At 41.2% G+C, this 72,089-nt stretch overlaps 1 protein-coding gene across 4 annotated transcripts; it reads left to right on the top strand.

The window, feature by feature from the left end:
- Positions 1-20,709: 20,709 nt before the first annotated feature.
- Positions 20,710-64,403, top strand: BACH1 (BTB domain and CNC homolog 1). Of its 4 annotated transcripts, none has more exons than XM_027041748.2 (5): positions 20,710-20,855; positions 44,944-45,237; positions 46,758-48,107; positions 49,773-49,979; positions 60,560-64,403. In XM_027041748.2, the coding sequence occupies exons 2-5, from the start codon at positions 45,004-45,006 to the stop codon at positions 61,019-61,021; spliced, it is 2,253 nt and encodes a 750-aa protein (XP_026897549.1). In that variant the 5' UTR covers positions 20,710-20,855; positions 44,944-45,003; the 3' UTR covers positions 61,022-64,403. The 4 variants fall into 4 exon arrangements, with proteins under 4 accessions (XP_026897549.1, XP_026897552.1, XP_026897551.1 ...); XM_027041751.2 differs by lacking the exon at positions 60,560-64,403 and adding an exon at positions 57,302-57,379; XM_027041750.2 differs by lacking the exon at positions 60,560-64,403 and adding an exon at positions 56,933-57,280.
- Positions 64,404-72,089: the final 7,686 nt, after the last annotated feature.

Genomic DNA, 72,089 nt, shown 5'->3' with positions numbered 1-72,089 from the left:
TTAATTCAATAGCATCAAATGAAAGGAACAGATATTTGGTGAAGAGGAAACTAGAAATTTCTGCATCCTTCTAGCCTTTCTCAGTATCATGAGAGAAGGAAACGAAAAGAAAGCAGAAGAATAAACATAACTTTCATTATTCACTAGACCACTGAGCTCCAAAATAGAGGTAAATTAAGAAGATATTAGAGCCTTTATTTTTATTTAACTTTACTGAAACTGAAAAATATAAACTGAGCTTTACTGATATGAAACACACAGATTAATACTAGTGTCTTCAATGGGTCATTACGTTCGAGAATGTGTGCTCCCTGGAGGGAACAAGGGTCAACAGTGGCTCCTATCACCATTGGTCTAGTTTTGAGAATCTGGGGACATATTATTAGTTACATGCAACAAGAAGTCGTTTTTGTGTTAATTTAGAAAAATAAGACCTTTGAGTGTAGAATGTGTAATACTTTGTATTTGAGGTGGAGTGTATTAATCAGCTTTTGTTGTGTAACAAACCACTTCAAACTTAGTGGTTTAAAACGGCAACCTTTATTCTTTCTCATGATTCTGTGGGTAGGCTGAGTGGTTCTTCTGGTCTGAGCTGACTCATACGGGGTTGGATGGTTTAGGATACCGTGGCTTACAAGCTGGCAGGCTGGGGAGTGGGGAACCTCAGCAGGGATAATCCGTCTCTGCTCCACATGGTCCCGATCCTCTAGCAGATTAGTCTGGGCTTCTACATCTGGTAATTAGTGAAGAGCAAAGAGCAGAAAAGAGAGGGGAAGCCCAATGCACAACACTTTTTAAGTCTTAGCTTGCATCATCTTTCCTAATCTCCCATTGGCCAGAGCAAGTCACATGGCCAAGCCTAGCTTCAAAGGTTAAAAAAAATCCTTTGCCTTTTGATGGGAAATTCTGCAAAATCACACTGCAGGGACAGGCAGAATTTGTCTACTTAGCAAGCAATCACAGGGGTGAAACTATTAAATCATGAAAATATTTTGTAATATAGAGAAATTGCTGGCTTATTTGAACCAACGTAGTTAAAAAATGTATTAAAAGATGGCGTGCATAATACAAACAATACAACTTTGCTCACTTTTCTTGTAAAGATAAATGGCTATTAGAGCCATGCTATGTAGCACATATTTTTGACGAACACACTTAACCTATCCCTTCAAAGTAAATATGACATTTCAACAATAAGAAAGCACCTACTTTTCAAAAGAAACATGCGGTATGCAAGAAGTCTTTTGCAACAGTTGCTTAAAAATACTTCCAATGTGAAATTATTTTGTTTCAAAAATGGACATTGAGACTGTGCAAGAAAATCTGAGATATACCCACCACTTGTACCTGTACCTCTTAAATCGTTCTTCTTAAAATCCACATATTTATGGATACGCTGAGAGGAACAGATTAACACAACATGGATATGTTCTGACCAAACTTTGAGATAATAAGTGCTCATTATTGTTTTGAGCTTCTATAGTTTACAGGAATTTGTTGATTACTGTAGTATGTAGTTGATATGTAATACAAAGTTAATTGTTATTGTTCTTTAAAGTCATGCTTCCAGTGGTTATTTTCTTCATACTAAGCACCTTATTATCCACATGGTAATAATAAATTGTCTCAGAATAACCCTTTGCTTCTGTTATGTTTCACTGTTTGTATGATATAAACATTGTTCAAACATCTCAGTATGACAATGAGGTTTGCAGTTTCAGTATGCCAGATAATGGAAATGAAAGGGTTTAGATTACACATCAAACTATAATTCAAGTAGCTTTTCCTTAGGCATAGTAATACTTTTATTTTAAAACAAAATCACAAAATACTTAGAATGGCTACAAACTGTTGAACTCATATTTTCAGTGAGTACTTCTAAAGGTTTTTGTATTTCTCATTTTTTGAATTAAGTTAAAACCTCTAAATTATTCATGGCTATGCCTTACTGGAAGCCTCAGTTTCAAGTAATTATTTATATAATGAATAATAGCTGTCATTTTTTTTTTTTGAGCATTTACCATGGTAGACATTGTGCCAAGACCTTTCTATTCGTTCCTTCATTTAATTAAAAGAATTAGGATGTGCCTGGGTGGCTCAGTCGTTTAAGTGTTTGACTTCAGTTCAGTTTATGATCTCACAGTTTGTGGGTTCAAGCCCCATGTCAAGCTCTGTGCTGACAGCTAGGAGCCTGGAGCCTGCTTAGGATTCTGTGTCTCCCTCTCTTTCTGCCCCTCCCCCGCTCATGCTCACTCTCTCACTCTCTCTCTTTCTCTCTCTCAGAAATAAATAAACATTAAAAAAAAATAATTTGAAGAGCTAGACCTATAGAAAGGAAGGTACTCACCACCAGTAGGTTTTCTCCAGAAAGCAGGACCAAAAATAAAAAGAATAAGAGAGAAAGAAATATACAATGGCATTATTTAAGTCTTCCTTCTTTTTGGTGGTTCTTTGAAGAACATTCATACTGCTTCATTAAAATATTTCTTTTTATTTCATATTTCATTTTTCTTATTGAAACACTTAAGATATTTTGTCATTTAGCAGCAAGCCCATTAAATTTAAAATATATTTCACCTTAATAAGGAATTTGTAGTTTAAGTTTGAAAAATTATCTGTATAGTGTTAATATTTTCAAATATACAGTGAAGGTTAAGTTTTGTTTTTTTTTTAGCATAGTTTATAATAAAATTGGAGTTTGGTAATTAATGCTGGGCTAATGAGTGAACAACTTTATCATGAAAATAAAAAATCATAAAAGATGAATCTACCTCCTAAAATTTAAAATACCATTTTATCACTCTTAATTATATTTTCTCAATTGAATGATTCTATTTTTTAAAAAGATATGTCTATATTGAATGTTATAATTGGTTTATAGTCATTATATAATTTCTAAAGGTTGAGACTGTCAATGTAACTTTAACAAAATACTCCTAATTTTTTAAAAATTTATTTTTCATGTTGGATATTCTGAGAAGCAGGTAGCACAGAGCCATTCATTTTTTTCTGGGAAGGTTGGGGAAGGTTCCAAACAGAAGACGGTTTTCGAGCTGGGTCTTAAAAGTAAGTAATAAGCAAAGAAGAGGTAAATGGATGGCTTTGGGTGTGATGCTATGGAGGGTGAGATAGTCGTGGGTAGAAAAGCAAAGAGCTGATTTTCTCTGTATTATCAACAGACGACTGGAAAATAAAATTTAAAAACAATACCATTTATAATGGTATCAACTATCATAGCATAGTAAGAATAAATTTAAGAAAATGTGTTCAAGACAGTTGATTTTTGTATATGAATCTTGTATTCTGTGACCTCACTAAATTCATTTACTAATTTTTGTAAGTTAATTTTTTTCTTACAATATTCTACATAAAAATACAATATTACATATTGTAATATTACATAAAATACAATATTACAATATTCTACATAATATAAGGTTTTGGTTCTATCCATTTATCATTACTTTTATTTATGTTTCTTGTCCTATTGAATTGGCTTTTACCTCCAGTAATTAGTTCCCCAAATGATTGTGGAGTACACATGTGTATACATTTTTCATAATTCACAAAATTGTACACTTACAATCTGCAAAGTTAATTGTATATAAATTTTATTACTAGAAAGTTGATTAAACAAAAACGAAGCCAACTGACAGATTCAAAAAGCAAGCCACAGAATGAGAGAAAACTGACAAAGATATGTATCCTGAATATGTATTTGTATCCTGAAATTTGTATATGTATCCTGAATATGTATATGTATCCTGAAAATCTTCCTAGAACTCATTAAGAAAATACAGGCAATCCAACAGAAAGTGGCAAACGACTCCAACGAGACTTCATATGACAGGTGGCTCAGTTGGATGAGCGTCTGACTTCGGCTCAGGTCATGATCTCACAGCTCGTGAATTCGAGCCCCACGTTGGGCTCTGCACTGACAGCTCAGAGCCTGGAGCCTGCTTCACATTCTGTGTCTCCCTCTCTCTCTCTCTGCCTCTCCCCTGCTTGCACTCTGTCTCTCTCTCAAATATAAATAAACGTTAAAAAAATTACAAAAATAAATGGCTGATAAATTTATGAAATGGGGTTTATCGTCATAGGAATGCAAATTAACACCACAAGGAAATATTACACATTACCAGGATGGATAAAACTTTAAAAACCAATGGTGCCAAGTGTTTTGGTAATGAAACAATTGGAAGTCTCATGTACCAATAGCAAGAAGGTAAACTCAATAGCCATTTTGGAAAATTGTTGGGTACTTTCTACTAATGTTGAAGCTCTACACACCCTTTGAGCTAAGAATCCCACTCCAAGTTTTATATCCAATACAAATGTGTGGGTAAGTTCACAAGAAAACATTTACAGGTATGTTCATGGCAACTTTATTCATAGCAGCCCCAAACTGGAAACACATGTCTACCAACAGTAAAATGGATACATACATTGTGGTACATTCTTCATACATAGCAATGCAATGTGCATATGGTTGCCACTCCTAAAAACAGAGATGCATTTTGCAAAAATAACACAGAGCAAAAGAAGCCAGGTACAAGATCATATACTGTATAATTCCACTTACACAGAAGTTCACGAAACAGGCAAAACTAATCTGTTGTGTGAGGTTTTAGAATAGTGGTTATCTTTTGGAGAAACAGGTAATTATTGAGAGATGATAGCAGGGAGCCATCTGGGGAATGGAAACATTCTATACATTGATTTAGATGGTGGTTAAACAGGTGTATTTTTACTTTGTTAAAAATTTTAAGTTGCTTATGATTTGTACATTTTTTTTGTTTGTATGCTTTGCTTCAAAAATTTTTTAATGTTTATTTTTGAGAGAGGTTCCAAACAGAAGAGCCACCCAGGCACCCCTGTATAGTTTGGTTCAATAAAAGGTTTATATTATATTAAAATAAAAGGAATGATGAAGGCCTGAGATGGTGGGAATAGACAGAGGCAGAGAAAGCTACTTGATATTAAGGATATTTCAGAGGTAAAATCCATAGGAGTTGGTGATTGGTTTTGAGGAAGCCAGAGGAAACAGGTGAGAACAAGAACTCTTGGAAGACGGTTGATACCATTAATGGAGATTGCAATATAAACAGTGGAGGAGTTAGAGGTGAGGAGTGAGATGGGGTGATGTGGATAGTATGGTAATAAGACGGAGGTACTGAGTTAAGAAACTTTGAGAACATGAATATACCAGGAGGTCATAGCACAGAACTAAAGCTTAGAAATAGGTCAGGGACAGGGGAACCTCAGTGGCTTGGTTGGTTAAGCGTCTGACTTCGTGATCTCAGGTCGTGATCTCATGGTTCGTGGGGTCGACCCCCGCATCGGGCTCTGTGTTGACAGCTCAGAGCCTGGAGCCTGCTTTGGATTTTGTGTCTCCCTCTCTCTCTGCCCCTCCCCCACTCATACTCTGTCTCTCTCTCTCTCTCTTTCAAGAATAAATAGATACTTTAAAAAAATTTTAAAAAGAAGAAATAGGTTAGGGATAGAGATAGTTTCACCATTATCATATGAGGTATTTAAGCCATCCTTTTTAGTAGATTTCATCTTGACTTCATTCTACACTTTTATATATATAAACTTTATCTGACATTTCTATTTACTCTTTCCTTATATATAACCTCAAATGTTTTTTGATATCAACGTAGATTTTATTTTTAATTAAAAAATTCTTTAACCTCACATGTGTTTGAATTGGTTGGACGGGGGTTTCTTACTTTATCTGACTTGCTGAATAAAAGAACTCCTAGCTGTTTTGAACATGATTTTAGGTATTATCTCCTTATCTTGGCGACATTTATGGTTGTGCAATCAGTCCATTCTAAATTTGTTTGCATTGTACACTTAAAATGCTTTTCTCTGTGCTTGAGATTTTTTGAGTTTCTTGTGTGTGTATGTTTATCATTTTCATCAAATTTGGAAAACTTTCCAGCCATTATATCTTTAAATGTTTTCCTTCCCCTTCCTTTTCTTTGAGATTTCCAATTACATTTCTGTTAGGTTGCTGAGGCTGTCCCACAGTTAACTGGTGCTCTGTTTATTTCTTTTCCCAGTTGTTTATTCCATTTCATCTTGGATAGCTTCTTTTACTGTGTCTTCAAATTAACAACTTGTTTCTTCTATGATACCCAATCTGATGTCAATCCCGTCTAAATGATGGAATTTTCACTTACGGCATCATATTTTTTTCTCTAGAAGCTGGATTGGGGTCTTAAAAACCACATCTCTACTTAAAACGTTTAATTTTTCCTCTATGTATGGAATATAGTTACAATAACAGTTTTAATGTTCTTGTCTACTAATTCTATCATTTGCATACCTAGCTTTTCTGGATATTTTTCTATTGATTGGCTTTTCTTTTCTTCAATTTTTTTTTTAATGTTTATTTTTGAGAGAGAGGGAGAGACAGAGCATGAGCAGGGGAGGGCAGAGAGAGAGGGAGATACACAATTCGAAGCAGGCTCCAGGCTCTGAGCTTTCAGCACAGAGCCTGACCCAGGGCTCGAACTCACAAACCGCGAGATCACTACCTGAGCCGAAGTCAGACACTCAGCCGGCTGAGCCACCCGCGCCCCTGGCTTTTCTCTTCTTTATGGGTTGTCATATTTTCCTGCTTCTTTGTATACCTAGCAATATTTGATTGGATGTCGTTCATTGTGAGTTTTACCTGTTGGCGTGCTGGGTATTTTTTTATTCTCATAAATATTCTTGAGTTTTATTGAGATGCAGCTATGGCAACAGTATGATTGTTTCAAGGCTTGCTTTATGCTTTGTCAAGTGAGACTGGAGCAGCCTTGAGTTTAGGGGAAATTTTGTCTCACTACTGAAGTAATAACCTTCTGACAATTCTACCCAATACCCCATGAATGATGAGATTTTTTCCACTCTGGCTTGTAGAAACCTGAACTATTCCTAGCCTTCAGGAGTTCCAGTATTTGCTCTCTCTGCTCCTTTTGGGTGGTTCTTTCCCCATCTTCCAGCATTTTCCTCACAGACAGACACTGATCATTATTGAACTGAGGATGTAAGGGGGGCCCTCTGCAAGTTGCTGGAGTTTTCTCGTTGTGCAGCTCCCTCTCTTCAGCATTCCGCTCTGTGAATTCCAGCTGCCTTGGTTTCCCTAGGCTAACATCTTCCATTCCTCCTCTGTCTCCTCACCTCAGGCTGATCACCAGCCCCACCTGGGTTCCCTCACTCCAGGCAGTAGTCTGGAGCACTCACAGGACCTATCTTGCGTGTTTCCCCTCTCTCAGGGAGCACTGACCTATGTTGGCACAATCCAATGTCTAAAAACCATTGTTTCCTATCATTTCATGATTTTTTTGGCTGTTTCTGGTGGGAGGGTAAATCTTGTCCCTGTTACCCCATCTTGGTCATATAAGAAGTCCAGATGTCTTTTCTTGGAAATGTTCCTTCCCGCCCTCCCCCCACCCCGCCCTTTCTGCTTTCTTCTAAAAGAATGCAGGGAGTAGCTTGTCTCAACCTTTTCCCATTGGCAGTCTCATAAATCTTACCTATTTTTATTTATGAATAGGCAGTAATAAGGCCACACCTGTGTGACTTTCTTCCCTAGGGAACCAAAGGAAGCATAACTTACATTTCTATTATCTCCTATCATTGAATTCTATCTGTGTGACTGATACTATTTCTTGAAAGAAGATTTAGTTACAGCCCTCCTTTTTCTTTCTTTCTCTCTCTCTTTCTTTCTTTCTTTCTTTCTTTCTTTCTTTCTTTCTTTCTTTCTTTCTTTCTTTCTCTAAATGCCTCTTCAGCTGCTCCTCATGCTATCTGATTGAAATACTGAATTTACACGCATGACTGTTCAGTCCCGGTGGCCAAGAGTACAGACGCGAGCATTGATCAGAGTTGGACGTGAGTCTTGGCTCAACTACCAAACAATAACATTCCTCGGGCTCTTTCCTACCTGGCCAGACACTGTGTTAAGGACCTTTACATGGACTGGCCCACTAAAATCTCATGACAACCTTATCTGATACCGAAGTTGGTACTATTATTATAATTTACAGTATGGTAATCAGCACCGGAAGTCAGAATGCCTGAGTTGAATCTTGGCATTAACCCTTAATAATTTTGTATCCGTGGGGAAGTTCTTTAACTTCTCTAAGACTTGGATTCTTTGTCTGTGAAGGGAAGTGATGGTATTTCCCTCACAGGGCTGCTGTGAGAACTTCAAGAGAAAAAAGATGTGAGCTGTTTAGCACAGTGATGGCTACACATAAGTGCTCAGTGGAAGGTAAGTTGTTGCGTTACTTTCCTGTGAAACACTGAGAATATTTGAGAGTGAGAAACACTGAGAATATTTGAGAATGAGAAAGGATGTTACTTTGTAACACTCAGAGACTTTTGGGAACTTGATAAAGCAGCCATGAGAATGTACTTCCTAGACTTTCTATGACAAGTAGTAATTGTAATTGACTAAAGGTCACAGCTGCTAAACTTTGAAATTCAAAGGTACCTTTGTTCAAGTCTACCCCTCTCATGGGCTGCTCCCTGTCAGTGATGGAGTACAGTGAGGGATACTAAGGAGACCCTCACATGGCCGTGGGACTCATGGGACTCCTACCAGTGCCAATTTAGACTCAAAGACTTCCTGATGCTTCTGCTGACCTTTCATTAGCCTGCACCCCATTTCTTTTTCCTTTTTTAAAGAGATTTTTTTTAATGTTTGTTTAGTTTTGAGAGAGAGACAGAGTGTGAGCTGGGGAGGGGCAGAGGGAGAGAGAGGGAGACACAGACTCTGAGCAGCCTCCAGACTATGAGCTGTCTGCACAGAGCCCGATGTGGGGCTCGAACCCACAAACCACGAGATCATGACCTGAGCTGAAGTCTGATGCTTACTGGACCGAGCCACCCAGGCACCCCAAGCCTGCACTCCATTTCTAGGACATTTCCATGACACCTTCTCTCCTTCTTTCCTTTACTTGAGACTTGAATTGGAGTCTTATGATTCTGCCAGTCTTTTCTGGCTCCCTTCCTACTTCCTTTCCTATAGGTTCTCCTCCTAATCAGATGTTTAATCCTGTCTTGGTGTCTCCTTTTTGGAGGACCTGGTTGAACATGCTTGAGTTCTTGTTTTGTTTACCCTGGTAGTTATGCTAATCACAGCCTGCAGAGGTGCTTCCTGGCCCCACTCTCAGGGAAATGATGATCGCCACTGTTCTCAGAAGTCTGTCTCCATTTCTCCAATGGTTCCTTTTTTTCCTTCACTCAATTTCCCCACCATATTTTAATATGGAAAGCCCCCTGTCCCTTCTCTGATTTCCTTCCTGCCAGTTATATTTAGTAGACTAGTTTTCATCTGCCCCCTTTTCTCTCTCTTCCCTCAACAGTATATTCAGTAGGGTCAACTTCACATATCTTTACATACTCAACTTTCCATTGCAGTCTACGAGAATGTGCATATATATATATATATATGTACATATGTGCATATATATATGTACATATGTGCATATATATATATATATATATATAATTTATTTTTTAAATTAGGCTTCATGCTCAGCTGGGAGCCCGATGCAGGAATTGAACTCATGACCCTGAGATCAAGACCTGAGCTGGGATCAAGAGTCACCCAGGCGTTCCAATGCACTTATCTTGTGTAGAACAGAATGAAGGGCATCTTTATAGAACAAAGGACATTATGCAATTTTAGCTTTTCTGGTGATTCCTTCTTATAATTCTTTTTTTTTAATTTTTTTTAATTTATTTTTGAGACAGAGAGAGACAGAGCATGAGCAGGGGAGGGGCAGAGAGAGAGGGAGACACAGAATCCAAAGCAGACTCCAAGCCCTGAGCTGTCAGCACAGAGCCTGATGCGGGGCTCGATCTCACAGACTGTGATATCATGACCTGAGCTGAAGTCGGATGCTTAACCGACTGACCCACCCAGGTGGTGCCCCCCCCTTTTTTTAAAATGTTTTTATTTATTTTTGCCTTCTTATAATTCTACATTCTGTAACTTCCATGAATTTAAATACTCATTTAGTGTAATGTTGGGCAAATAACTTCTCTGACTCTCAAATTCCTCATTGTGACATAGGGATAGGCCCTACATGCCCCTTTTGTTGTGAAGATTACATGAGATAATAAGAATGATATCAAGCCCTGTGCCCAGCAGTCACTACATATTGGTTTGTTCCTCTACCTAGGCGACTCAAAATCTGAGATAGTTTCTGGTTGTGTTAAGCAGAAGTGAATTAATCACAGATGGGAACGAGGCACATAGAAGTTGGCACAGCTAAGTGGCAAAGAAAGATTTGAACGCACATCTTCTGTCCCCAGAGCCTGCCATAATTACCAGTATTAATTGCAAAGTAAGACAAAAAGTATGTTTACTTCTGTCTTAGATTAGGCTTTACAGAAGTAGACTTTGAGACAAGGATTCATGTGCAAATGATTTACTTATTATTTAAAAAAATGTTTATTTTATTTATTGAGAGAGAGAGCCCCAGCAGGGGAGGGGCAGAGAGAGAGAGGGAGAGAGAGAATCCCAAGCAGGCTTTGTGCTGTCAGTGCAGAGCCCGACATGGGGCTGGAACCCACGAACACAAGATCATGACCTGAGCCGAAATCAAAAGTCAGACACTTAACTGACTGAGCCACCCAGGCACCCTGATTTCCACTATTTCTTCCCAGGAAAAGTCAGGAAGGAAATGGAGGAAGAAGGATAGGGAAGGGGAAGAGCCAAACAAGAACCCGCAGAAGGTAGACTCAGCCTGATTCCCCTGGGGGAGCTTGGAGAATAGCTGAGGCTGGAACTGTACTGACTTGAGGCTAGGGAGTGGCTTTTATACTTCTGTGCCTATCTACTAACCACCACCCAGGGCAGGTAGGTTCACAGGCATTTTGGGATCTGCATGTGTGGTGAAGATGGGAGGATTAGCTTCAGTAGACTGAACAAAGCCCTTCTACAGAAGGGCTGCAGGTGCTGGCCATTGGGAGCAAAAGCACATGAAAGTTAGAGAGGGGCACAAAAATGGTCACAGGGGTCTGAAGGGCCAGAGTGGATCACTGGCATTGTCCACTCTAACCCCAACTTACTCCCCGTCAAGCTGTTCCCATGGTTTTGTCTTCACTTCAGAAGATGCTCATTTCAAAGCACACATATATTCTCTATTCTGCAACCCAGCATCATGCACGTTAATAACTAAGATTTAAATTGAAATTTAAATTAGGGTAAAGAGCTCTTGGGTAGTTTCACATGGATAAACGATTAGTATTCCCATTACATAACTGCAAAACTACAAAATCTGCCATGCTGTTGTCTTCTTAATTCATGCTCTCTATTCCCTTCGCAGAATCAGTAAGTTGGGGCTGGGCAGAACCTGATCACCGCCTTTCCATTGATTAAAAATTTTTTTTTAATATTTATTCATTTTTGAGAGAGAGAGAGAGAGAGAGAGAGAGAGCAGAGAGAGAGGGAGGGAGATACAGAACTCGAAGCAGGCTCCAGGCTCTGAGCTGTCAGCACAGAGTCCGTCACAGGGCTTGAACTCACAAACCGTGAGAGCATGACCTGAGCTGAAGTCAGACGCTTAACCAACTGGGCCACCCAGGCACCCCTCCATTGCCTTTAATTTGGCTACATGTCTAAAATATTCTTGGCTTTCACAATGACAAAGCTAATAGTTATGTAACTTATACGATGTGCCATGCTAAATAACCCTCTGTGTATGAACTCATGTAATATTTACAACTATGCTGGTAATGAATATTAGCATAACCCCCATTTATGGTTGAAGAAACAAGCCAAAATGGTAAAGTAGTAGACCCAGGATTCAAACAGTCTGGCTTTAGGGCCCCTGCTTGTCACCACTGTGCTGAAATGCCTGTCTGAGAGGACAAAGTTCCCTCCCAAAGCAGCCTGTGTTAATTTGTGTTCCTTCCACTTTCTTATCAACGACTCCCTGTCAACTTGAATTGGACTAATAAGTACTCACGACTAATATAAACACTTAGTCCCTGGACTTGGTGATCCAGATAGCAGCTTCTATTCTAGGCCATCCCTGGCATGCTCCGTAGTCCCTCCCAGCAGGGCTCCAGAGAGGACAAGATTTTGCCATGTTTGACAATTATAGGTAAAAGTGATTTTAAAAAAAATCCCCTACAAATTATAGCACAATTAGAGAGTTGACAGACAAATTTTGTAGAAATTTGTGCTTAAGCATCACAAGCATACTTGCTACAAAATAAAGAATATTACTGTACCTTGTATAATAGGAAGCTTTTGACATGCATATAATTCAATATCATAAGACAATATTGAGATCCATGGATTCCAGTTTATTTATCTGTATTTATTTGCAGGATTCACAGGGAAACGGTTTCAGATAGAGGAAAGGGCTTTTGGTCAGCAGTTCAAAGAGTTGTGTGGCAACCTTGGCTAGCTGTTGGCCTGAAAATTCAGCTTCCTCATTTTACTTATTTTCAATTTTTTTATTAAAAATTTTTTTTTGATGTTTATCCATTTTTGAGAGAGAGAGAGAGACAGAGCCCAAGTTGGGGAGGGACAGAGCGAGGAGGAGGGACAGAGAGAGAGGGAGACAGATCTGAAGCAGGCTCCAGGCTCTGAGCTATCAGCACAGAGCCTGATGTGGGGCTCGAACTCATGGACTGTGAGATCATGACCTGAGCTGAAGTTGGATGCTTAACTGAATGAGCCACCCAGGCGTCCCAGCTTCCTCATTTTAAAAATGGGATAATTTGTTTTATTTACCTTACAGCGTAGTGTATCAAATGAAAAAAATCTATGAAAATGGTTTTGTAAATGATCAAATATTCAATACATGCATATGTTTAGCATATTGACTGATAGATAGATGTACCATGAACACGATAGATGTATCTGAATCTTTTTTGCTGCTTGTATTTTGTATTTGTCCCTTATTTTTCTATTAATAGTGATGAACTTATAATTTCTGAGGCTCTTATTTGCAAAATCACGCTTAAAGATGGATTTTCAATAAAAATCTTACTTAATAGATAACACTGTTTCCAAAAGCTGTGTCAGTTCTTGGCAACAATTCTGAATTAGTCTCTATTGGGATCCTACTGTTAGCAGTCACTGCCCTTCTACTGCCCTCCCCAGACCCATCTTAAGACCCTCCAAAGGTCATGGCCCTTGGGAGTAACTTTCTAATCTAGATACTTTCTTCCATGTTCCTATTAAAATGTATTTGAACCCTATTCACCATGAGTATTTTTATCTTTATTTTTTAATTAAAAAAATTTTTTTTAAGTTTATTTGAGAGAGAGAGAGAGAGCATGAGCAGGGAGGGGCGGAGAGAGAAATAACTTTGAAATAACTTTATTTATTAAATAACTTTAATTTTTAACAGAGAACTTGTGAACCTATAAAACTTTCATCCCCCCAAATTAATCTCCAAGGGATTTCAGGCACCAAGTAGAGAAGTAAGAAAGGCAAAGCCTGATTTGTCTGGATCTGATAACAGAGACATGGATTTTTGTCTACTAAATAGACAGACTGATGGAAAAGTCTATGATTGTTTTTGTTCCTGTCTGTGGCTCATCATGTGGTGCTTGCAAATGGCTTTATGCTTGACTTCTCATTGCTGAGGACAAAGAATCGAAATATGTTAGAGCTTGTTTTTGGAAACCCAAGGGGCACATGTAGCTAATTAGAGATATGCCCTCGGTTTCCTTTCCTTGTTTATCCTAAGGGATATAAAAAACATTCCTGATGGTATTTCTTCTGGAAATCTTATTTAGCCAGGAGGCAATTTTCTAGTGTTCTAATCAATTTAAATTGATGTTTTAGAACTCTAAGCTTAATATTAATTCTAAAGCCGACTTCTATTTAGGCAACATTTTTAAATGATTTGTACAGAGAATGTATTTCTTTTTACTGAATGGAATCCAACGTCTCTTCATTCCTAATGCTCCCACTGCATAGATGTGGATTTGACATATATTTCCTTATTTTGGCTGCTTTAAGTGGATCTGCCTCTTTTAATTCCTCTAATCTATTCATCATGATGCAGATTTTTGATTATTCAGTTATAAAATGCATAATAACAGAGGAAGAATTTAAATGATCAGAATGATTCCACGCAATTTCTTCTGCCCTCCGAGTGTTTTTGCACAGCTTAAATCCATGAAATTGTTTTGAAAGATTTTAACTTTCTTTTTTCCCCCCTTTGGCAGCTGGCCCATGTTTCAAAGAGCCATTTCCTGGAATTATATCAGAGTATTATTACTAACGTCTCTGCATCTCTGTTTTCTTATTTGTGAGCTAGTAATATCTAAGGAGATGGCAATCCTGAAGTCAATAATAATATTTTTCATAATTTCATAATAAGATCTGTTTTTTGCCTTTCTACACCCAACACTATTACACTGCTATTCACTGCCATTCATTTGCCAGCTTTCAGGGTCATATGTTTGGGTTGTGTATGCTCATAACAATCCATTTATTCCCACATAACCTAGGATGCAGGCCGGGAGGGTTCTCAGCACATGCGTTTAAACAGAATGATTTGGGGGACCTGCCAAAGCCTTGAGATGAAGAAGGGGTATCAGTTGAGACTGTGTTTGGCTTCATGTACTAGAAACTGAACTCCTGAAGCTTAACTGAATAGGGATTTCTTTCTCTGGCATGATTAGAAAGTGAACCCCACAACTAGGGCTGGTCAGCTGTGCAGGGAAACCATCAAGGACCCGAGCTTCTCTCTAGCTTCCTGTTCTGCTGTCCTTAGCCTGTGGTTTTCATCCTCAAGATTGAAAGAAAAGAGCTCTAGCTCCAGTCTTGGCAGGGAGGGCAGAGGGGATAAGTGCACAGCAGCTGATTTGGTCTTTTGTTATCAGGAAAGTAAGAGCTTTCCTGGAAGTTCCATCGAGTGCATATTTGCTTATATCTGGTTGAACAGGGCTAGGTCACACGGTGAATGGACGCTGGGGAGGTGTTGTTAAGCATTTTTGAGCACAATTAGAATTATGTTAGAAAGGAAGAAGGGGATTAGATATTGGGTAGGAAACTAGCAGCGTCTGCCAAAAGGGGATTTAGGGACAGAAAGTGAGTGGGAATAAAGTGTCCCTGGGTCTGAAGATCAGTCCTGAAGCCACTAATGATGAATACACAGTGTTTCTGTGAAGTAGGTACCAGCTGGATCAAGCCACATTGGGCTTTGCCTTGTCACACTTCCCCCATTCTTCACTTCCAGATGCAAAAACCTGACAGTCGACACATCGGTGTCGATCCGTCTTTCGGATGCACACTCACCCGAAGCTGCAGAGGCAGGAAGAACTGCGAAAATAATTGTTAGTTCACAATGAGAATATTGCCAGCAAGTGTACCAAATATTGACGCTCACTAACCAAACAGTCTCAGGCAAATGTATGTGAAGCCAAATCATTAGAAAGAATTCAAAGAGGCATGTGAGTGGGGTGACCTTGATGGCCAGTCTAATAGAACAAGTCACAGTAGTGTGTAGCTCCTTTCTTCCTCATGAACTCAGGAGTAGAATGGTACTTAGCAAGAAAATCCTTGGCCAATGCATCCTCCCCACCCACCCCCCTCCTGGGGGCAGCAGAAGTGATGCATGCCTGGGTTTACGCCTCTTGTTCTCCCTCTTCTTGGCTTCAGATTTTGAAGAACTCCCCTTTTTGACGGTTACATTCTCTCTTTATATGTGTTAATATATTCATTATGGCTATCCCCCAAGTCTTGGCCTGGTGAATCAGTCAGGGAGCTGGTGAGAAATATATGGGACCACTTACTAGGGTGAGGACAGGTAACTTGCCAAGCAACAGGGGTGTACCCTGGGTCTGACCAAGGTGGGAAGAATGATGTTGCTTTGGCTGTAGCTCTAGGTGAAGGGTGTCTAACAAGAGCTGAGGTCTTTGGTAGAGGAATATTGTTACAGCCAACGTATGGCCCAGCAAGGAAACAGCTGTGTTCCTGCTAATGCCTCCCATTGTCCAAGTACAACCAGAAGTAAGGAAGTGGAGGAACCCATGGATGCTATACTTTCCTCCTGCAGCACAGAGCATGGTGGAGAAGGCTAGGGAGGGAATCTGGAGTGGCCAATAGTGAAAATCCAGCAGCCCCAAGTGACAATTCTCTCTCTTTATGGTGATATGCCTATCTGTCGTCTGATCCAATAGATCTCCTTTTATAGCCTTTATAACTCAGAGGTCGGGGCGCCTGGGTGGCTCTGTTGGTTAAGCGTCTGACTTCAGGTCAGGTCAGGATCTTATGGTTTGTGAGTTCAAGCTGTCAGCACAGAGCCTGTTTCAGATGCTCTGTCCCTCTCTCTCTTGTCCCTGCCCCACTTGCTTGTGTGCTCGCTCTCAAAATAAATAAATAAATATTTAAAAAAAAAATCTCAGAGGTCAGTCATCATTCTACTCCATTTCCAAAGTACTTCCTACATACGGCAGCCCCGTCCTAGGAACAGGTTGCTGTGATGGGCGGTGGTGTGGAGGGGGTCCCCACAGCCTGTGCTCATTTTCTCTTCTCTAGGGTGTCACTACTTCTCTCTCGCACTGTGGGTCACTTCAACCCAACACCTAGTTACCCCTACTGGCCGATCAGATTTCCTTTTTTTACCTGTCTGTTAGGAAGCTACAGAAAATTCGGTAGCGCATCTTTATCAAGGATAAATACACATTTCTCATATTGCAGCATGAGTACATCTAGGTCACGGTTTCTCAGCCTCCTCATTACTGACACTTTGGGCCGGAGAATTCTTTGCTGTGTAGGGGGAATGAAGTGTCCTTATTCATAAAGCTTTTTTTATCCATGGGGGCTGTATTGTGCATTGCAGGATGTTAACAGCATCTCTGGTCCCTACCCACTAGATATCCCTCCCCTCCTTATCAATGTCAATATTTCCTGGGGGGTAAAATTGGCCTCTGTCAAGACCACTGCTCTAGATGAATAAAGTGGTATAGGCCAGAGGTGAGCTAAACTGTGAGTTAAAATATAGCACCTCTACCAATTATGTCACTTTTACTAAATATATATATATTATATAAATAATATAACAAAAATATATAAATTATATATAATAAAATATATAAAATAATATAAACAAATATATAATTTTGAGAACACTTTTATTGAAACAAATATACTATGGAGTAGAATTTACTACTTGCATGAATTTTAAAGATGAAAGATCAACAACTGCAGGCTACACAATCCTTGATGAAAACATCAACGAATACACGCAACAAAGCTATCGGGCTGGATTTTTCTCTGTTCTGTGCAGACATGTGACCTTGGCTGAAGGCTCTGTATGTGCTGTTTCTGACTCAGCACCAAGCACAAACATCACTGCCCCCACAGGAAGGCACTTGCATCAAACATTTAGTAACTTCAGTTATTTATTTATTTAGTTAGCTATTTAGTTAGTTAGCTATTTTAAGTACAATGTCCAGCATTAGCTTCTGGGAGGATAACATTTTCTCGACTTCATTATATGAATATTTGCAAAGGAGTGAGGGGAATTTGGGGCGCCACCAACCTGTAATTGTGGGGAAATTTTAAGTGTCAGGTCAGGGAACTTGACACAGGTTTACAATTAAAGTCTCCTCTATGTATTTTGTTTTATTGATCTGAACTTTCCTCTAAGTCCTGATTGTTGGGGTTGTGATTTTTCTTACAAATGTAAGTACATTTTCAGGCCCTATGTCACCATCAGATATTTTCTTTGCCCACACCACTTGAAAACCGAGCAGCTTAAAACAATACTCATTTTATCATCTTATAGTTCTATGAGTTGACGGGGTTCAGCCTCAAGGTTCTTTTGGTTGGGGTTGCTAGTCGTATAAACTAGACTACACCAGAATGTCACAATGGCTCACTCTCAGGATGCACTAAATGCTGACCACTGGTTGGTTGCCCTGCTGGGGCTATTGACTGGAGAGGTCCATACTGGGCTTTTCACTGCACGGTGCCTCGTTTCTGAGAGGGTGTGTGTCCAGAAAGATCATTTCAAGAAAGAGTAGGTGGAAGATGCCAGGCTTCTTAAAGACTAGATACAGAGCTGGCATAGCACAACTTCTGCAGTGTTCTCTTGGCTATGCAGTCACAGGGCCAGCCCAGATTTAAGGGGATGAAAAAGAAACTCCCCTTCTTGATGAAGAGAGTGACACAAATTTCACAGCTGTCTTTAGTCCACCACAGCCTTCAACTGGTTTTTGGATTCTACGTAGAGCCACTTTGGTTTTCATTAAATCTGGTTTCTGGAAAGCACTGCTTTCACCAATTTGACCCTTGTCCCATTGAGTTCTTCTCCAATACTGTCTTCTTTTTTCTCCTTTTTCTGCCCCCTTTTTTTTTTTTTGGATCTTAGACTTTGTGCACATCTCCAACTGGAGGTTACATTCCCCTCACTTTCCCTTTCGTATCGGATATCCGGTAAACACTAGGGTATGTTCGCCCATGCTGCTCCAGGAGTCCTCATTGTTTTCTAATAAAATATGTTCATTTCCCATGAAAATCATCTAACCATGGGCAGGGGAGGTATGGCTTTCATAACAGTCCCTTTTGATGGAAGAAGTGTCAACTGGTAGTCTTTCAAGTTGGTGAAATTTATGTTTATTTATCTTGGCAGTCACCCACAGTTTAAAGCCTTTTTTTTGACACCCCAAATTTTGTTGACTGGATAGCTCATGAATTTTTAAAGATGCAAAGAGCTAAACCAACAGAAATGGCATGAATGAAGTTCTCTAGAATTAGCTTCTAAAACCAATCACATGACTTAGAGACCTCCATATACTCCTTTCAGCCCATGGAATAAAGGTCAAACTCTAGGCACAGTGTACGAGGCCCATTCTGACTTGGTTTTATTTCATTCTCTAATTTTTACCCTATTCCTACTCTACACCATTAGCTCTTAGTACTTCTCAAGTGTGGTTTCAAGACCCCCTGCATCACTATTAAAAATGCAGACCTTGGAGTACCATTCAGACCTATGAAATCAGAATTTTTGGGGCAGGACCCAGGAATTTGCATTTTAACAAGCACCCCAGAGATTCTTAGAGACACTAAAATTTGAGAGTCATTCCTAGCTGTCTTGGTATTCCCAACACCTGTATAAGACTTCTTAAATAACGAAGCATACCAGAGGTTGTGCTAGAAAATATGACCATTATCTAGAGTAAAGAAGGAAGAGTTCTTCCCAAATGGGAGGATCTGTTCTTCATCTAGAAGAAACTGTACACATGTGAGAGGAAAGAAGCATACTATAATTTCATTGGCTTAGGGTGGAAGGAGAGTGAAGCCTCAAAAACTCTCTCACATGTGGAAGAACCCAAATCCTTTCATGGTCTATGTCCTTTCCTCATTTCTCAGTGAATATTTGTACCCCACATGAACTCTGGCGGTCTGGAATGCCATCTGCCTCTTAACTCTAGACTACTGCATATGCTGCTCCTTCCAGGGACTGCGAGGCCCCATTCTTCCCAGTTAAGACCCAATGCAAATATCACCTCCTGCCCTGTTTGAGGTCACAGTGAATCACGTCACTCCTCGCAGTTAGGTCACTTTCTCATATATCCTGCATGTAACTCAAAAGTCCCTAACCAGTGAGTGCAAATGCAGTCATGTTAGTGATAACACCTGACTTTATTATCTTGGTAACTTTGTTTGCACTGTGAGCTCCAGAGCTGCCTTGCCGTGTTCCAGAATGAGTCCGCACACCCCGATGCTGAGGCTGTTCGGCTACCAGTTTCTCTCCATCTCCTCTTTACTTAAACTCGAAGCCAACAGCAAAATCCCTTTGAACAGATCACCTAACTCCAATCGGTTTGGCTGGCTCAGACCCGGTGTGCTCAGTGTCTCTCTCTCTCTAGATTGGTAAGCTTGGGCTTTGACACGTGGGCATCTTTTCGCAGAGACAGTGCTTTGCACTCCAGAGGTGCTAAATGGCTGGGGAACATAATTTTAAAACTGACAATTGGATAAACACCAGGATAAGCATCAGAGGAGGAAAGCCCGAGCAGGGCTTGAGCTGAGCCGGTCGACACCACTGGGCGCTGAACCTGGCTCCGAGTTTCCTGGCAGCCACAGCCTGAAGGGAACACCTGTTAGCCAGACGCCCGTGTTTTCTTTGTCAGAAGAAGTAGGGCTGCCAGATGCTTTCCACAAAATCCTGGATGCACTCGATACATCCTACCAGCAAGCTCAAATACTACTTTCCGAACCTGGACGCCCAGCCTAAGGCGTCCCTAAGGGATGGCAGAGGAGGGTCTGGGGAGGGACCTCCTGTTGTCCGCGGGACTCCGGGCTCGCGGCAGTTGTGCTCGATCCCGAGCGTCCTGGCAACACTTGGGGCCATGAGGCCGTCAGCCTTTTCCTTTCTGCCCTCACTTGGGAAGGAGGAGGTTGTCCTCGGTGGCTTTTCCGTTCATGCAGCGGGCTGCGCTCGTAAAGGGGCGCAGTGCGCGGACCCCGCGGCCTCTCGCGTGGGCCTCGGGCGGGTGGAGCCACGACAACCGCTGCAGCTGCCCGGAGCCCCGCCGGCCCCAGCGCGCCGGCGGCGTGGCCGGGCCTCGGGTGGGGGCGGGGTCTCCGTAGGGGGCGGAGCTTAGCGCCGCGGGGTGGGCGGGGCGGGGCCTCGCGAGGCGGGGCCTCCGGGGGGCGGGAGGGCTTTAGGCTTTGGGAGGTGGCGGCGGCCGCCGCGGCGGCCGAGGGGAGGGGACAACGGGGAGGGGAAGGGAAGGGAGGGGAAGGCCGCGAAGGGAAGGGGGCGGCCGGCCGCGGGGAGGGAATGAGTCACCTGACCGCTGCCCGCGCCGCCCGCCGGGCTCGCTCGCTGCCGTCAGTCGGGCCGCGCTGCGCCTCGGCTCTGGTGAGTGGCTCGGCGTCCCGCGCGCCCTTCCCGGGAGGGTCCGCGCGGCGGCGCGCGGTCGGGGCCGCCCGCGGGCAGGTCCGGGGAGGCGGGGAGGTGGACCCGGGCGGAGGTCTTCTGGGCGGGGGGCGGCGGCGGCGGCGGCCCCTGTTCCTGGAAGTGGCCTCGTCCGCCGGAAGGGGCGACCTGCCTGCCTGCGCCCCGTGCTCCGAGCGCGCGGCCAGAGCTCTTGTTTACGGGCCCGCGCTGCACTTTACCCCCGGGCGGGCGCGGCGGGGGGGGCGGGGAAGTGGCCTCGGCGGCGGGGTCCCAGGGCTCCCACTCCCCCCCCCCCCCGCCCCCGCGTCTGCGGCGCCCGGGTCCGAGCCCGGCCCTCCTAGCCGCGGCCCGCCCGGGCTGTGACACATCAGCACCGCCCGCGCGGCCGGCCCCGGCTCGGTATTGTCCTCCCGCCCGCTCCCACCGCCCTCCGCACCCGCCGCGTCCCGAGAGCCGCTTGCCTCCGGTCTGCCTGGCCTGGGTGTCTGTCGCGCGTGGAGTCTCGTTTAGAATGGCCGAGGTCGTGGCTGCAGCAAAAATACCCCCTTGCGGGGCTGGGTTTAGCCAAGATCGGCGTGGACGACCGCACATCCCAGAGCTCCCTTTGTTGGAGTTTTGCCCACACGTCGTAATTAAGACTCCCACGGTGCGGTGAGGGTGGGTGCCGCGTATAGAGACACCAGCTTTTTGTGCTGGTTTGATGGAACTCGAGTGCCATTGCTTTCTCATTCTTGCGCGGCGGTTTTATGTCACCGAGCAGCCCTGCGCGGAATGCCTTTGTGCAGTGAGCCTTCTGCGTTAAACTTGTGTTGATGAAGGTATAGTGTAGTAGTAATTGTGAAAGACGTGTGTGGGAAAAACAGGCTACTCTGTGGTGCGTGAAGGAACAAAGGCTTGTTTTGTAGGGATGCTTCTCTATTTGGAGAAACGCATCGGTGTTGGGACTGTTAACCTATGGAGGATGCCACTGCTAGGTCTCTGTTCATCTGCTTTAACACTCCTTATATTTGGACGCTGTGCATTTAAAGCGGTTCAGAAAGATAAGGGGTGGAAACGCCGGACGTGTTGGTGACGGAGCGCTTGAGCGCTTCACATGGTCAAGCCCAGAAATGGGAAGCGGTAAGCTTGCCTCTTCCTGGTGTGGGCTAGTGGTGCAAGGGCTGGGGTGGGTTGGGCTTCAAGGCACTTGGCCACTTCTGCCTTTGGCTCAAGGAGCCTTGGGGGAAAAAGGGACTCTTGGTGAGTCAGCTTGAGTGGGATGGCTTTGGTTTCGTGACTGCATGGCCTCGTGTATATTGTTGAACAGGGCCGTGTCTAGTGGTTTACCGTTGTTCAGAATGTTGGTTGGATAACAAGGTAGGATGACTCCTTAAAAAAGTTGGGTTGCTGAGTCATTCACCCCAGCCTGAGAGGTAATTAAGAACAGCTGGTGCAGATACTCTCATCACATGCCTCCACCATAAAAGGCCAAGGAGCACTCGAGAGGGGTTGCTTCGGAGGGCTGACCTGACCGGGACCCAGCGGGCACCGTCTGTTTTGATACAGGTAATCAGTGGGTCAAGTGCTCCAGCAGCCCGAGGAAGTGGCCAAGTGGTGCTGAGGTTGTGTGTAAACACAGAGCGGCCGGCCTCATGACCTACTGCCTGAGAATAGATTTGCGCTGGAGAGAGCGAACACCGAGGGAGAAATCCGCAGCTAGGAGTAACCTAATGACAAGATTGTAATAAAAATATTGACTACCTTCCCTGCACTTCGTCTTTGGTTCCCCTCTTGTGGTTTTGTTGTTGTATGGTTTCTGCATGTCAAAAGCCAGCTTAATGTGTTCTTCATAAAAACTTTATGAGAGCACAGAAGGAGACTCTCTCTTGGTTTCCATTGGCCCTTGGCTTTGCATGCATATGCTAGTAGTTTCTGTTGGCAGGGGCAAGGGTTAGGTGAATGTGAGTGGAACTGACAGGTCTCCTTGGGTCAAGTCCAGAAAGAGCTGTCTAATGAAGGGCAAACCGTATATATCTGTCTCATTCTCTTAGGTATGGTGATGGAGTGTCTTTACATCTTAGTTCATTACTTCTTGCTTTAAAAATGACCCAAGCTTACCAGCCAGCCCCCATTGTGAACAAACTTTGTGGAGGCCGGGAGGACTGGCCCTTACCTGTGGTCGAAAGAATGACTAATTCTTATTGATGACAATTCACTTCAAACATTTCATACATGGAAAAGTGGTTAATTTTGTTGCTGTAAGTTTGGGACTATAGGAGATTCGAAATCATGACTTTTTTAGGTATTAGGGTCTCTAAGGTGGGGTGCAAGATGATCCATTTGGAAGAAAATATTAAGACTCTGATTTTTAAAATGTTACTTTCATGTAAAATAAGAAAGCTTCAAGATACAGATTAATAGTAGCACATGTGTGTTATATAATGTAGGTGCATATGCTCCTTTTTTTCTGTCGGGGAACAAAGAATTTGTTCACCACTGCCAATAACGTTCCTTCAGCAACTGGAATATTTTTGTTTAAACTTCCGATTTCCTTTTAAGAACTAGCATTTTTTCAAAATGTTCTTAATATTAGTTTAATTTTTATTATATATGTAGTTTTATTTTTATACTGCATGATTATTTTTTAATGTTTATTTTATTTTTGAGAGAGAGCACAAGTGGAGGAGGGGCAGAGAGAGAGGGAAATAGAGAATCCGAAGTGGGTGCGGTGCTAACAGCAGAGAGCCTGATGGGCTCAGACTCGCAGACCTCAAGATCATGACCAGAGCTGAAGTCAGACGCTTAACCAACTGAGCCACCCAGGTGCCCCTATACTGTACTTTAAAATTTAGAAGCATGAGTGTAAATTTCTTATCACAGTTGTTGATATCAGGAATGGAAATATAGAAAATACAGAGTTGCCCATTACATGCGATACCATGCATTTTGAATTTGGAGACCAGCCAAGTGGTTGGTTTGTTTAATGTATACGATCCAATGAAATGTAATAATATGAAAAAGTGTGCAGTGGGAGCCCCTGAAGATAATCCACACATTGGAGTGTAACTTGTATATAACAAAATTTTTTAAAAGTTACCCTTTTCTGTTACTCCTTGAAGTCATTTTTTTAATGTTTCTTTTTGAGAGAGAGAGTGAGTGAGCGAGCGCGCTGGGAAGGAGTAAAGAGAGAGGGAGACACAGAATCCGAAGCAGACTCCAGGCTCCAAGCTGTCAGCACAGAGCCCGACATGGGGCTCAAACTCACAACCGTGAGACTGTGACCTGAGCTGAAGTCAGACGCTTAACTCACTGAGCCAACCAGGTGCTGTCATTTTTTTGAGCCAAGTTTACACGTCCTTTAGTAAGGATTAATAAGACTACATATTTAGCAAATCACTTGGGAAGTGGGATTTCCCCCCTTACCCTTAGGTGAATGTGTATATTCAGAAAATCAACTTCTAGGCATGCTGAGGGATGGTTATTATTTACCATTCAGTTAAATCCCATTGGCCATATGCGTTTTGTACTCCTGTCTTGTGAGAAATGATGTTTAGAATAGTGATGGCAAAGCCCTTCAAAATGACCAGTTGTCATAAATTCTCTTCACAGTGCAAATTTTCTGACTAATGTTCTGTTAATGGGAGCGTTGCTTTAACCCTAAAACTCTCATTTCCTGAGGGTTCTACTACATGGAGTGTGCATTTTCTTGTGGTGGAATAGATAATTTATGAAACTTTTGATTTAAAAAAATTTGCCCAATAGGCTAATAAAGCCCCTGGCAATGGGTAAATTAAGCACTATTTGCCAGAATCCAAGCCCCTTTGGAGAGTAAATATTTCAGGACTGCAGATAAAACATAGACTTACACCACCGTGAAACCTGGACTTCTGGCTTACTCAGTGTATATTTTAACAGGACTGAAGTTGTGGGTTTGGTCAGCGTGCAATTGATAGAGAAGCAGTAAGCAAAGTGGTTCAAAGTGGGAGATCTGGAGCCGGACAGCCGATGATCAAGTTCTAGCTCTATTACCTACCTGCTTTAAACCCTTGGGCATGTTATTTCACCTAGTTGTGCCTCCTTTTCTCATCTGTAAAATGGGGATGATAATGGTAGAACGTATATAATAGAGACTATTTGGAAATTAAAAGCATTAATATACGTTAAACGGTTAGAACAGTATTGGCTCTGTCTTAAACATTACTATACATGTTAGGTATTATTATCTGTTCAGACTCAGGGAAGTGCTCAGTTACACAGCCACGTTTTGTAGCCTCTTTGAACTGAATTGCAGCCACTGATCACAAGAGAGACCAAAGAGATTGTGTGGATATGCATCAGATTGCTGCTAGTAAAAAAAACAGTTCCAGAGAACATTCTGATGGGAAGTCAGTAGCAGCAACTCAAACACCCAACTTCTGAGGGCAAGGAACACAGGATATGGCTTTTTACTTAAAGGATCTAACCATCTCAGCAAATGCCCCAGAGGTGGTCATTACCAGTTAATTGGAATTGGCTTTGGAAGAAAAAAAAAAAACATTTTCTATTCTGCATCTAGTCTATTCTGTATGTGAGAGTTGAGGACATTGTGGTCTGGCAGGTTTAGTAACCTGTCCACTTGCTCCTGGCATATTAACATCAAGACAGACTCATTTCTTAGTTTTCATTCCCAAGCAGTTTGTTGGGAACATTTGGAATGTAAATATACCTGCCAATTACTTCTAAGTATTGCATTTTCTTTAAATGACATGCATACTCCAAGACAGAAAAATTATCCACAATAAACAGTGGATATGTTTGTCATATGGCTTCTTACACCTGTAGGTCATTCCGAAAGGTTGTGTCAAACATTCTGACCATCCTTTGGGCTAGAGTGTGACTTTCTTTTTTTATTTACTTATGTATTTATGTATGTAATCTCTGCACCCAACTGGGGCTCAAACTCACGACCCCAATATTAAGAGTTGCATGCTCTTCTGATTGAGCCAGCCAGGCTCCCCAGAGTGGGAGTTTCTTGATGATGAAGATGCATATCTCCTGTTTTATCTCCCATGGAACATTGAGTGTACCTTGGCTGTGTTTGTCCTGCCAACTTCTGGTTGCTGCACTCGTGGGTATAGTATAGATTCATTTTAGTTCTGTGGTCTTCAAACTTGGGGATTTTTCAAAGAGTGAAGGAGAGAACATTATGGGCTGTACCTCTTAAGTTACGTTAAATGTGTACCAAGTTGAAGCTCTTTTGATCATTTAAAATTCTGCGTTCTGTTTTCATAATTGGTATGAGTATTGAGGAGGCAGTTGGATTTAAGTCATTCTTTTAGTTTATCTCCTGAGATAGAATATTTGTCTTGTGATTTTTTTTTTACCCTTAATTGATTTAGAATTGAACTGTGTAAAAATATAATTTGGATAGTCTAGATGTTAGACTGCTCATATATCTAACACTTTCCTTTAATATCCTAACTCCTCGAGAACAGATCTTTTGTTGTGTTTAGGATAAGGAACAGGTTAGAGAATATTAATAGGATAATAAAAATTGCCCCAAACAAACATAAGGAAGAAATAGTAGTTGCCAGGATCTTGGTTGTTAATGGCTGTTGTAGGAGCACAGTGGGCATGCCGTGAAGTTGGGCAGACGCTGGTTCCTCTCTCAGTGCTGGCACAATTTAGAAAATGTTACCTTGATGCAGTTGAAGCTGTGTGTAAATCATGTTCTTTTAAAAATAAATTGAAATGGTTTTCTTAATGCCTTAGGAAACTCATTCAAAAGAATAATTTTGTAATAAAGGTATTATTCCCAGCTTCTGTCCAATAAAGTCATTTCCACTTTTTTTTTTTTCTTAGATTGACTCAGAGTCATAGCAGACAGATGTATACTCCATTTCTCCATTCCCCATTAAAGTGGAATTACACTAAAAAGTGTTTTTATATATGGAGTCCATTTTCGATTCCTTTGTAGCCTGGAAGTTGACAATATCCTACCTGCATGGTAACGAACAAAATAGTGTGGTGAGGGAACTGTCTTGTTTCTCTCTCCTACCGTTTTTTTCTGTTGATCTTTTTACTGACTTGTTTGCCTCCAGGATTCCAAGGGGAAGTGTTTTTGGCTTAAGGAGGTCAACTCTTAGGGTCCCGCCGAAGAAATGGAGATATGCACCCACTCAGCTTCCTGTTGCTGGTGTCTTCATATTCCTAATGCCTTATTCCTTCCTTAAAGTGCGGAAGTCTGCTAAATCAGTGAAGAAAACTATCCATTAGAGAGTTTGTTGTAAAATATGTCTATAAAAGATTTATTAGTCTTTGAATAAATTTATGAGGTTATAATTATTAGGTTGTCATTTTGGAGTAAGTAAGATCAGTAATTTTAGTAAGATCAGTAATTTCATTAGTGTGTGTTTTGCACTTAAATACAATTTATTAAACATGTAAAGTGGTTATCAAATCTTGACCCAAGACACTTTTTATTTTCAAAGAATGTAACATTTTCTTATTTACTCTGTTTTATTCCCATCGTGGCTCAGAATTGTCCTCTAGATAGGATTTATCACTTAATTAGAAGGAGAGGAAAAAAACCCATTGGCTCTTTTAATCATTTTCCCCACATTAGTAGACTTTTGAAGTAGAAAAGCATTTTGCCCAGCTGAGTAGTGTCACCTGCCTTTATTCCCAGCTGTTATCCAGGGGAATCAAAGGAGATGATAGATAAGGCTGTCTGTAGCTCCTATACCTTGGCCTGCTTCATTGTCTCTTTGTGGTAAAGGAGTGTCGTAAGCACTGTTCAAACTCTGGATATAGTTCTTTGGGGTTTTAAAACCCGTGTTTTGCCTCTCCTGGCCTACCTGTTGTCATCGGCCTGGTTTGTTGTCTGTTTCCCTAGCCCGGGAGGGCCGGAACACCTTTTCCTCTCGGGAATGGGTAGGTAGCAGTGCTCACCCGTGGCAGAGGGACCCTGAGACCAGCTTCCCTGCCCTTGCTTCCCAGACCCTTGCCCTGCCCCTCCGCTGAGTTAACGGTGAACAGCTATCTGGTCTCTGGAGAGTAAAGAATAATTGTGTTTTTGAGTTTCAAGGCGCTCTGGTCTCTTATCTTCTTGTGCCTGCTGCTCCTCTCCCCAAACTTAAACACAAACACATATTCAACTTTTGGTGTGTGTAAATGGTAGGGTTGGTAAATTCATTTAAACGTTTGTGGTGTGCTTTTGTATTAGGTTTTGGGTTTACGTTTGATTTATGAAACAAATATTTATGCCTTTGTATGCCAGGAACTTCTGTAGACATTGGGAGTACAAAACGTTTCAGAAGTTACTGTCTAATAGAGAAACAAGCCATTACTATAGCATGTATTAATTGCTGTAATAGCAACGTGTAAAATGTGCCTTGGAACCATAGAATGTGGGAAACCTAAGTTTTAAGAAATCAGGAAAGTCTTAGGAATGTCATTGATGAATGCATGGTCAAGCAGAGGAAACAGCTTGTTTTGACCTCTCTTTTGAGAAGCTTAGCACTGAAGAAGAGTAGAGAAGAGGGATTTTAGTAGGGGGAAGTTGGATCAGGAAGAGTGTGTGTTTGTGTATGTATGTATTTAAAAATAAGGTCAGTGGGAAAAGGTTGGATCTGTCATTCTTTTGTGCTTAGCTAGTTCCTCTTACTGTTGCAAGATGGCTGCCACAAGTTCACGTGTCATGAGTCAGTGACTAAGTTCCTTGGGAGAGGACTATTTTTTTTTTCCTGGCATGTCTCTTATTAAGTAAAATCTTTCCCCAAAGTTCCGTAATAGATGCTGTCCTGACCCTCTCTTCTCTGTTCATGGGCCAGCATTTTGCTTAAGCCCTTACCTAAATGAGTCAGTGTCAAGGGCAATGAGACCATTGTGATTAGCTTAAATGTATGGTCATTCGTCTTCATTTGGGACTGGGATCCGCTTCCCCAGAAACACAAGACCTCAGGTAGAGAGTAGGTTTGTGAGCACAATCAGAGTTTGGTTAGAAAAGTAGGGGGTGGTCAACAGTGTCATGCCAGCCTGCTACTTACACCACCACTGTATAGAGACCCACCCTTCTGATTAGAAAGTGAAAATATGGGGTTTTTTGGGTTTGGAATTTTAGGTGACTTTTTCCCCCTTTACCTTCTATTTCCTAACATGATCAGGTCTTGCTTTTACAGTCAGGTTATATAAATGTTTTATTTAAAAATATTAAAAAATTGAAAATGCCCATTTTACCGAAAAAATGACCAATGGGAGGACTGTTTCAGTACTCAACGCTTCTAAAGTTCTCTGCCATTTCTTATATTTTGTAGCTTCTGATTGTATCCATACCAGGAGATTCCCTGTCTTAATCTGCAGGGCATACCCACCTGCAATGTCTGTGGCTCTCCCGAGCGGGAAGGCTAGCCTGGCTTGAATAGAATGGCTGATTCACTGACTTGGATGGGCAGGACTGTTGGGAACCCAACCTCTTAAATTACACCTACAGACAGGAGCATCGCATCCTCTCTACACACACCTTCCCCTGCTAGGAGAAAAAGTGGTCTTTTGGACTTGCAGAATAATGCCACTTTAAGTTTATACAGTAAGTGTCTAGCCTCCCAAACTTTGTAGAGCATGTTGATATGTTAAACGATTTTTATTCTTGTCATTCTTGTTGCTTTTTTTCAATCCCAGGTTTTGGTGCTGTGTATGCTATGTGAAAGGCAGACAAATAATATAAACACAAACAGTGTTGTAAATTCACAAAATAGCAGTTAATTGCTAATAATTTTTCCTATTTGATAAGAACTAAGCGGCTGTGATAGATGGTTAGGGTAGGTTTTCAAAATGGTATTACTTTTTTGGATAGAATTTAGAAAGACTAGGGGCACCTGGGTGGCTCAGTTGGTTAAGTGCCTGACTTTGGCTCAGGTCATGATCTCATGCCTCGTGGGTTCGAGCCCCATGTCGGGCTCTGTGCTGACAGCTCAGAGCCTGGAGCCTGCTTTGGTTTCTGTGTCTCCCTCTTTCTCTATCCCTCCCTCGCTTGCACTCTGTCTCTCAAAAATAAACATTAGAAAAAAATTAAAAAAAAAAAAAAGAATTTAGAAAGACTATACTGCCAAAAGAACTTTTGTCTCAGGTAAAAAGCAATAGTATTTATCTACTCCATGTTCCTTAAATAATATTTGCACTAAGAAATGTTTCAACTTTTTTCTTTTTTAACAGACCTCATATTTACTTATTTGACAAAATCTTGTAATAAATATATTTGGGAAAGTAGCTATGTGGGCTTAGGTGGAAAGGCTGTAGCTTGGAAATCCCCATTTAGAGATGGTAATGTTGACTGCCAAGTTAACTTAATAAATAACAAGAAAGGGATTTAAACATTTTAGTTTTAGCTATGTGTATTGAGATGCTGTAGCACTATGGTGGCTATCAGGGATTGGTGGATTAGGTTATTTTTAAATAAAGCATTTCAATTTAATACTTAAAAAAATTTCAGATCTGTGATTAATGCAATATTCTACTTGCTGCTATATAATTGCTTCCTTATTTAAAGGTATTCCTTGAAGTTTTTACTCTTAATTTTTTTTTCTTCTCTTTTGTTTTCTTTCCTTTTTTTTTTTTTTATCAGATTTATTATGAGTTGCAGCAAGATGATGTTTAAGGAAGGGTTGGGAATTTGAAGGCACTTTTTTGGTTGTCTTTTTTTCCTTCCAGTTACTTTGCGTACTATATGTATTAACTCTTAGACCTAGAGTCAATCTGACCTTGATCTAGTTTTAGGACTTTCACTTTCTCTAGGCAGTCAGAAGTAAATAATTTGGATCATGGTTATACTTTTTATAGTCGGAAAACAAAATGACGTATAAAGAATCTATAATACTTCATTTAAATGTAGGACATGGACACTTAATACTTTGTATGGAAAATAACTCTCCAAAGAAGACATCCAGATGGCCAACAGGCACACGAGAAGATGCTCAATGTCACTCCTCATCAGGGAAATACAAATCAAAACCACACTGAGATATCACTTCACGCCAGTCAGAGTGTTTAAAATGAACAAATCTGGAGACTATAGATGCTGGAGAGGATGTGGAGAAACGGGAACCCTCTTGCACTATTGGTGGGAATGCAGACTGGTGCAGCCACTCTGGAAAACTGTGGAGGTTCCTCAAAAAATTAAAAATAGATCTACTCTATGACCCAGCAATAGCACTGCTAGGAATTTACCCAAGGGATACAGGAGTGCTGATGCATAGGGGCACTTGTACCCCCCTGTTTATAGCAGCCCTTTCAACAATAGCCAAATTATGGAAAGAGCCTAAATGTCCATCAGCTGATGAATGGATAAAGAAATTGTGGTTTACATACACAATAGAATACTACTTGGCAATGAAAAATGAAATATGGCTTTTTGTAGCAACGTGGATGGAACTGGAGAGTGTTGTGCTAAGTGAAGTAAGTCATACAGAGAAAGATACCATATTTTCACTCTTATGTGGATCCTGAGAAACTTAATAGAAGACCATGGGGGAGGGGAAGGGAAAAAAAAAAAGAGAGGGAGGGAGCCAAACCATAAGAGACTCTTAAAAACTGAGAATAAACTGGGGGTTGATGGGGGGGTGGGAAGGAGGGGAAAGTGGGTGATGGGCATTGAGGAGGGCACCTGTTGGGATGAGCACTGGGTGTTGTATGGAAACCAATTTGACAATAAATTTCATATTAAAAAAAATAATAAAAAAATAACTTTGAGTGAAATATCTCCTAGCATTCTGTCCTTGAATTGTCCATACATAGTTGAGTATAAGTATAGACTTTGACTTAAGTTCAACATAGTTTAATGTCAGATCCCTTTTAATGACATGAGATTGTTTATGTAATCCAAGAAGTGTTAATCAGATATTAATTAACCAAATTTTGAGTAATAAAGGGAAGTTTGCTCTTCCTTGAATGCCCTTTTACTCTAACATTGTTCTCATCTCACATAGGATACTTGAGGCATTTCTCTCTGTTCCTTATTCTTCCATGCCTTTTCACTTTCACCTGCCCCCCGCCCCCCCTCAAAAAAAAAACCTGTGCACACCTGCCACTTAAGGACATGTATGTGAATTGAAATGTATTATTTGGATCTGGGGGCAGAGGACCCCTCCAACCTTTCAGTTATCCTCGCAGGGTTTTAGTTTCCACATCTGTAACAAGTGGGAAGTGGGTCATACTGGATGGATGTGTTCCTTTAATTAGAAATTCTTTAATTCTGTGAAACCAGCAATTATCTTGGGCGTACTTGTCCAGTTTTAATGTTTTCTCATGCTTAGTTATTTTGAGAGAGAGCAGGAGAGGGGCAGAGAGAGGGAGAGAGAGAATCCCAAGTAGGCTCCACGCTGTCAGCACAGAGCCCGACATGGGGCTCGAACTCATGAACCCTGAGATCGTGACCTGAGCCTAAATCAAGAGTTGGACGATTAACTGACTGAGCCACCCAGTTGTCCCTTAGAGTAAAGTAGCGTTGTTTTTCTCGTGGGAAACCTGAAGCGTGAAGTCCAGTACCTCACAGATCACATACTTCGTAATACTGGCTAAGCTCTAATTGTATCTCAGTGCTTCTGTTCTTTCCAATGTTATCCTGCTGGTAGTTGTTAAAATAACCTAAACTGGATTTTCTCTTGCATTTCATAATTCTGTGTGTTTGTTTCGCTCTTTAACCTTTTTAAAAGCCTTTGCAAGATGAAATAGATCAGGAGCTACCTACTTAAGTCAAATGGATGCACGCTTGCCCTTATTCAGATGGTTAGATCTGACTTGATGGATCCTTCCCCCTTATGTTCCTGTAACAGAGTTCTCTTTTTCCCCATTAAACCATCATTTTTAGAGTCTTATACAGTTTCATTTCTCCTTTCACGATTACTATGAAGATATCTGTGGAGGCTACCGTGTTTGAGAGTTGCCCATAAATTTCACACATAGTGATAAGCCAGTACCACTGATGATATTATAAAGGGGGAAAAGTAATTGACATTCTTAGAAATTGACTCCTTGGGTGCCTTCAAGGCAAGTGCAATAAATGTTAACTGCATTTTTAATGAAAGCACATTGTTTTGTTTATAGTTGTTGTCTGTTTTAACATTTTTCTGATTATAAAATAAAATGTATTTATGGTTCAGAATTTCAATGCAGAAACAAACAACAATTACCTAGATGTAACTGTTGTTAATATTTTGATATATCCTAACTAGAGGTGGGGGAACCAAGGTTTCTTCCGGACATTTAAATGTGAGATGCCTGTTAGACATATAATTAGTAATTTGAGCATATAGTTGAGTACATGAATATGAAGTTCAAGAGAGCTGTCAGAATTAGACCAAATATAATGTTGAGAGTGTACAGTAAGTCCATGAGTGATCCCATCCTTGCCTTGAGTTTGCATGAGTTCACCTAGGGAACATGTGCAAAGAAGAAGAGAGACCCGAGGACGAATTCCTGGACCGTCCAGCATTTAGAGTCTTGGAAGAGAAGGTTGATCCACCAAAGAAAATTGACAAGTGGCCGCCGGTGAGGTGGGAAATCAGGATTGTGGTATCCTGGAAACCAAGTGAAGAAAGGATTTCAGGGAAAGAATGGTCAACCTATTGAATGTTGATGAGAAGCTGTAGAAGGAGACTGAAAATCTGCCATTTAGCAGCATGGAGGTCATTGATCCTCACAAAGTGGTTTCCATGGAGTGGAGGGGGAAAGGCCTGGTTTTAGTGGGCTCAAGTGAATTTGGGAAGAGAAGGGACTGAAGATGGTATGGATATAAATGGCTCTTTTTGGAGTTCTGTTATAAAGGGGAGCAGAGAATTTTATTGTAGATGGAGGGTATGGGGAGAAGAGCCATTACAGTATTGTTTTGTGTGAAAATGGGAATGCTGCGTATTCATGTTTTCTTGGTGAGACTTTGCAGAAGTTTGTCAATTTTACTGGTCTTCTGAAAGCATCACCTCGTGGTTGAATTAATTCTACCAAAAGCAAATGCAAAATTTTATGATGTGAGTGGCTTTCTTGGTTAAATACGATAGATTTCATCAGATTTTGTAAGGCAGAGAACCAATGCCCTAGTGGTTTGGCAGTTCAACAACTTGTTTCTTTAGAAGATACCCTCACTTTTTTTTAAAGAATCTATTTGGAGTAGTATCGCTGTCAATATAAAATATTAAACAGTACGTATAACATTGTTCCAAGTGTTATATTGGGAATAAAGAAATCTTAACTATATTTCTTTACCCTCCCCGTTCCTGGTTTTGTCAAAATAATGTAAGATGTTAAAGGTTGATTTTTCTCTTTATCAAATTTCTTTTCTATTTGGAGAATCTTCAAAATATTTAAGACTCACAAAAGTTATCAACAATTTATACTTAACTAAACTTTAATATTTTTGTTTACTATTTAAATATCTTTTAATTTATGTTTGTTTTTAGTCTAGTACATGTTTTTGCTTTAAAAAATACAGAAAGATATAAAGCAACCCCATCTGTTGTGCATCATCCTACCTCTAATTTTGCTTCATAGATAATATTCATCTTTACTCATTTCTGCAATTTACTTTTTCTGTTGGTTACCTCTATATCTCTTTGATGGTTATACCTGAGTTTATGAACCTAAGACAATATCTGTTGACTTCCTTTTACCATGGACGTTGACCATCATCCCACTTATATTTATAATCTCTTTATTTCTGTTCTTGGTCACCTCTCCAACCCCAAAATTTGTTTTAATTTGGTCTCACTAAGGAACTATTTTTTTTTTTTTAAGTATCTTTTGACTCCACATTATAAATTGCATGGAAATACTAGCTTTCCTTTCAGTTCTGATTCCGTCTCCTAGCAGGTCAATTTTACTTGCATTTTGTCAAGATTGATAATGTCTGCATTCCATTTTATAACTGTAGTTAAGCCTTCTGTTATCTGTCTATTCTGAAAGTTGAAGACCAATGACCAATGTCCATATTATTATGCCCGTGTCAGTGTTGGGCACCTGAAAGCTGAGGAGTGTGCTCTTGTACTTCTTTGACTAGAGTTTCAGTGTGGCCTTGTGCCCCTCAAAAAACACTTCTAGCGTCAAATTCAGATAATGCTGACAATTATTGAGCACTCATTATGTGCCAGGCACTGTCGTGAAAACAGTTTAATATTATTATAATTAGTATAATATTATATTATTGTATACAATTAAAATTATTATTGTATATATACTTTCGTTTGATCCTCTCAACAGAAAGTACTATTCTCGTCCCTACTTTACCCCAAAACAGAGGGCATGTCGGAGGTGTAAAGTACCTTGCTCAGGGGGCCGAGTTGTCGTCATGCTATCAGCTGCTGATCTGTGCTGTCCACCCTGGTGGTCTCTGGAGCAGCTGGGTGCTGTGCTTGTGTGGTTCCGACAGTCTTTCGGTTTGAGGTGTGCTCTCTGATAACTGCCGTCTGCCCCTGATTGGGGGATCTCAGGATGTCCTGGGTGAATACTTCCAAAGTGGTATAGGAGTGAGGGCTTCCCTTGAAGGAGGCTGAGTGAGTTTGGGAATTTCACTCTTTGGGGGAATTTTGGGGTATTTTCACTCTTTGCTTATTTTCCTCTCTGAGTTTCTTGTAGGAGCCCTAAGTTAACTGGGAGGGTAACTTCTGCACCTCCTTTTCTGCCCATCAGTTGCTCATCTTAGAAACCCTACCGTTAAGGGGCACCTGGGTGGCTCAGTCGGTTGAGCGTCCGACTTCGGCTCAGGTCATGATCTCGCCGTCTGTGAGTTCAAGCCCCATGTCGGGCTCTGTGTTGACAGCTTGGAGCCTGGAGCCTGCTTCGGATTCTGTGTCTCCCTTTGTCTCTGTCATTCATCCATTCATTCTCTCTCTCTCTCAAAAATAAAAATTAAAAAACATCAGAACAGTGCTGAAAGAAGACTTAAGTAAATGGGGAGACTTGTCATGTTTGTACATGAGAAAACTCAATTTATATATTGGTTCTCTCCAGATTGGTATATGGATTCACTGCGGTCCTAATCAAAATTCTGCTGGCCTTTACAGCTCAATGATAAGAAAACGGCTCAGTTAAACATCAGCAGAAAAATTGAACAGATATTTCACAAAAGAAGATCTACAAATGGCCAATAAAGCACATAAAAAGATGCTCCACATCAGTAGCCATAAGGAAATGCAAATTAAAACCACAGTGAGATACTCCTGTACATTTATTAGGATAACTAAGATTAAAAAGACTGGCATTACCAAGAATTGCTGAGAATGTGGACCAACTGGAATTGTTATACACTGCTGGTAGCAATATAAAATGATACAATTGCTTTGGAAAACTGTTTAGCAATTTCTAAGAAGTTAAACATAAACCTACCATATCACTCAATTCTTCCGCTTCGTATTGATTTACCCAAGAGAAATGAAGTATATATGTCCATATGGATGTTCACAGAAGCTTTTCTACAATAATCCCAACCTGGAAGTTGTGTCTATCTTTGTTAGTTAAATGGATAAACAGTGATATAGCCATGCAATGGAATGTTATTTGGCAATAGAGAAACATCTGATGTATGCAATGTGATTGTCATTCAGCTGAATGAAAGAAACTGGAAACCAGAGGACATAATGTAGGATTCCATTTATATAAAAAATCATACAAAATGCATGGTAATCTGCACTGACATAAAGCAAATCATTGGTTACCTGGAGCCAGGGGAAAAGGGTAGGAGAGACCTCAAAGGGGAATGTGGAAATTTTTTTTTTAAGTGTTTATTTTTGAGAGTGGGTGAGCGAGTGTGTGTGTGAGGGGCGGAGAGCAAGGTGGACAGAGGGTCGGAAGCGGGCTCTGTGCTGACACCAGTGAGCCTGATGCTGGGCTGGAAGTCACAAACCGTGAGATCACCACCTGAACCAAAGTTGGACGCTTAACGAATTGAGTCACCCAGGTGCCCTGGCCTGTGGAATTTGAGTGATGAAATTTCTATATCTTTTTTTTTTTTTTAATTTCTTTATCTTGATTGTAGTGGTGGTTCCATGCACATACACAAGTGTTAGAACTCATTGAATCGTACTCTTCAGTGCAGTTCTATGTAGATCATACCTCAGTGTTGATATATAAATTAGTGACAAGTGCATGATAAAAAATACAGATTCAGTAAACTAGCTTTATTAGTATGGGCCAATTCTAGTTTCTAGTTCATATTTTCATAACATCTAGTTCAAGTGAGTTATAACAATCCTGTTAAGGATCAGGTAGCTGCCAAATATGGTAAGCAAATAAAAGACTTCATTGTTTCTTAAACTCAGTAAGAAGGTATAATCATGGAATCCGTTATTCTTGTTTTGCTTCTGGAGCTCAGGTTTCTTGTGTTCCTTCTTTTTTTTTCCTCCTTTATTCCCTTCCAAGCTATCTTTTTTAAAGATTTTTTTTTAAGTGTTTTTTACTTATTTTGAGAGAGAGAAAGAGCGAGCCTGAGCAGGGGAGGGGCAGAGAGAGAGGGAGAGAGAGAATCCTAAGCAGGCTCCATGGGGCTTGATCCTGGATCCCAGCAACTGTGAGTTATGACCTGAGCTGAAATCAAGAGTCGACCTTAAGTGAGCCACCCAGGTGCTCCTCCCTTCCAAGCTGTCTTAATCTTATTACCCGGAATTATCAAAGTTGGATTTACTGACTTGGGAAGTAAAAAATCTTTCGTTTCTGACCTCTTAGTTGGTGAATCTGTAAGGACCTTCTTCAGACTTCTCTAACCATTCATACTTCTCCCTTCTATGTACAACTTTGGCTTCATCTTTTCAGATATGGAATTAGACCAAGTAAATAAAATATCCATGATTAAATGGATAATTTTTGATATCAGGAAAAGTAAAAAAGTCCAACTTTCCCTGTATGGAAACAGGGAGTGAACCATGAACTGCAAAAATTGTAGTGATTCACTCACCTTCTCCATTCCCCACACCTCCTTTAAAAAAAGACTGTGGCATCTTCAGTTACATAGTTTTAACATCGATTTCCAGGTCATTTTCTCATGTATCACTGTACAATCCTTTACAAAACAGTGTCCTTGTTTTTGGTGCTGCTGTAAGGTCTCCTACTTAATTCAAATTTTTGTTTTTTCTGCTTTCATTCAGCTTTTTTTTCCCCGATATATATTTATTCATGTACCTTATCTAGTCATACTTAGGAGTTTTTCATAAGGCTGAGGGAAATGGATTTAGAAAATGTGATTGGGGTGCCTGAGTGGCTCGGTCAGTTAAACGTCCAACTTTAGCTCTCAAGTCATGATCTCACGGTTCACAAGTTCAAGCCCTGCATTGGGCTCTGCACTGACAGCACAGATTCTCCATCCCCATCTGTCTCTGCCCCTGCCCCACTTGTGCGTGCTCGCTCGCTCTAAAAAATAAATAAACATTAAAAAAATTTTTTAAATGTGATGATTAGATATGATGATTAAGCAAGCATGATATTTAAGATCTGTAAAAAGCTAAAGAAAATAGCAAATCTTGGTCACTGAGTTATTTATTCTTCCTGGCTCTTCCTGGCAGGTGAGGTGTTATAATGTTATGTGTAAAGTTATGTATGTATATATTTTATATTATATATAAAAAAGCCCTGAAAGGAAAGACTGAGAACTAAAGGTGCACACACACGATACTGTTGGGTCTTTGCCACCCACTTGACCAACAGAAGATAAGGTGTGCCTGATTCAGAAGAACACTCGAACTCTGGGTATCTTGGGTAAATTCTAACAGAAACTGGCTTAGGACAGCTTGAAGCTTAGGAGGGAGCCAAGAAGGCAGCCTAAGAGGAATTTGCCTGTCTTCTGAGCCATTGAAGACCCTGACCTGAAACTGAGTGAGGCAAAGGTAATTGACAGGGTGATAGATTGGTGGCAGGCAGAGCAGTAAGGAGGAAAAGGTAGAAATTCCAGATGGCCACTAGAGCAGGGGGAGGAGGTCCTAAGGAATTCTTCCAGGCTGCAGAGAGAGTATTGCTTTTATGCAAAGGACAACTCAGTTGCCCTTTGTGCTATATTGACTGTCCAAGGTTACTAATCGCTTTTGTGCCCAACCACACACACACACACACACACACACACACACACACACAGTTCTGTTAGGTATATTTTGGATATAACAGAACTATTTTAGAAATAATTGTTCTCATTAATTGAATATTATGGTTAAATGAGACCGGAAAGTAGTTTTTGTTTGGAGACTTACTGCAAGTAAATACCTTCACGAATGTTCACACCCCTGTGTCAATTGATTATACTGATCATTGTCATCTTTTTTGCCCCAAGGCATCATTTTCATTGTGAACATAGGTAGGTCATGTTCTTGAATGTAGGGACTGCCTTTTATTTGTGTTTTGATGGCACTGAACCTGTTGGGTAGCTCAGGTGTATACTTGTAGAAATGACATTCACCGTTGTTCAGTGAAAATCACGAATGTTTGGATAATAGTCTTTTTCTTTTAAGTGAATCCTTGGTGTGAGATTATTTTGTGTGCCCTTCTATGTTGATAATTAAAGGGGCACCTGGGTGGTTCAGTTGGTTAAGCGTCTGACTTCAGCTCAGGTCACAATCTCACAGTTCATGGGTTCAAGCCCTGCGTCGGGCTCTGTGCTGACAGCTCAGAGTCTGGAGCCTACTTCGGAATCTCTGTCTCCCTCTCTCCTCCCCCACTAGCTTGCTCTCTCGCTCTGTCTCAAAAATAAACATTAAAAAAAAACACAGCAGAGTTCTGAGACTTAAGGGAAATAAAATTCCAGCTCTTGTATGTGTGGAACTTCATCCTCCTACAGTTACCTTCTGTATTTCTGTTAGGAAGCACTGCATTGTACTTGGCCCATGATCAGATATTCATTCTTAGGTTTTTAAAAGTTTGTTTTAAGTTTTTTTTTTAAGTAAATTACCCTTAAAGTTCTTAAAATGTGATACAGCCATAGCATTTTATTTATTTTCTTTATTGTTTTGAAAGCAAAAACATCCAGTGGTAACTGTATTAAAATGTAAATTATGTATTGAGCAGAGAGCAGAAGGTATTTCCAAATCGAAGTACAGGAAGCTTTAAAATGCTTGTTCATCCTTTATCAGCATTACTGAATGAATCAGCAAATTGCTAAGGTCAGCAAGCCTTTATTTTGAATGATAACAATAGCATATATTTCCAAGAATATAGAAAAATTCAGATGTAACATAGGAATCTAAATTTGGTGTTAACCAACTAACAGAATTTTAGGTCTGGAAGGTTCCCTGGGGGGTGTTTATGTCTTACCTTGTAGGTTTGAGAAGTGTTAGGTCACTGACAAATGTTAGAAGTATGTGTGACACTTTTACCTGATTTAGTCATTATGTTATTGGGTGCAGATGGATTACTGACCACTTGGATGGTTTTCAGAATTAGGAAAATTGATTTTTCAGAATAACTGTGTCTAGTACCCCATACTAATGAGACCAAGGTCATGGTGTCTGTGCATACAAGTCCATTGTATTGGCTGTGTTTATAGTTGCCAAGCCTTGCTCTTCTCTGGCCAGTTGTCTTGTAGACACATTTCCAGCTCCCAGAGGTGGAGGCTCCCTTTTGCTCCTCCTGATTCTGGAAAAGCTAACCAAGGACTTTTCTCTGAGTGCTTGGCTCAGTGGCATTGTTTTCATATATACTAGTATAGCTGATTGCACTGTGTTTGGAGGAAAATGTAGATGATCTAGGTTTTGGATTTGTAGTAAATACATGAAGTCATTCATTCAGAAGCAAGTTCCTGCATTGAGTCAGGTACGGTTATGTTATGTGCTTGAATTAGGGCAGAAAACAAGTCAGACGAGGTTTTGACATTTAAGCTGAGACCTAAAAGGTGAGGAGTTAGCCAGCTAAGGAGTAGGAAAAGTGCAGGGGGCGGGCACAGCATGCTCAGAGGCCCTGAGGTTGGAAGGAGCTTCGTGCCTTATGCTGGAAGGAAGGAGGGTGAGGCTGGAGAACAGCAAAAGAGGGAGACAAAGGCTTAAGATAAGGTTGTATTAGTAGGGTAAGGTCTGGAGGACAGGCTAAGGATTTAGAGTTGATCGCAAGAAACTGGGAAGACATTGTAGAGTTTTGGCAAGGAAGAAGTCACTTTGTGCGAGAGTATAAATTGAAGGGGATCTAGAGGGGCTTGAGGGGATGCAGATTTTGTTGTTGTTATTACTAAGAGCAGTTGGTACTTGACTATTTGTTTACTATGGGCCAGGCACTCTGCTAAGCCCTTTACCCTCACTGTCCATGTAAACCTCATGACAACCCAGTGAGGTGCTGCTGCTGTACGTGTTTTACAGTTGGGGAAACTAAGACCCAGCAAGGTTGAGCAGCTTGCCCAGAGGTCACATGGCTAGTAAATGCCAGAGCTGGGATTTGAACCCCGACAGTGTGTGATTTTAGACTCTGTGTGTTAGCCACTGGACATGTGTTTCCCATACGTGAGATGATGGTCTGTTAGTGGTTCTTGGACTTGAGTGGATCACGACTGGAGTTTTTCTTTTTAATAGAACAGAGTAGAAATTAGAGTACTTTGCACTAGTAAGGATAAAATGCTGATGTCTGAAACTTTATTTCGCTTTTTATTTTATATACCTGTATTTGCACATACGTGCATTTGTAAGCTACTATAGAAGGCTGGGCGGCATTTGTCAAGACGAGAGCCAGCGGTGGCTTGGACTGGCATTATGGCAGCGCAGATGAAGAGAAGCGGGTTTCAGTGTTCAGAGGTACCAGGTCTCGGTAAGAGATTGGATAGAGGGGCTGACGGAGGTGTCAGGGTGAGTTTCAGGGTTCTGGTGGGAGCAAGAGCAGTCGTGGCGTGCGTGTGCCCAGTCCGCGCTAGTGAGACCCTTCTTAGAGGGGTCTCCCTGAGTGGCTGTTGTACTTCCTGGTTCTCTGGCTTCTCGTGGCTGCAGCTGGCGGGGCTTGGGGTTGGCCTAGCACCCAAATCTGCATCTCACGGCCAATCTGTAAGCTGGCTGTGAACTTAGGAAGTGATCTGTCACCCCACACGGCCTAAACAGGAGGGTTAAGCCAAGAATCAATTCTTCGTGGAATTTGAGGTGAGGAGTGAGGGTCACACAGACACACACGTGGGCTGACGGCAGCTCCAGAGTGAAGGTATGGAACCTGTTTCTGCCGTAGTTTCCTTGGGAGCCAGAGAACATTTAGGTTGCAAGGCTGCAGTGTTAAACAGTCCAGAGTCCTCTTTTTGAAGTTCAAGTCCAGTTCATTTGCTCCTGGCTTTCTGGGAAAGCCCTTTTCCCTATTCTCACGCACAGTCTTTTAGTAATACCTGGCCTGGCTCCCCACAGGACCGCAGTGACTTTCTGTAGTGTGTGTTTCAGCAGATACTAACTGGAGACAGATATGGAATAGTCAGGTGCTTGCTATGGATCCGCGTTCTTTATCTGATTGGTCTTTTGACCGTGGTCGAGATACTTCTCCCTGAGCCTCAGTTTCCTCATCTGTACGGTTGGGACGATACAGGAGCATCCATGTCAGAGGGCTGTGGTGAGGGGTAGATGAAGTAAACTGTGTCAGCACCTCAGCCCGGTGCCTGGTGCAGAATGAGAGCGTAACAAATACTTGCCGTTAGTTGTTAACTGTTTCTAGGACAGTTTCTCAAGAGACTTAAACATATTTATGAACAAAGTCTAATGGGAAGAAGCCAGCATAAAGACAGAGTTTGGACCTAAGTGAGAGAGGGTGTTAAGAGAAGGGACTGGATTCCAGAGAGGCAAGGATGGTATGAGGTCAAGGGCAGACTTTAAAGGGGTTGTTTTCAGCAGGAGAAGGGAGCCTGTGGAGGTGGGTGGGAGGGTAATATTTTCTGAGATTGTATCCCAGTTATAGTTGTCTGCTGGGAGAGACACTAACTGAAGAGAGAAGTGGCTACTTGGGAGGTTCTTGGGGACAACGGAACATTGGGGCACACAAAAGAATGGATAAGCCGCGCTAAGACCCTGAAATTGCACACCATTAATTTATAGTGACAACAGCCTACGTGTTTTTACAGTTTTGTCTGGCTGTGCTGTGTTCGGCAGAATGACGAGATGTAAAAGTAAGATTAGTCTAGTTTTAAGGGTTTGCAAGGCAGATGCCAGGAAAGAATAAAGAGGCTGGGGACTTAGGTGCAGGGATGTGGTGAGGCAAACTTGAGTCCAGCTTGGCTGGGGAAGTTGTACAGAGAAGGTGGAGTGGTCTGTAACACACACACACACACACACACACACACGGTGCATAGTTCCTTTGATAGTTCTTCCTTGCTATTCTTAACAGTAATTCCCTTGTGTTGATAACTGAAATATTAAGACCAATTGCTAAAGGGAATATACTACTCTTTCAAATGGGCACAACCCAAAAGTCGAGTTAGTTCTAGTACGTAATTTTGAAGTTGCCATGATTTTATGTGGTATGCCAAATCAGTAAATGATAGGTTGTGATCCTTAACCTTGGGTAGAGTTTAACCACATAATGGGACATTTCATTTTCATGGACTACTTCTGAGGAACTTCCCATTTTAGCTAAATTGAGACACATAAGTAGACACATAAGTAGATAGACATAAGTAGAATAGAATTTATAGATGGCATTTCATGTGTTTGTGACTAGAACAGCCTGTCTCTGAGGCAGAAGTCACCTGTGATCTGGGCCTGGTGTGTCTGACCTTTGGTAGTTCTCATTTGTCCTTTTGTTTTTGTTTGTGGAGTAGAGCGAATCTGGAAACAATAACGTTTATTCAGTCACTGAACTTTTGAGGACCTTGTTGTCTCAGGCAGTGAGTGAGTTCAGAAGGACAAAAAGCGAACGACAGGGATGATATGATGCCTGTGAGGAGCTTCTCAGCCTGATCACGCCACAGTGGGGTCCACACACACACACCTTGGGGGTACTCACCACTGGCCACTGGTGGCTGGAAGAAAATACTAGAACTCTTCTAATCTGACTTTCAGTCTCTGTGTGTTTTATAACATGTAGTATATAAGAACAGTCGTACATGACTGAAATAGGTAGACATACGTCTGTTGTGGCTCTCCTTTTTTGCTTGTAATGTGTACATGATCGAAAATTGTTTGGCGGTTATTATATGTTGGTGTGTATTTTAAATATATATACATTTTTGATAACTTATGTTTGAACATTTGGGGAAAAGAGTTTCTATGTATGGTAAACCATGTTCTTAATGACGATGTAGTTGTACTTACTGCCCGTATTTTGTAGTGTAAAGTAGGACTTGTTATATAAAAAGGACTTGTTAAGATCTGGCTCGACAAATTTGTCTTTTTCTCAAGTCATTTTCTTCTTTATGTTGGAGGAACTTTACCTTATGTACCATGTGTCCCTTGTTACAAAGCACTAAAGGCTCCTACCAGCTGTCAAATGTTGGGGAACGGAGCATGGAGAATGGTGGAAGGCCACATGCCTGGTCCCGTCAGTCCCATCCCAAAGGGTGACCTCTGGTGAACTATACACACACACACGCCCATTGGCATCATAAAACAACAGGATTGGGATGCCACCCAGAAATTTCCTGGACCCAGTCTGTTTGCTCATTGTAGGTGTTTTCTCAATGTGAAATGTCTCACTTTCAGAGAGCTATGAAATCGTTGGTTCAAAGAGTTCTTCCCTCCCTCATCCTGAGAACCCTTTTTCCTAAAATGAGAAAAACTAACTAAAAACTGCCGTGAAGAACCTATTTTAAATGCAATAAATTGAATAAATGTATCTAGGTTCTCTAGAGACTTTTGTTTTCATTTTTATTTTTGCGATGGCTTTTTTAATTTATATTTGACACTGTCATTAAAAGAAATATTTTTAGGGGCTCCTGGGTGGCCCAGTCAGTTAAGCATCCTACTCTTGATTTCGGCTCAGGTCATGATTTCACAGTTCGCAAGTTTGAGCCCCATTTCAGACTCTGCACTGACCATGTGGGGCCTGCTTGGGATTCTCTCTCCCTCTCTCTCTGCCCTCTGCCCCCACTCTCTCAAAACAAAACAAAACAAAAAAAAACACAAAAAAACTTAAAAAAATATTTTTAACAAGATTTTATTTAAGTGAGGTCTTACATGTGTTTCTGCAGGTTTGATGACGACGAGAAGCATGCTTTCACTGGCCTTCCCGACCCCATTTGTTATGCAGAATGTCTCTGAGTGAGAACGCGGTGTTTGCCTATGAATCTTCGGTGCACAGCACCAACGTCCTGCTTGGCCTCAACGACCAGCGGAAGAAGGACGTGCTGTGCGACGTCACCGTCCTCGTGGAGGGCCAGCGCTACCGGGCCCACCGGTCTGTGCTGGCGGCATGCAGCAGCTACTTCCACTCGAGAATCGTTGGCCAGGCCGATGCAGAGCTTAGCATCACTCTGCCGGAAGAGGTGGGAGAGAGGTCCATGCTTCTGGAGGCTACCCTGGTTTTCATTGAATTGAATCTAATTAAATCTCTTTCCGTAGACTTTATTTTTACCTTTACCTTTATAAAAGGTAACGTGATAAAGTTAAAAATAGAACAGTCTCCCTTCTTGTCCTGGGGAGCTCATTTCTGTAACTTTTTTCCTAGAAATTATGATGACATGTCATACATAGAATTGTTAGTTTTGGGTGTCAGTTAACAATATTTATTGAGCAGTTGAATAACTTGACCCACTGTTATGTGACTTTTTGAGAAAATGACCAAAGCAGGGAGGGCACAGCCAACGGGTTGGGCATTGGGAGAGGTCATGCTCCGAGCGGCCACGCTGTGTCTCATTCTCTCCTTTTGGACCTTTTCCTGTGATGAGAAACTGAGTGGGTTTAGGGTTCGAGAAATCATCCATCTTAATAAGACAGGGCCTCATGGAAAGTAGGAAAACACCCCATCAGTGTTCTCTTTCCTCTTTTTTCTTTCTTGAGACTGTGCATTGGTAGAAAAAAATTGATTTGGTCTCACAATTATAGAGCCTGCTTTTACCTGTCTCTTTCCCACCAGCCTGTTGCAGGGCTCAGGCATCTAAACATTTCTGTCCTTGTTATATCCTGACTCCAAGAGCCCTTTCACAGGACCGGGAGGTGCTGGTTACACTGAACTCTTATTAGAATTGTTTGCTTTTTTTTTTTTTTTTTTTTAATTTATTCATTTTGAGAGAGAGAGAACCAGCGGGGGAGGAGCAGAGAGAGAGGAGGACAGAGGATCTGAAGTGGGCTCCACACTGACAGCAGCTAGCCTGATGTGGGGCTTGAACTCATGAAGCATGAGATCGTGACCTGAGCCTAGATTGGACGCTTAAGTGAGACACCCAGGTGCCCCTAGAATAGCTGGCTTTTAGGTAGTTAGTAACTGCAGCTAGAAGAGCGTGGAGCCTTTAAAGTTAAGAGGCGTTTGGAGAAAGTATGTAGAGCTTGTTTATGGCAGGTCGGTGTGGGCTGCTCTGTGACGGGTACTAAGTCTACAGTTTAGCTTATCCCAGCATCCATACTTCCATGAACTTGTATCAACAGTTTGGAGCATCAACAGTTTGTCAGTTCTGTGGCAGAGGTCAGCACGAATAACACAATGCCAATGAAATGATAAGGGCCAACTATGGGTTAGCATTGGTTTTAAAAATTAGCAACACATCCCATAATGGCAGTGTTTGATGTCTTCACCTCATGTGAGTCAGACCATAATTCATGTGTCATTAAGCGTGAAATCTATGAAGTGGAGGGTGCAGGTCCAACGAATGAGGTGTGATAAGCATGCTTTTCCAGACTCCTAATTAGCATTACATTTTCTAGAAGGATGTTTTTACTTACCAAATTAAAATGCCCATTTTATAATGATCACAAGTAAGTTCTTCATGTCTCTATTCCCCTTCTACTTTTATTTATCCACTAGACCACTTTCAAGTGATGCATTTGTTTTTATTTTGTATGTTAACAGGTGACAGTTAAAGGATTTGAACCTTTAATTCAGTTTGCCTACACTGCCAAACTGATTTTAAGTAAGGACAATGTGGATGAAGTGTGCAAGTGTGTGGAATTTTTAGGTGTACGTGATATTGAGGAATCCTGCTTTCAGTTTCTCAAATTTAAGTTTTTGGACTCCACTGCAGACCAGCAAGAATGCCTAAGAAAAAAATGCATCCCATCACACTGTCAGAAAGCAGACCTTAAGTTTTCACTGTTGGACCAGAGGGATTTAGAAATTGATGATGTGGAGGAATTTTTGGAAAATAAAAATGTCCAGACTCCTCAATGGAAACTGCATAGGTATCAAGGAAATGCAAAAGTATCATCTCCTCTCCAGGATAGTGCCAGTCAAACCTGTGAATCCATGTGCTTAGAAAAGGATGCTGCTCTGGCTTTGCCATCTCTATGTCCCAAGTACAGAAAATTCCAGAAAGCATTTGGAACTGACAGAGTCCGTAGTGCGGAATCCAGTGTCAAAGATGTTCATGCTTCTGCCCAGCCAAATGAGACTCCTGAAAATGAATGTCTGGGAGGAATCCAGGACTGTGCAGATCTGCAGGTGATTTTAAAATGTGAAGAAGGTAAATTAGCAATGGAACATGAAGAAACCAAGAAGAAAGATCCTGCTCCTCAGTGCCCATCAGAAAAGCCAGAAATGACTCCTTTCCCCCACAATTCTTCTGCAGCCCCTCACGGGCTCTATTCTCTGTCTCTTTTACACACCTACGACCAATACGGTGACGGTGACGTAAGTTTTGCTGGAATGCAAAACACAGCAGTGTTAACAGAAAAGCCTTTGTCAGGTACAGATGTTCGGGAAGAGAAAACGTTTGGTGAAAGTCAGGATTTACATTTGAAGTCTGACTCTGGCCCCAGGGAAGATGGTAGCCTTGCCTCCAGCGATCGGAGTAGTGTGGAACGGGAAGTGGCAGAACACCTAGCAAAAGGCTTCTGGAGCGACATTTGTAGCACGGACTCTCCTTGCCAGATGCAGTTATCACCTGCGGTGGCCAAAGATGGTTCAGAACAGATCTACTCCCAGAAACGGTCTGAGTGTCCCTGGTTAGGTATCAGGATCAGCGAGAGCCCGGAACCGGGTCAGAGGACTTTTACAACGTTAAGTTCTGTCAACTGCCCTTTTATAAGTACTCTGAGTACCGAAGGCTGTTCTAGCAGCTTGGAAATTGGAAACGATGAGTATGTTTCCGAACCCCAGCAGGAACCTTGCCCGTATGCTTGTGTGATTAGCCTGGGAGATGACTCTGAGACGGATACTGAAGGTGACAGCGAACCCTGTTCGGCCAGAGAGCAAGAATGTGAGGTGAGGGGAAAACGTGTGTGTTGCTGAGTCCTTGTTTGACCACTTAATCGGGATTTACTCTGGGTCGGCTCCTGTCGCACCTTTAGAGATGATATGCGCAGGCTCAGGGAGGGAGGGGGAAATCCAGAGACAGTTCTAAAACTGTGTGATCAGTACCAAAAGAGTGTGACGGAGTTTGAAGGACTTCTGTGTTCATATGTTTCAAGCGGGTGTATTTATTTTTGTCATGGAGTGTATTCACACATTGGCTGTTTAAATCAAATGCCCTGTCCCAAAAGGTAAAAAAAAAAAAAAAGAATCTGTGATCGTTCCGTGGTAACTCCTGGAAAAATGCAACATACGCTCCAATCTTAGTCATTGCTGCAGGATCTCTGGATTTGGGACTAGTTACTTGGCAGTGATTTAGCAGTGACTAGGTATAGGAATGTGGGAGAGTTTTCTTTGCCCTACTTTTTCATAGCCGTTAATTTTTTTCTTAGTTTCCCTTAGCCATTTCAGCCATTAATTTAATGTCTTAATAATTTGGCATGAGTTCGCTGGTATTGGATTAACCTTACCAAGCTTGATCTGTGTACTTTGTGTACAGATGTTTGTTTGTATTTGATAGATGGTTTTTTGTAAAACATTACCATAATTCCAGTGATAATAAAGCCTTGTTGGTTCTCTATCATTTTCTTTGGTTTTCTAGCTGTTGGATGACATGGGTTTGAAAGAGTGACAGGTTTTCTTTCCTCCTTAGCTTTGGAAGGAGATTATTGGTGATTTAGTTTAAGAAGTAATATATGTGCATGAGTTACATCTACAGATTTTTATATGACATTTATAAATCCATATAATGGATTTTAATTTTAATTTAATGGAACTGTGAAAAGAATGTTAAAAATAAAACTGTTAAGAAATTGTAAGACATTTTGTGTAACTAATTTCTGTACGTTTGAAAGATTAAGTAGGTTGCCAGAGAAACTGATCAGTGTTTTTTATGAATAATTAATATAATTAAGTTGTCCCACAATTTTGTCATTAAAAAAAATCACCCTAAATTTTTCCAAATTTAAGTATGTTGAAGATGACATTAAAACATTCATTAGGTTTTTCTAACCATTTCTATACTGACAAGTGAGAAAGTGAAACATGTAGATTTTTAAGTTGAGTTATGTGACACTACTATTTCTTGACAGAAAAATTAATTTTCTAAAATGCTCGAGAAATTACTAGGTAGTTATACCAGTGTTAGATCAGTATCAATCAAAGTATAAAAGAGATTTTTTTTTTGTTTGGTTAAACACATTAAAAACACTTTAGAAAGAGGCTTAAAGATACGTGTGTTAATTAACATGTCTGAGTAAAACAAGTCCTGTTTTTTAATTTTAAATATATGAATATTTGTGTTCATATTTTTTATTTTGCTGAAAAAATCTGTTTCTCAATGTACTTGTCTTCTGAACCCTCTAAAATAGGCTAGAAATATCAAATTATCACTCTTTATTATAAGGGATTATATAGAAACTGGGAATAGAGGTCTGCTTTTTTTGGTTTTTGTTTTTTGTTTTTTTAAAGTCTAAATGAAGTTCTCTGGAAAATATAGATGTAGATCTTACTCTTCCGTGATGGGAGTCTTAACTACATTATTCAGCAGCAATTACTAATGTTTATTTTACATTCTAGGTAAAACTGCCTTTTAATGCACAACGAATAATCTCACTCTCCCGAAATGATTTTCAATCCTTGTTGAAAATGCACAAGCTGACCCCGGAACAACTGGACTGCATCCATGACATTCGAAGGAGAAGTAAAAACAGAATTGCCGCGCAGCGCTGTCGCAAGAGAAAACTGGACTGTATACAGAATCTGGAATCAGAAATTGAGAAGCTGGTAGGTTTGCAGGTTTCTTGTTACTCAAATTCCACCGCATCCCTTCAGTTACTCTTTTTTTTTTTTTTTGTAGAGGAAATAGCAGTTTCAATTCCTGAGTCAGATACGATGCTCAATTACATGTTAATTTCAAATTCACCAATTACCATCTTAAGAAAATAAGTTACATGATGTTTTTCGAAAGCTTGGGAGACGAAAAGAGTTTTCATAGACTCTTATGCTTATGCTAGTATTCTACATCTTTAGGGTGATATGCTATAATATGTACACTGAGAACTATTTTTGGGTGTGTGTGTGTGTGTGTGTGTGTGTGTGTGTGTGTGTGTGTTTTAACTGTCTACCTAATTCTTAGTGGTTGAGTAGAGATTGAAGAAACTCTGAAACACTTTAATCTCTTTTAAGTATCTATAAAAGCTAATGTTACAATTGTTCATTTAAATTGACGGTAGACTTGAATAACTTGTTTTGATCGATACTGGAACCAATAAACGAACTTGGATCTTGCGTCTAAGAGAAAGAACTCATTTGCTGATATGAATAGAAAATTCAAGATTTATTGAGACTCTAGAGGGAGAGGAATGCTTACGTTATTGAATCTTGTTATTTATTCCAGCATCAAAACGCAAATTAATTGAAAAATGGATTAATTTGCACCCAGGTTTCTCTGTTCCCCTAGTGGTTGGTGGAAGAAAGCATTGTATGAAAGAGACAACTATGGGAGTGCAGCTGTAGAGACAGCAGGGAACCAGCACTGAGAAATAGCAAAAACATTCTTGGAATATTTAGTTTGGAGTCTTTGTTAATTATTGGTGAAAGTTTGAAACTGTGATTGTAGCAAGTTCTCAAGCACAAACATTCTAGCTATGAACAGCAATCAATCAGCAACATTTTAGAAAAAAGAACCTGTCTAGGGAAATGCATTCTTATTTTGTGCTGTACTGGGTTGTTATGACAGTGTTGTGTTTTCCTCCATTCAGTTCATCTTTGCCCTCATCAGAAAAAAAGAAAAGAATAAAAAGCAGTCTGTGCCTTTATATACAGAAAAATGGAAACATAAAAATTTATTATTCATCTATTGTGGTCAGTACCCTATTTACCTGTTGTATTAATTTGGACACTGGCTGTAAGACATAGAAACCATCTGAAGCATGAATGAATGAATGAAGGGATGAATTTATTGTGAGGATACAGGTGTCTCATTTAGAAGCCCAAGAGTGAAGCAGGCATCGTAAACAGTATAGAATAAGAAAGTGGAAAACTGCCACCAGAAACCCAGAGAATCTTCTCTATCACCCCATCTTCATGCACCTGCTCACTCTGCACTGTGCTGCTAGATGCGGATGGGAAGGGTAGCTGCAGTGTGGCTTCTGAATAGTCTCTCTCTCTTCCAGGATCTAGTCCGATGGACACTACAGTTTTAGTTCTAAATTCCCAAGGAGGTGAGCATCTAATTGGCTTACTTCAGCTCAGGTGTCCTTTTCTGTGACAAGAGAGAAGGGACAGATAGTTACAGCCCAGCTGCCAGGAGCCCACCTCTGGGCAGGCAGAGCACATCGCCTGCCAGGGATCTGCTCATCCAGATGTGCACCAGGCTGACTGAGCTCAGCTCAGTCTCTTTCCACTTCCCAGTATCTCCAGAGAAAACATGCTAGCTTTTTCTTCTTTTTCTTTTTCTTTTTTCTTTTTTGCAGAGTGTCTTGCGTTATGTTTTAGCTTCCTTGAACTCACTGTCCTGTCCTTCCTACTACTCTCCGTTCTAGTGATTTTTACAGGCACACTCTAGCTGCAAAATGTAAGGGGCACTTGTAAAGTTCAGACCTGCCACAGATGTCTCTCTCAGGTGAAAATAAGCAGAGAATGTGTTACTTCTTAGCTAACAGGAATAAGAAAGCTGCCCCTTTTCCTAGATGTAAAAGAGTTTGAGCCTTAAGTTATTTTATTACATTAAGAAATTTGCTTGGAATTTAGACCCTGGTTATTGGGTGATGTTTTGGGTCTTGTTGCCTTTTGTAAAGAGAGAAGGACCAACAGTAGAGTGGAGAATATGGAGGAGTGCGACAGATTTGTATTTTTTAAATTGAGAGGGTACTTTCTGGAAACATGGTCAGTAGACAAGCAGTATTTCCCAGTATTTGTATTCTGGGTGGTATTTTAGTGAACCTACTTAAGGGAAATTACTTGTTTCGTAATGAAACAGCCATGGTGATGTAGCCAATAACTGGTTAGGTTAACATATAAATGAATTCACAGTATATGTTGCCCTGATCTGGTGATTAGGCGAAGGGCCCATATTTTAGTAAACTTTAGTCTGTGGCTATTGGCTGCAAACTTTTTGCAGTTTGTCGTAAGAGTAATAGCATAATAGACTGGATGGAAAAACACATGAAGAACAGTGTTTTGATCACGGTAAGAATAGTGATTCTAAAATGTCTTCACGGTAGATTTGTAGAATAATTATCATGTATAAAGGACACTTTAATAGTCTCAATGCGCTATGAAAGACAATGGGTGATGTTCGTTCAAATTCAATAAATAAATGAGTTGTATTTTTCAACAAGAAGTCCTGTCAGAATCTAATAGAACCTTTGAAGAAAAAGAAAGAGGTGTATTTATTTGGTGGGTAAATTGATGGTAATTACTTTTAACATTTATGGTGTATTAGAGGTTAGGCATTGATTTGTCATTGCATTTACTATAAGGACTTTGAATATGAATAATCTATAGACCAATAACATGACTTTTTTTTTTAACCAGTAAAGTTCAAGAATCATTCAATTTTTGTTATGTTTGGCTTACAAAGCTCTTGTCTTTAAGGATTCTTTACAAGGTCCATGTTTCTTCTTGAACATTTCTTGAGAAATTAAGAACTAGTATGTTTCTAATAATATTTTTGCCTCAAGGAAAGGTAACCCTGAAATGAAGGGAACTTAGCTTTTTTTAAAAATTTAATTTAATTTCAACTGATTAATTTATTTACGAGAGAGCACAAGTGGGAGAAAGGGGCAGAGGGAGAGAGGGCAAGAATCTCAAGCAGGCTCTCTGCTTAGTGTGGAACCTCATGTGGGGCTGGATCTCACGACTCTGGGATCGTGACCTGAGTTGAAATCAAGAGTCAGACACTCAAATTGACTGAGCCACCCAGGCACTCCAGGAATTTAGCTTTTTAAAGAAAAAAAATTACCAAAGTGTATTTCTCTTAGATGTTATCCAATATTTATTGGTATCAACGTATAAGTGATCAGAAATCAGAATATTCACAAAAGCACTTGGATTCAGACTTGAGGTATATAGACATCATTTTGTTTCATTGCTTTTATCTATTGTGATGGTATAGGAGTACAAAGACCTCATCTGTCCTTAGTATTTTACATCTTGTGGTGAAGATTGTATTATTTTATTGAAAATAAACTTGTTTTGGGGCACCTGGGTGCATGGTTCAGTCAGTACTCTTGATCTTGGCTTGGGTCCTGATCTCACGGTTCACGAGTTTGAGCCCTGTGTTGGGTTCTATGCTGACAGCAGATTCTCTGATTCAGCAGATTCTCTGGGATTCTCTGTCTCCCTCTCTCTCTCTGCCCCTCCTCTTCTCTCTCTCTCTGTCTCTCTCTCAAAAATAAATAAAAATTAAAAAGATAAATCTGTTCTAGCCACGTGCTGCTGGCTGCTCTGAGCACACGCACGCTGCCATCTCCAAACACACCCAGTGAGCCCTTCTGGAACTTGCCCATTGCCACTCTGTGATATCCTTGAGCAGCACACCTTGAAATGTGGTCTGTGGGCAGTTGGCATCAGAGTTATCTGGGAGCGTCCCTTTGAAAATACAGGTTCCTAAAAAATACTAGAAAAACTAAAAAAAAAAAAAAAAAAAGCACATTCCTTAATCCTACCCTACACCTGTGGGAGGGTCCCAGAAGCATGTGTTTCATAAATATTTCCAGGGTAAATCTTCATTCACATTAAAATTTGAGAGCCTGTTGCACTAGGGCACAGAGGTCAGATGGAGGCTTTGGAGTCAAACATCTGGAAATGGTCCCTGGCTACTTGGTAGCTTTGTGGCTTGGGGAAATTATTTTACCTCTAATACCCACCCACATTCCCTTATTGGTGATACGGAGATAAGGATAGTATCTCCCTCAGGACTGGTGCAAAGATCACATGCCATTATACTGCTCAGCACGTGCCCCGGGCCCAGTAAATATTAGTAGTTGTATTTTAAATTCCTCTTCTTTCTGTGAACATCTGCTGAGCATACTAAATGTTGTACGAGTTACCAGGAAATCAAAGATGACTGAGATACAGTCCTTGCCAATAAAATGCTTATATTCTCACAGGGAGAGATTTACGTGTTCTCATGTTTTCCTGAGATTCATCTTCCTCCCCTGCATTCTGAAAGCTTCAAGCTTTTAGAAGAGTTAAGAGTTCAGTGAACAACCTCATGTTGACTCAACAATTATTTACATTTGTCACATCTGCTTTACTTCTCTGTTGGTCTTTCCAGCCACGTGTGTGTCCCTGCTCTCGTTGTTTGGTCTGTCCATCTTTGTCTCTTTCCTTGTCGGTCAGTTTTAGTCTCTTTCTAACCACAGTTGGTTGATCTTGGTCCCAGTGTCTTTTCTCAGTCGGTCTCTATTGCTCTGCTTTTATTTTCTGATTCATTTAAAAGCTACCACATTATGACATTTTACCCCTAAATACTAAAGCATGCATCTCCTAAAAATAGACATTCTTACATATATTTATCTCATATCTTTACCAATAGTTTTATCATACCCGAGAAAGTTAATAGATCCTCAGTATTATATATACTCCCTATTCAAATTACCCTAATAGTTTCCCAAATATATTTCACCTATATGCTTTTTTCCCCCTCCAAACTAGGGTCCTTTCATCACAGAACATTTGGTTGTGCCTTTTTAGTCTTTCAACCTGAGACCCCCACAACCCTTTTTAAAATCATGATAACTTTTTGAAGAGTCCAGGCCAGGTTTCTCATAAAATGTCCTACTTTTAATGTTTACCTGACTGTTTCCACTTGGTTTTGACTCACTCCTCCATTCTTTGTATTTCACACAAACTGAAAGTGTAAGTTGTTGAATTGAGATGAAACCTGAACTGGTGTTGTGTCCTTTATGGTATGCCACGTGGTAGAGGGCACACTGTGTCAGGTGCCCTACCTGAGCAGATGGGGATTGCCAGATCATTTTCGAGATTCTGTTTTTTGCCTCTGTAATAGCCTCTTCCCCACGACTCCTACATGTTTTGTTTTCTAGCATATATTGGTGGCCTTCATAATGGGTGTTGCAAAATAGTGACCTAATTCTGTTGTTCCACTTACACACATGCTTGTTACTCTTTTATTTGTATCCATTTGTTTGTTTGGTATTCCTCTTTTAAAGGGGACTTTTCTTCCCTCCTGTTTGCCTCCCTCCTGCCATGCCATGCCTTTAGTATCACTGTGGACTTAGGGATTGATTTTTTTCCTCATTTAATTTCTCACAACCATAATCGTCATTAGTCTTTTCGATGTTGGTATTTTTTCAAAGTTGGTCAGAGAGAGGCCCCTCAGGCTAGCTGCTGTGTCCTTTTGACATGACCCCATTAGTGCTTCTGTGCTGCCTAGAATAATCTGTCACAGGCTCACCCTGTACTTTGCTTGTCCCAAGATTTGGAATCATCTTTATCCAAAATTCTCTGGTTTCTTTTAGCATGCTTGCTGCTGGTGTTAACTCCTTCTGGGCTCTTTGAGGGGACAGAGTGGGAAATGTATGTGTGTTTGTGTAACTCACGAGTGCATTCAGTATATACATCACCTTGGATAAATAAAAGTAAAAAAGTATAATGGAACTCATGAGCCAGGTAGATATTTTCAATCAAACTTCAGCAGTATAGAGCTCTTGTCTTTGCTTCTATGTGTGTTTTTTATCTCTTTACAGGGAAAATCTTAGCTCTCAGTTATAGTAGTATATTTACTATTTGCTTTGTGTGAATATATATTTGTAATGTAATGATTGCTTGTATATAAGTATAAAGCAAACAGTAAATATGATATTAAAGTAATAGTAAATATAATTATATATGCTGATACAAAGCAAATAGTAAATATATTTATTATGGTTATAATAATTATGATTATGTTAAAATATGTAATCATATATATAATAGTTACAAAATTACAATGTCAGAACTACTAGTAACAGGAAACAGATTAAGTAAAATTTAAGATTTCTTTGCCTTTTTTTGTCCTTGAATATATTCCATAGTGGGGCACCTGGGTGGCTCAGTCGGTTAAGCTCAGTTAAGTCCAACTTCGATTCAGGTCATGATCTCATGGTTTGTGGGTTTGAGCCCCGCATCGGGCTCTGTGCTGACAGCTCAGAGCCTGGAGCCTGCTTTGGAATCTGTGTCTCCCTCTTTCTCTGACCCTCCCCTACTTGTGCTCTGTCTCTCTCTCTCTCTCAAAAAGTAAATAAACATTGAAAAAAACTTTAAAAATATATATTCCAGAGTATTGAAGTTTAAAGTTTAAAAGTTATTTGAAGTGATTTTTTTTCTCTATGCTAGCAATTTGATATACAGTGAAATTAATGTTTCTGCATTTATTACTACGATTTACTCTTCACCTTTTTTGTGTAATTTCTGAATATATAAAACATTGATATGGCTCAAAAGTTAGAACTGTTTAGAGAAAGCTGTACTCCAGAAGCCTTGATCTCAGACTCTCCCTGTACCCTATTTGTAACTCTGCCCTTTGGGTAACTCTTTTCATTGGTCTCTAATTTTTTTCTTGTGTTTCTTTTCTGAAAACAGGTAGTATTTTATGTTTATTCTTCTGATCCTTGCTGCTATGTAAACAAATTCCATATGCGCTTTTCCGTATTTCACTCTTTTCACTTAAGAAGTGATTTCCAGGAAATATTTTTCTTAGTTCAAAGAGGCTGTCATTGCTTTCACAGCTCTGTATATTCAGCCGTGACTGCAGAGCAGTGTCACGCCAGGTTCTTCTTGGTGGACATTTGGGACCTCGTGGTGGATAACTGTGCACGTTGTTTTTTCCTGCTGAAGGAGGTGTCTCTTTAGGATGGGTCCCTGGAAGAGGGTAAATAGCTATGTCACTTTGTTAGATATTAATGAATTCTGCTCTGCTGGGGTCATAGCATTTTGCCTTCCTGCCAGCTGTGTGGGTGTCTGCCCCCAGCCTCAGCAAGAAGTTAATTGTCCGCTTGGGTTCTTCACAGGCGATAGGAAGAATTGGTATCTCGGGGTGGCTTTTGCTTTTGTTTCTCTTATGAGTGAAATTGAGCATTTGTATTCATATTTTTAAGGGCCACTTGCATAGTTCCCTGACCTGTGTGTTCAGAGATTTTACATCATAAGGAACCACTGATCACCATTTTCTAGTAGTGAGTACTCTTTGACCTAAAACATTGTCACTGTCAGCTAGCCCTTTGGGTGCCAAATTCTTTCACTCGTTACCTTTATTGGGTGAGTTCTATTTAAAATATTTTTAAGTTCTCGTATTTGAGTGAATGTTGTACACTAGCTGTTGAAAGTGTGGATTTGGATGTAAACTTGTCATAAAATGCAGAATGGTACTAGAACACCAATTTTATTTTTCTTATAAATCTGTGGTTAAAGCCACAGAACCTCAGACTTGTACTTTATACGATTGCACTCTAAGAAAATGAAAATACATTGTAGAGATAGGTAGCTGGATGCTGGTCGTATGTTTAGGAGGTGTCTTTAATTAAAGATGTCACGAAGTGATTAAGTCAAATTACTTTTATTTAATGATCAGTTATTTTTTAAAATATTTATTTATTTATTTAGAGAGTGGGGGAGGGGCAGAGAGTGAGGGAGAGAGAGAGAATCCCAAGCAGGCTCCGTGCCGTCAGTGCAGAGCCTGACAACAGGGCCTGAACTCACGAACCGTGAGATCGTGACCTGAGCCGAAGACTCTTGATTGAGTCAGACACTTAACTGCCTGAGCCACCCAGCTGCCCCTTAATAATCAGTTATTAAACTGAATTCTACTGAAGTCAACTTGTGTTTTAAAATTAGAGTGGCCTGGAAAAATCAGCCGACTGCCTAGAAACTTACCTGTGTAGGAGTTAAAAGTGCAGAGGCACAGCTGGGGGCATTTAATTTATAGAACTAATCATGGTGGCGTTGCAGGGTTGTACCTGTTGGTTTTAGTTGTTGTAAAGAAAGAAGCAAGACATCTTGTATGGGATGTACTTGAGGAGTATAGTTATGTGACCCTTTATTTAGTGGGGTGGAAGTCGGGAGAATGTTTAAGATTATTGGTGTTTATTTTATTTTTTTTTTATTTAAAAAAATTGTTTTTAATGTTTATTTTATTTTTGAGACAGGGAGAGACAGCATGAACGGGGGGAGGGTCAGACAGAGAGGGAGACACAGAATCTAAAACAGGCTCCAGGCCCTGAACTGTCAGCACAGAGCCTGACACGGGGCTCGAACTCATGGACCGCGAGATCGTGACCTGAGCTGAAGTCGGATGCTTAACCGACTGAGCCACCCAGGTGCCCCAAGATGATCGGTGTTTAAAGAGATAGAAGTTATAAAATATTTGTCATCTTCGTAGTATCTATAGATTAAGTGGCAGTTCTCATTTCTGGAAAAAAGTTGAGATTTTCATTAATTTGCTTAACCACGTTTAATTTAAAAGACCAGTCAGTAGTTAAAATTTCGTCTGTCGCTATTTAGAAAGGAAACTCATCCCAACTTTGATAGAGGAGTCTATGGCTGAGTATTGTTGTGACTGAGGGAGAATACTTCTTCTTTTCTTCTGGAAGCTTTGTTTACGTCCTCATTTGGATTTGCTTCTAGGAGGTCATAAAGAAAAGTGGGTGCTGATTCCAGTAAATGTGTTCCTTCTTGGATAGGTAGTAGTAAGCACAGGTCGTGCCCTCTAGGCACCTGCAGACTCATTTTACCAGAAGCCTACAACTGACAAACGTTCTGTTACCAAAAGTATACTTTTCTTCTGTTCTGTTACCAAGAACATTGGTCTTGGTTTTACTTATTTATTCATTTGTATATAAAAATGTATATATTTTTGACCTATACCTGTATTTTCAAAACAGAACAGTTGTATAAAGATCTGAACAAATTGGAGAATACTTGACAAGGTAAAATCTACTATAGGACTCTGTATTCACCACACGTTTTTCTCAAAATAGTAGATGACCTTGAGATATTTAAACACCTAACTCTTCAGTAACTGGGTTCACATACAATTTTTTAAGAAAAACTTTTATGTAAAACAGTAGCAGCACTTTTATATAAAGCAAATTTCCTTTTACCCTTTTAGCTGTTTTTGTTCCAGAAAAGAATCTATTTAAAGGATGGTCATTGTGCATTATCATTCTGAGACAACCTGCCTCAATGTTAGCTTGCAACCTCCTTCTCCAGAGCCTGTCAGTGGGCAGAAAGCCAAGAGAGTTGTCATAAATTTCACGGGAGAAACCTGTGACCGTCTACCAACATTTATTTACTCTTTGTTTATAAATAGGTTGATTGTTTGGTTTCCTACCTCATCCTAGGTAAGCAGCACTGCAGCGGTAGAATAGGAAGGATAAGGTGGGACAGTGATGGAAAAAGCCTTAGCAGCAGCAGCAGCAGCAGCGACAGTGGACAGAAATGCAGGAACCAGGAAAAGTTTGAAAACATCCTGTGGCAGGCGTTCCTACAGGGATAAAAACTTTAAATAGTAATCATAACAGGAACAAAAATAATAAATAAGAGACACAAAGTTCATCCCCAAGTTCTTCACACCTTAGTAACTCAGTTAGTACACACTTAGTACACAGTTAGTACACACACTTAGTAGCTTTCTGACTCTGGGCATATTAAGCTCTCAGTCCCATCTATAAAATGGGTGTAGTATTACTTAAATCAACAGAGTCATGGTGTGAATGATGTGGTTGAGACTGCATATTTGAAAGCATTTAGCGCAGTATCTGGGACAAAGCAAATGCTCGACAAATGTTGGTCATGGTTAGAATCCTGCAGGGAGCGGAGCGGCTGTGCTTGTGACCGGTGTACTCGTACTTTGTTTGGTTGTTTCCCATCGCAAATGTATGGTCCGCTTTCATTTACAATCTGTAAATCCAAAAAGCTCTGAAAACCTGGCGAGTTTGTCATAACTGTTTTGACCGGAAAAAACAAAAAAAACAAAAACTTGACGCCAGGCTGTTGTCAAGTCTTTCTTTCTCCTACTATGTGCGTTATTTGGTATTTTAATGTGTTTTATTTAGAAACGTAAAGATGTCTGACCGTGGGGTACCGCCCCAGACCCTGCTGGAGGGAGTACATGTGCATCCGTATTGTCTTTCTAAAATCTGAAAAATTCTGAACCCCAAGATACATCAGAGTTTTGGATGAGGGATTATGGGCCTCTCTCTGGGTTATTTAAAAAATTTTTGAATTGAGTTGGAAGTAGAAATCCCTGGTGGTCTCATTTAATGAGAAGACCCAGGAGATACGAATGTTTGGTTACTTCAGAAATGTTGACTGAGCTACTAAACACAAGTCCTTGTATTCTCTTTCCCATCTCACAGCAAAATGAAAAGGAGAGCTTGCTGAAAGAAAGAGATCACATTTTGTCAACTCTGGGTGAGACGAAGCAGAACCTAACAGGACTTTGCCAGCAAGTCTGTAAAGAAGCAGCTCTAAGTCAAGAACAAATACAGATACTCGCCAAGTACTCTGCTTCAGATTGCCCACTTTCATTTTTAATTTCCGAAAAAGAAAAAAGTACTCCTGATGGCGAACTTGCGTTACCGTCGATTTTGAGTTTACCTGAGGGGCCCCCCACGGCACTCCCTGCCGGGGAGCCAAACCCTCGCCATCCCCATCCCGGCCCTTGCCCGAAGGGCGGGGGGTCTGCGGGCTGTGCCCCAGGCGAGTCCCGGCTTCCTGCCGCCCCCGAGCAGGCCGGGCCTTCGGAACCGTGCCGGCAGGGGGGCGGCATCTCGGACTTCTGCCAGCAGATGACTGATAAATGTACTACTGATGAGTAAACTCGCATTCACTTCCGGCACACCGTCTCGTTTTCCGCTGCAGTTTTGACGTCTTAAGAGCAAAATACAGCCTCTGACTCTTAACAGTATTGGTTATTGGCCCCCGCTGGCTTTGCTGTTAAGGGAATTCCTCTGAAGGCAACCCTGACTTTCCCCTGATTTCCACGAGATGCACAAATTACATGCCTCCCGGATCCTGAAAACTCACATGTGAAACTGTCGTAAGGCTTTAAAAACTCCGTTTTAAAGAACAATCACTATTGGTAGTAACTCTTCCCATATGCAAAGTGAACTGGACAGTGAAAACTGCAGCGTGTCAAAAGTTTAACAGCTTGAAGCGTCTGCAGAGAGTTCCTGCTAAGGGAGTGGCCTGCACAAGTTTCAGAACCTGACCTTTTGCACGACGGCGGTTTAAAAGAAAATGCCTCCCCGAGTAAGGCCGGTAGAGCTCCGCCGCGTGTTGAAGTGGGATGTCAGCCGTCTGAAGACTTGTGCAGAATTGCAGGGTGAGGAAGACAGTGTCTCGCCCGAATCCTGGAGCTTTGCTCTTCTCCCACCGACGCCAGGGCTGGCTTGGCCTGCACCGCAACTCCTCAGCTACGTAGGGAATACGCAGGACACAGAGGCACGCGGTCGGCCGGGCAGAAGCTTCTGCTCCTCCCTCCTCGGGTCGACCTCAGAAATGCTGGCGGCATCAACAGTAGACAAGTGTCATTCTCCCCCCTTCCTTTCTTTCTCTGCAGTCTCTACCACATCTGGGTCCACCGTGATCTTTCTGGTTCCTGACATTCTTTTCCTTCTGGAAGAAGTACGACTTGGGGACACAGGCATGAGGGGGCACGCCGGCAGCCCTGTCGAGGCCTCCCTGGACTCCCGGAGGGCTGCCCCAGACACCAGGCGCTCTGCCTTCCCGCCACGGGTCACGACCCCTGCAAGAAAAGCAGACCTCGTGGGGAAAGAAAACCAATTACGTTTGTCAGGAGCGGCAGTTCATTTTTTATCCTATTTCCGAAGTCCTGTGGTTTACTTGTAAACAGCGTTATTGTAGAGGAAAACGTATCTACACACAGCCGTGCAGGTTTGTGAAATAGGACGAAGTTCAGTCTCGTTCCATTGTCGGTTTGGATCTGGAAACCAGACTTAATCTCTTTCCCTTCCCCGGATCTGGTGTATAAGGGCACACAAATCACTTTGACTTGGGCATTTCGTGATCGGTCTTTGTGTTCATTCAGTCCCGTTTTAAAATAAAGCTTTTATAGTCCCAGGACTTACCCCTCCCAACATTTTGCAGTGGCTCTCAGCCATTCTGGTGTTTGAGAATCCAGTAAACCTACAGAGTATGAACCTTCTCAACAGTGTTTTAAAAAAATTGCATATATTCACATTGGTAGAACCTAGTTTTAAAGGGTACACAGGAGTAATTTATCATGTTTGGATTGGAAAAGTACTTAATTTTACCAAGATCAGATACCTGAGAGAGAGGCTTAGCAACTGCATCCCGAGTCTGGTGAAGGGCCTGTGTAGCTAACGTGGGAGCCCAGCATCCACAGCAGCAAGTCTAGCAAGTAGACCTTAGTCGTGACAGCATATGGGGACCAGAGTTCATATTTCGGAGTAATTTATCAAATGTTACCCTTTCCGATGGGTGGGTAGGGGAGATATTGCTAGTATGTTTTCAGTGATTTGTATGTTATCTCTGTTATTGACTTAGTTATAAGACAAAACTAGTTGGGCTTGTTTATTTTCTAGAAGCTTTTATAAGAGTACTTAAGAACTTGTCAGGGAGAATAATTCTATGATAGTGCATCCCATACTACAGAAGAATCGCGTGTGCATACCTATATATATATATAGATAGATAGATAGGTAGATAGATAATATCCCCATGTAGCTAGCTCTTTGATACTTGTAATTTAAAATTTTAACTCCAAAATATAAAATAATATAAAAACTTTTCTGGTTTACAAAATGTAAAATCTTACACAAAACCAATGGAATCCTTGATTTCCTACCTCAGTGTCCACTCAACTGTCATATCAGTTTGTGTATGTGCAAATGTCACATAAACTTTTGCTTTAACTGCTACTGTAAATAACTGCTTTGAAAGGTTACTTAATATTTTATGATACATCCTAGTTGTCTCAGAACTTAAATATGATTTTTAAGACACTTGGTTTAGATTTCTCTCTACATATAAATAGTTTAGCATTATGGGTTTATTTTGATGATATTCTGATTATTGGCCAAGTGTGATATTTTGTAAAATACAGCATTACTTTTAATAGCCAGCATGTAATACAAGTAACTACACTACCTCATACCTACATGATTTTCAAATTGTAATACAGAGGGACAGAGAGATAAAGGATTTTATCTTTGTTTTTCAGCCATAAGGTAGGGAAATTTTCTATATATTGCATAGCATTACACATTTATGCCTATTTTAACATTAACTTCTAAAGAAGTTTTTTTCTAAGAAAGTTTGTTATGATTTTTTTTTTTTTTTGGCTGCCGAAGACAAGTGACAGGATTATGTATATACAGTGTATATCTTTTCCTTCATGCAGAATTCTGGAAAGGTTTTTTTCAGTTTGTATATTGCGTATTTACATGATCATTGTTCCTTATTTCATGAATTGGCCTTCTCAATGATTGGTGATTTTTAAAAAACTGTTATGTCTAACTCCATAAAATAATATTACCTTAAAATTGTTTTCGTTATTTGAATGCTACAACTATAGCAAATAATTTGTTGTTAAATTATTACATTCAAAACAAATATGGTTATAAATTAAACCTTGGTTCTCCATCTGTAAATTTTATAACCTAACGTAGCTTAATGCTTAACCAATTTTAAATAAGGAATTAAATATATTTGTTGCAGTAGACGATACAGGTTGCATGTGGACACTTTGCCACATTAACAACTTGGGGAAAAAAGTCAAACAAATAAATGGCAATGCTATATTGAATTCTCAGGTCAACTTTTTTCAGTTTTGAAACATCTATTTTGAATCTGTAAATATTTTAAGTGTTTTATTAGGCATGTAATAAACTATTCTTTGAAATCTATTGGGCAGATTGAAAATACAAAGCCATAATGGTAAAAGATGGCATACTGATGGTGAAATAAACAGAAATAATAACATCTATTGATTTTTTTTGTATCTTTCATAACATAATTTTCTAATAATGCAATAAAACCACTAAATTTATATATCCTGATCCTGTTAAGATTATGTCTCATTAAAAGGCAACTTTCATAGTATTTAATTTACATTCTTTCTAATGTGCTTATCCAAATGTAGCAAAACCATAAATGTTAGATATTGGTGATAAATTGACAGATAAATAAAATTATTTAAAATTGCTTCTAACTGAATAGAGTTGTACACTCCATATCCGTTTTCTCACCTCTCATGTGAATTTACTAATTTTAGTCTTTTGATCAAAATCAGTATGACTTATGAGAAAATCTCTCCTATTTTATCATGCCTGAAGAAAAATATTCCCATCACTCAGATGGTTAAGGAGGCACAGATTTTAGCCTTGCTACTGTTTTACTTAATCTCAGTCTTTGGATAGAGGTGTAGGGCTTTTTTTTTTCTTTTTTTTGTAAATTTTTATTTTACGTTTTTATTTTATTTTTTTTTTGAGAGACACAGAGTGCGAGCAGGGGAGGGGCAAAGCGAGGGGAGACAGAATCCGAAGCAGGCTCCAGGCTCTGAGCTGTCAGCACAGAGCCCCACACAGGGCTTGAACTCATGAGCCTTGAGATCATGACCTGAGCCAAAGCCGGATGCTCAACCGACTGAGCCACACAGGCGCCCCATGTAGGGCTTTTTATGTTTTCAAGACTTACCTACTGAGTCATGTCTACCAGATTCCATCCAACTTCCAACCAGACCTTGTAATCAAGCTTTGAGCAGCTGCTCAGAGCTACCGGCGATCCAGAGCATGGTCTGGACCATGTGAGAAAGAAACAGGTGGTAGGTGAAGTCCACACTGCCGATGGAGGCCGGGTTGTGGGACACAGCTTTAGAGCTGCTTTGCCCAGTGAATTTACTACAAGCGAACTCTGAAGTGAGGCAGACTTGGCAATTTTTAGGCCTGAGAAAGCTACCTCTGAGGGATGGCTTCTTACACGGACTTAAACTATCCAGCGCCAACTGTAGACAAGACAAGTGCACCCGAGGCTGGCCCCGCCACCATTTCCTCCCTGGGCCCCAATGCAGAATGGCATCTGGGGCAACGCATGTAGCGCCTGTGACGTTGGCCAGGCACTACTGGTGAAGAGCTGGAACCTGGCTAGCATTCTGTAGCGCATTGGGATCTAGCTGCCTTGAAAGAGCTGGAAAGCAGCATGTACTATTCTTCCCAGGTATGCCTGCAAGCTCTGTGAAGAGTCCTTTCCCCTGGAAATGCCCAGTGGTGCCCGGAGGTTGCCCACTGGGCTGAGGGCCTGCTGCTGGTGTTAGGGCATCCACAGGCCTGCTGCGGGCAACTTCATTTAATTTATGCCACCTTGCTGCCGCTTTCTCGTGCTCCTTGTGGTCCACCAAAGGGGTCCTTCTTGGGGATGTTCCTGCCAGTTGAATTTAAGTTCACAGGTGGTAGATTCTAGAAAGTGGGCACTGACAGACAGGCATTGGGGGGGAACTGATACAAGGATTCTCTCCATCTGCTGTGCTTATCTCAGATATCACTGAGTGTGGACTACAGCCTTTGGGCATGCTGGGTACTGTGTCCTGGGAATAGAACTTTGAGATATCTGCTCCAATGGCTGGAGATTGGCTGGCTTTCAAAACAGGTGGCGCAAATGCGGTGATGGTCTTGTGTGTCTCATTATTAACTCTGAGTCATCAGAGTTAATAGACTCTTGGCATCGGGCCAGTACAACTTCTGAGTCCCTGAAGGAATGACACTGTCTGTGAGGAGTGACCCACGCCTCTGCTGAGGTTTTCATGCCTTTTCCTTAAGGGCTCACTCAGCCTTTGCAAAGGCCCAACGAGGGCAGTTGGGATTCCACAGAAAGTCACATTCTGTCAATAAAGCACCATAAGGTCCATGACCCTCCGGATTCAAAATACTCACAGGCTGGTCTAAAACCCCTCACCCAGGCCACCTTCTCAACTGTGAACACTCACCTGGCCCAATATAAGCCTCCACACGCCATCAAAAATTCCCTGGCCTCCACTATATATCATGGGTCCACACGTTCCAGATCACACGTATTTTACCACCCACATTCTATTCTGATTTTGATTTCTCTAACATTGCTGCCCACAGGTTTCCAGAGGAGCATTTCAATATTCTTTTCCTGAATTAGGGACAATGAGAGCAATGAAATGAGGAATGGTGGATGGAAAACCAAAATAAAGCCTCAATTTACTGATCAAGAATAGTTAGTTGAAGGAACAGCTTAGAGTGAGAGCCTAGAGGGAAGTCCAGCAGGAGGTAAGTTTGCCATGTTGTTTTGTTCCCTGCTATTAGCAGGAAGTAGCTCCCCCCACCCCTACAGCTCCTGGTTCCCAGGAGAGAGAGACTTTTCCCTGAGCAGCACTGGACGACCCACCTGCACCACCTCTGCTCATCAGTAGGAGGGTATGGGGGCAGAGGGCAACCACTGCTGTTCTGAGATGGGCATGTCCCAAAAGGAAGAATGACCAGGCTGAGCAGATGACAACCAGTTATTCTTCCCAAACTGGTCACCCAGCTAGGTCACCACCTCTCCAGGGATGGAATGAGTAAAAAAGGTTAAGATCCATCTCCCAGAAGCAGAAGGTAAGAGGAAGGGGGGTGGGGTGGGTGGGTAGGGCGGGGAAATCATGTAGAAGCAGTGAGTTTGGGGCCTTTGAAAGGTTTGCAAGAGAAGCAGCAAGAAACCCAAACAGAGAAGCCATCCCACTGAGTATCATGGACCCTCCACCCATCCCCCCTACCTTCCCTTCAGCCCCTGTGGGAACACAGATTCAAGTTTACAAAGTGTGACCTTGTGCTTAACCACAAACATTTTTTTTCTTCCCCTCACCTCTATTTTCTACCTTGTTCTTGAAGTATAAATGAAAAGATAATGGAGAAGATTTTAAGAATTGAGCACAGCACATTTCTTTTTCCTTTGAACACAGCCATCTTTTCAGCAGACATTGTCTTCCCCCTCCCCTCTGGGCTCATACTTCATCACTTGTCTAGAAAGTCAGCTGTTTTCCTAAACAGCCAATTTCCTTCTTTCAGGAGACTGCATCTAAAGGATTTTCTAGCTACCATCTTGATATGCAGGTGTCTGATGTGATATTAATCTCTTGCAAGGAGATCCCATTAATACTCAGAGTACTTATATTAAATATAGAAGTATCTATCCACTATACTGTAATCTTTCTAAAGCAATACTTCTTTGCACACTTTAGAAACTTGCTGTCTTTTTGCTTTGGACTGTAAATCTCAAATAGCTGTCCTTTGTAAAATAACTATACTTACGTTTGCTTGCTGTTGGTTGCATATAATTGATAACCTTCAGGGAATAGAACCACTACCGGTACCTTTGAAATAATTTTTTTTTCTGAAGAAAATATTTTTAAACGCCCTGTTTTGGCCTTCTTTGAGCTTCTTCTCTGGTTTTTAGAAGACCCCACCTACTCTGCTTGGCATCTGGCATTTGAGGGGTCTGTTGTGGAAAATCCAATCTGCCATAAAGTCTTCCATACTGTTCCTAGAACTCTGGGTATCTGCTCAAACAGCTGTCTTTCAGCTGAACAGATAAATGAATTAGCATCTGGACAGGGAGCTTAATGTGGAATCAAGGATGGGGTTTGGAATTTATAAGAATGAGGAGTGGAGCACATATAAATTAAGGAGATCCAGTTGCTAAGATAAGGTAGGAGAATTTGGCTAGGATAAGCACTTAATAGACTGGCCTTGTGTTCGGACAGCTGCAAACATACTTTAAATAGGGTGAAGATGAAGTATGCACTTAAAGACTAAAGGAATTGCACAAATGTAGGCAATGACTCAGGGCACAAATCCAGGTCCTTTCAGAAAGTGCTGTGGGGACAAACAGAAAGAGCATGGGCCTGGAGTTCAGACAGAAGACAGACCTAGTTTTGAAGGCTGGTTTTGACGCTTAAACACTGTAGAGCCATAGGAATTTAATTTCTCCTAGACACAGTTTCTTATCTGTACATCGTCCATATTGGGTCTTCTGGCCCTTAAGATCAAAGTAAGAGTGACTCAAATTTCCATTCACCCTCTGTGAAAATCCAATCGGCTCTTCAACACGTATTTCTTAAATACTGTCCTTCAACTGGTGAGGGAGTTGGATTTCTGGAGTGTCAGTGAGGTTCTCGTGGTAGGACGGGCTTAGAGTCGGTCTCATGGTTACCCTCTCTGAGGTGCCTGCTTCCACCAGATTAGCTCAGTTGATCAGTTATTGTGTGCTGGGTTTGACACATTGTCAATGGAGCCATTAAACTCAATGACTTCCTTTAGTTCCACCAAAATAAATAGTTAATTAATATACCTACAGCTCTAGACTTTTATGAGTAGAGTCGGCTTTAATTAAATATTGTATTTATATAACAGCAATGCAGGTGGCTGCAAAGAAAACACTATTAGCCCTGTCTTAAGATCCTCCCCCCACCCCCCACAGTGGGGAATTTTCACAGGCTGTCCAAACTCGTGCTGTGTCTCAGCCTCATGCCATACCGCTGGCTCCTTCCTCTCTTCCCTTCTACTCCTTGATTGCCCGAGGGACCCACATTCTTCTCTCTGGAACACGTGGAACAGTTCATTTCTGCCCAGTCTCAGCCTCTGAGGATGGCTTTTGACCATCTTCACTTGCAAACCCACACAAGGGCTCCACAGAACAGAGGGCGTTCATGGAGCAGGACCTGGTCTGTCTAGACGGCAACTCATCCATTCATTCAGCAAAAACCTAGTAAGCCCCAGGAGGAACCACCAAACACTGTTCTGGGTTCCAGGCATCCATTAGAGAAAGAAGGGGGACAAAAAATCTATGCCTTCACTGAATTTATGTTCTGGTTAGGGTAAGTGGACAATTAACAAAACTGTAAAGCATATAGTATGTTAGATGGTGAAAAGAGACCTGAGAAAAACAGCATGAAAGGACAAGGCTGGCAGTTTTAACTAGAATGGCAATGGTAAGCCATCTGAGAAAATGACATTTGAAAAAAGAGCTGGAGGAGGTGCAGTGAGTTGCAAATTATTCCTGGCTCACATTGTAAGCAGAAATGGAGAAAATGTCCATCTTGTATAGTTGTAGGATTAAATGAAACAATGTTTGGAAAAGTTCCTATCAGAAGACCGGTTATTAATTAGTACATAGCTAGCATCAAGTAAGTTTTAGCCATCTTATTCTATAGAATGGTGCCATTCAACTCAGTACCTTCTAGCTACAAGAGGCTATTTTAACTTATATTACTTAAAATAATATTAAAAATTCAACTTCTCAGTCTCACTAGCCCTAGTTCAAGTTCTCCGTAGCCATATGTGGCTAGTGGCTGCCATTTTGCACAGTGCAGACATAGAACATCTCCATCATTGTAGAAAATTCTACCGGATAGTGCTAAATAGAATGTCTAACGCTGATAAATCAAGAAAAATATCAAGCCTCTAAGTTGAGGACAACAGGAGACAAATGCTCCCACATACTAGAGAAATGACAGCATGGACACTTCCATGCAGGGCATACCGAAGGTTGCCAAACTTGCCCTTCAACCAGACCACCTTTGGTTTCCAGCTTAGATAAGAGAAAGTTTATGATTCATTGAGAGATTAGATTCTTCCAAGTGACTTCATGAAAGTAGAAAGTGCTGTCGGGAGCAGAGGCGGGGGACTTCTCCTCCTAAAGTCCAGAGAAGGGACGCTAAGGGCACCTTGTGCAGAGATGGGGTTGCCTGCTGGAAGTGGAAGCTGACCTCTCACTCTTGGCTGGGTGTGGCTGAGCTGCAGAAACTTCTATGTCCCCCCTCTGCTGCTCTCAGAGGCGAGTTAAGAAAAGGTTCTTGGGTGAATCTGATGTGTGTTCTTAGGAATTTGCAAGAGGGTGTGTGTGTGTGTGTGAAGGGAGATGCACCTGCTTCTCAATGCCGAAGTCTAGTGGTGGGAAGGCTGGGGAGAGACAGCCACAGGGCAAGAGCCTGTGCCCTGTTCCTTTTGGCCACCACACAGGGGCCCACCATGGTGCCGGGTGTCATAGCAGGTGGGTAGGCTAAAGCCATATGCGGACCTGCCTTTATGACAAGGGACAAAGTCTTTGTGTGGTGAAGAGCAATGTCTGGGCGGAGCTTGTGAGATGTCAGTTGAAAGGAGCCTCACCCACGTCCCGGTGGTGGGTGAGGAGCCCAGAGATAGGTCCCCGGTTGGTTATCTGCCTTGACGAAAGGTCAACAGCAAAGCAAGAACTCTAAACGGGAGCAGATGACGAGGGGAAATGCAGAGCCTGGCCGAGAAGGGGGAAGCCGTGTGCCATCCACCCAGGGCCCATCCCAGCGCCGGAGACCAAGCAGGTGAGGCCAGTTCACGAAACAGGAGGAGCCAGGCTGCAGGCCACAGGCTGCTCGCCTTTTTCACAAGCGTCAGGTGCTCCTGGGCTCCCGACAGTTGCTGCAATGCAGGGGCCAGGACCTGCCCAAGCCGCGAGGTTTCAAGAGGCCTGACTTCTGGGTGTTTGTGCGAAACTACCCGAGTTTCAAAAGCAAAATACGCTTCACACAGATCCTGTTCTGGGCTTGTGAATACCTGAGAATAAAACCATTCTTAGAGTCAGAAAAGATGGTAAAGTTTTGGGATTTGCCCAGGCTACCACCGGCGGGTAGGGAAGAGACATGGACAGAGGATCAGAAGTGGTGAGAGGAAAACCAGACCATTACTGGATCACATCTCCTGACTTTGGCCCATTGAACACAACAGCCGCATCTGTAACTACCAGGCTTAGTTTTCTCTCAGGCTCCAGGATATCCCGCGGCACTGAGGCCCTTGCTAGGAAAACATGGACATTTTCTTCTCTTTTTCCTATTTCAGGTCTTGTCGTCTGAGCTTTCTCTCCGTCTTTCAGGAAACTGACTTCTAAAATTCACTTTACTGGGGCGCCTGGGTGGCTCGGTCAGTTAAGCATCCAACTTCGGTTCAGGTCATTATCTCATGGCTCATGAGTTCGAGCCCCATGTCGGGCTCTGTGCTGACAGCTCGGAGCCTGGAGCCTACTTTGCATTCTGTGTCTCCCTCTCTTTCTGGCCCTCCCCAGCTCATGCTCGCTTGCACTCTCTCTCTCAAAAATAAATAAATATTAGAAAAGTAATAAAAATACAATTCACTTTACAATGAAGTGCCTTTCTGTGCTCTTCTTGTGGGTCCCCCCCATCGAGCAGGGCATCTGGGGATATCCTAGGTATGGCCACAGATTCTTCTGGCACTCCTCCCATTATAAGGTGAGATCTGGGTCTCCTCTCTTTGAAGCTGGGTGGGCTTGGGACTGTGTTGACCAATAGATGACCAATAGATACAATACCATGGAAGTGATTCTTTGTGACTTTTGGGCGTAGGTCACAAAAGGCCATGCGGTTTGCACTTAAAGAAGAAAAAGCAAATTTCCAGAACACTTGCTCTTGGAGCTGTCAGTCATCATTAAGAAGCCCCACAACTCGGAGGCCATCAGGCTGTAAGAAAGCCCAAGTCACAGAGAAAGGCCATGTGTAGACACTCCCGTTAACAGTACCAGCTGAGCCCAGCCCTCCAGTCATTTCAGGCTCAGTGCCAGATTATGTGAGTAAAGAAGACTCTTCACATCATTTAAGCCTTGCCCAGCTGTTTGAGTCTGTCCAGCTGAGGCCTCAGATATTGTAGAACAGAGATAAACCATCCATGTCCCCGATTCACGGAATCCATGAGTATGAAGAAAAATTATAGTTATGCCACTAAATTTTGGGGGTGGTTTATTACATAGCAATAGACAACCAGGACACTAGAGCATGTGGACTCCAGACTCCAAATGCCTTCTCCTCTCCATGTGCACGTCTAACAATCACTGCAAATCACATACCCCCAAGAGACT

Source organism: Acinonyx jubatus, chromosome C2, assembly GCF_027475565.1.
Source record: "Acinonyx jubatus isolate Ajub_Pintada_27869175 chromosome C2, VMU_Ajub_asm_v1.0, whole genome shotgun sequence".
Classification (NCBI taxonomy): Eukaryota; Metazoa; Chordata; class Mammalia; order Carnivora; family Felidae; genus Acinonyx; species Acinonyx jubatus.
Note: the sequence above shows the minus strand (reverse complement) of the source record. Positions and strands in the feature narration are given on the sequence as shown.

Coding starts and splice junctions, on each gene's coding strand:
- BACH1 (XM_027041748.2), top strand. CDS start 45,004: ATGTCTCTGAGTGAGAACGCGGTGTTTGCCTATGAATCTTCGGTGCAC. Junction 48,108..49,772: donor CCAGAGAGCAAGAATGTGAG/GTGAGGGGAAAA, acceptor TTTACATTCTAG/GTAAAACTGCCTTTTAATGC. Junction 49,980..60,559: donor AATCAGAAATTGAGAAGCTG/GTAGGTTTGCAG, acceptor CCCATCTCACAG/CAAAATGAAAAGGAGAGCTT.